Source organism: Ovis aries, chromosome 14 (assembly GCF_016772045.2).
Source record: "Ovis aries strain OAR_USU_Benz2616 breed Rambouillet chromosome 14, ARS-UI_Ramb_v3.0, whole genome shotgun sequence".
Lineage (NCBI taxonomy): Eukaryota > Metazoa > Chordata > Mammalia > Artiodactyla > Bovidae > Ovis > Ovis aries.
In genome coordinates, this window is record NC_056067.1 from 44,263,836 (window position 1) to 44,322,687 (window position 58,852).

At 48.0% G+C, this 58,852-nt stretch overlaps 2 protein-coding genes across 2 annotated transcripts; both read left to right on the forward strand.

The window, feature by feature from the left end:
* The first annotated feature begins 4,058 nt into the window (after positions 1-4,058).
* On the forward strand, positions 4,059-31,586 carry GPI (glucose-6-phosphate isomerase). Its single transcript, XM_004015151.5, has 18 exons — positions 4,059-4,252; positions 5,235-5,325; positions 5,662-5,730; positions 7,173-7,292; positions 12,525-12,608; positions 12,734-12,880; positions 13,622-13,693; positions 14,154-14,198; positions 15,562-15,615; positions 26,691-26,751; positions 27,170-27,213; positions 27,327-27,479; positions 28,307-28,436; positions 28,590-28,666; positions 30,482-30,610; positions 30,826-30,901; positions 30,994-31,060; positions 31,178-31,586. The coding sequence occupies exons 1-18, from the start codon at positions 4,131-4,133 to the stop codon at positions 31,308-31,310; spliced, it is 1,674 nt and encodes a 557-aa protein (XP_004015200.2). The 5' UTR covers positions 4,059-4,130; the 3' UTR covers positions 31,311-31,586.
* Positions 31,587-36,684: 5,098 nt separating this feature from the next.
* PDCD2L (programmed cell death 2 like) lies at positions 36,685-55,055 on the forward strand. The gene is made up of 7 exons (XM_027978209.3): positions 36,685-36,809; positions 36,910-37,076; positions 37,222-37,282; positions 38,145-38,518; positions 39,574-39,684; positions 45,415-45,563; positions 54,866-55,055. Exons 1-7 carry the CDS (start codon positions 36,702-36,704, stop codon positions 54,994-54,996), a joined length of 1,101 nt encoding a protein of 366 aa, XP_027834010.1. The 5' UTR covers positions 36,685-36,701; the 3' UTR covers positions 54,997-55,055.
* The last annotated feature ends 3,797 nt before the right edge of the window (positions 55,056-58,852 follow it).

Sequence of the window (58,852 nt, forward strand, 5' to 3'; positions counted from 1 at the left end):
ACTCCCGAAAATCCATCGGCGTGTATCGCCCCACACCCGACCTCCTTCACACTCGAGCCCCAGAACTGCTGCTACCCTGTCCCGGAACCTCCCTTTGCCCTTGTCCTGGTGATCTCCTGGTCTCCATGCCCTGCCTGACTCCTGTCCAACGGCCCTGAATTGAGGCCTGACTTAGGTCCACCCTTTAATCCACCCCTCTATCTCGGTTCATAGCATTTTGCCGAGGGCATTTGAACGTGCCTGGCTCTGGAGCGGTCTACTGAACTTTGAGAGCCAGGTTTTCTTTGGATGGTGGTTGTCAGCCCCGGGTCTGGATGCATAGAACCCTCTGAGAGAGCCACTTCTGAACACTGGTACTGTGCGGTTTGCAGACAGGGCTTGGCTCAGCATGCGGAGACGATTGTGGGGATGGTGATAGAAAACAGGTTTAACTTTCATCTGTATATGGTTTAGTCACTAAGTCGTGTCCGACTCTTGCTCCATGGGCTGTAGTCCACCAGGGTTCTCCGTCCATGGGATTCTGCAGGCAAGAATACTGGAGTGGGTTGCCATTTCCTTCTCCGGGGGATCTTCCCAACGCAGGGATCAAACCCAGGTCTTCTGCACTGCAGGCAGATTCTTTGCCGACTGAGTTATGAGGGAAGCCACTTTATCAATATAAATATAAAATTACCTTAATATTTTTCCAAACTGCAGACCTCACCCTACTCCCCAAGGTTTGATTAGAGAGGCTTCCTCCACACCCCAGTGTCTGATCGTTGCCCTCTCCCCCCCCCCCCCCCCCCCCCCACTGCACCTTTCCTGGTAAGAATCTCCCTACTGCCCTACTCAGATGCTTAGATCCAGTCCAAGGGGAGCAGTGTTGATCCAGTGTTTGTATTCTCCTACCTCCCTGACTTTGCCTATGCTGCTGTTCTTGCCTTTGGAAATGTCATTCTTGGCCATTTCCTCTTGTAAAATTCTACCCTGTCAATCAGATTTACAGGCTTAATTGATGTGCAAATAGAAGGTGGGGGAGGGGTGATGGAGAGGGCCTGAAAGAATTGCCTGCTTCTTCTCCTTCCCAGTACCCTTTCCCCAAGGCTGAAGAGTCAGAAGTGGCCCAGGACAGGGCCAGGGCAGGGTTGTGATTAAGAACAGGGTTCAAGACTGGGGCAACCTTGAACTGATTCTCTTCTTGGTTTAGCAGAATGGCTGTTTTCAGATTTCTTAGCTTGTCTGTTATGTGGAGAGGATAAGGGATATCACTCATGGGGTGCTATGAGGGGTATGTGGCAGAGAATTTAGCGCAGAGCTCTGCATGCGGTAAACTAGCAGGAGCAGGAAACTACCCATACTTTCCTGCTAATATAGAAAACCCACGTAACTGGAACTTCAACGTACAATGTTAGAATATTACGGGGAGATCTGAGAATAGGTGGGAAATCTAGAATAATTGAAGCTGCTGGGAATCACAGAGGCCAAACTGCTGGAGGTGTACATTATAGAATGTTAAAAAGAAGATGAAACCTCTAAAAAGGTAATCATTGGAGGCCTTGCCTCCTTCCTCTTTAGGACCTAAGCTGCTCCTGTGGGTTTCAGGTGAATGGAAGTGGACATTGGGGAGGATAGTGTGGCAGGGGGCAGGTGAACACCCATAAAATCTTTGGAAAGATTGGGAGTTGTAAATGACAGCTTAGCTTAGAACAACAAGATGAGGGGAAATCAGTGGTTCGTACTGCAGCTGCAGACTGAGGTGGCCTGGCCCCTGGAACTTGGGTGATGGGGTTCACTCTGCCATCTCTCTGGAGGTCCTTCTCTTCATGGTCTGTCCTTTCTGACAGGCAGCTTAACACTACAAAAAAAAAACTTGAGTTTTTCCTACTGGCTTTGGGTCCCTGTTTGGCTGTCTTGGGCTTCCCTGGTGGCTCAGATGGTAAAGAATCTGCCTGTAATGTGGGAGACCCAGGTTCAGTCCCTGGGTTAAGAAGATCCCCTGGAGAAGGGAATGGCTACCCACTCCAGTATTCTCACCTGGAGAATTCCATGGACAGGGGAGCCTGGTGGGCTACAGTCCACAGAATTGCAGACAGCCGGACACGACTGAGTGACTTTCACTTCTGACTACTTAGGTCATGTGTTCATCTCTGGCTTAAGTCATATGTTCATCTCTGATTCAGTCAAGGAGGCAGAGGAAGAAACCCAAGGGTGAGAGGTAGTGGCTTTGGATCAAGATAACAGATAAACAGACGTCTACTGTGATCACTGAAAAGAGCCTGCTTGAGAAAAAGGGAGGCAGTGGCTCCTACTGTCGAGAGTCATCAAAGGAATCATAGAGCAAGTGGATGATATGGGTAATAGCTACTGAAACTGGCCTTCCTGTTGGATAGAGTTCTGTTCTGAAACACAGGATTGAGGGTTGAGAGTGCTGTTCTGTGCAGATAGCTGGTTGGATGGGAACTCTGATTGGAGGGTTTCTCAGAAACTAGTGGAACAGATGCTGTTCAGCACTGTCAGGGTTCTGCTGGATATGGGAAGCCCATTTAAACCTCAGAGTTGACAGGTGACCCAAAACTCTGGACAAATAAGGGCCATGTGGCAGGGCTGTTCCCTGCAAAGTCCTGTGACCATCTCTTCAATCTCTGACCCCTCTCTCTTTTCCTTATCTTTAGGAACTCAAATAATTCTGGGCAGACAGAGAAAGGCCAGAAGTGGCAGTGACAGCATGGTACTGGGAGGTAGGTCAGAGGAAGATCTAAGCCTAGGACTGCAGCAGGACAGGGCACACTCCTGGATGGATGGTGTTTCTGGGGGAACTGGTTGATGGAGAAGCTCAATTTGAGTGCACAGTCCTTGGGCCTCTTCTCTCTGACTACATTTACTCCGTCTTACCCACACTCTCCTCTAGGCTCATGACTTCAAATGCTATCTATTCACTCATGACTCCCAAGTTTTTCATCTTGCCTGAACCATCCCTCCTCATACTCCAGACATGAACACCCAACTCAACACCTCCACTTAGATGGCTAATAGGTTTTGAAAACTTGTCAAAAATAAGGTAATGATCTTCCCTGTAAAACTGGCATTTCTCCAAGATGCAATGGCAATTCCATTTTTCCAGGAATTCGGCTAAAAAAACCAGATGTTATCATTGACTGTTCTTTTTCTTTCTCTTACTTCTTCACTCATATATACAGATCACCAGGCCCAACTCCTCCTACCTTGACACCTTCATTCCTGGTCTGCATTCTTGCTGTAGCATCCTGTCTGTTGTCCTTACTTTCATGCCTACTGAATTGTTGGTCTGATCCTTTGGTAAACATGTCAGATGGTGCCCCCCCTCCTTTGTTTAAACCTTTCAATGGTTTCCCATCTCTGTGGGAATAAAACTCAAAGTTCTCACAATGACTTCTTGCCTTCCTTCCCTCTCTGACCTCATCCTTTCACTCTCCCCTCATTCACGCCGCTCCAGCCACACTCGCCTTTTGCTGTTGCTAAAATATCAGCGTGCTTTCCTCAGGAGTTTTGCAGCTGCTCTTCCCTTTGCCTGAACACTTCTCCCCCAGATATCCAAGTGGCTTGCTTTCTCACCTTCAGGCTTTTGCTCAAATGTCACCTCCTTAGTGAGTTTTGCCTTGACCATTCTGTTCAGAATTGCTTCCTCTATTTCCAGCACTCTTTTCAGTTTTCCTTTTCTCAGTAGCACTTACCAGCATCTGATAAGCCATATATTTTACTTGTCACCTAAGCAGCCCGAACACCTGGAACACTGCCTGTAACACAGAAGGTGTTGGAGGGAGTTAAGTGAATTAATGAATGAACGAATGAACGAATGAAGCAGGCAGGAGCTCGGCCTCTGTTCCCCAGTCAATTCCAGGCAAAGGCTGGTGGAGTAGCAGCAGTCCAAGTGGCTGCCAGGTAGCAAGGAGAGAAGAGCTGAGGTCCCGGATCCCCGGCTGGCTGTGGGCTTGGTTGCCCCCGGGGCGCGGACGGAGAAGCGGGACGGGACGGGGCGGGGCCAGGGGCGGGGCGGGGCTGGGCGCCTGCGCCATAAAGCTCGCCGCGCTCCGGGGCTCTCCGCCTGTCGTGCGCCGCTCTCCACGCTTCCTTGTCGGCGCTCGCCCGGCTCCGTGTTCCCAGCCGCTCACGCCATGGCCGCGCTCACCCAGAACCCGCAGTTCAAGAAACTGAAGACGTGGTACGAGCAGCACGGCCCTGACCTCAACTTGCGCCGCCTTTTCGAAGGGGACAGGGACCGCTTTAACCGCTTCAGGTGCGTGCGCGGACGGGAACGGGGGCGCGGACGTGCCGCACCGGGAGGCGGCTCGCGGGGCCGTGCGGTGCAGGGCCAGGGCCCGGAGGGCGGGGCGGCGGTCCCCGGGGTGGGGGTCGGCCGTGGATCCGGGCCTGGGCCCAGGCTGCACTTCGTCCTTGACGCCTCCTTGAAGCAGGTTTCCGGTTGCTCGCTGGAGGTCTCGGGGCCCCGGCAGCTTCGTCTGGAGGAGTCCCTTTCCGCACGCACCCCCCGCTTCCCTTCCAGGGGGATATCTCTCTTCCCTCCCCTACCCGCCCACCAGTCTCGGCCGGCTGAAGCAGCCCATCCTTCCGCGGTTGTGAGCAAGGGCCCTCGCTGACGCAGCAGGCGCGGAAGGGCTGCTCCCCACTTCATGCGATCCTGGCTTAGAACGGACCATCCGCAGGGTGTGGTCAGGGTGGGACAGGCCCGTGGGATTTGCGGGGAGCCTCGGTGGAACGCTGGAGAGGTGGGGCTGTGATTCCTGCCCTGGAGGCTAGATCTGGAGACCCGTGATCAGGGGTAAAAGAGGAAATCTTGGGGGTTGGGAATGGCGAACCCATTGGTGCAGGTATTGGGCAGGGGAGATCTGTGGCGCCAGATCCGAGGTCCCTGATGGCCAGCCCTGGCCTCCGGGGCATTCCCTGAGTAGGTTGGGTTAAGGAGCCCTGGGCCAGAATGGTCGCTCCCTGGCCAAGGCGGTGGCAGCGCTCCCAACTCTGTCTTCCCATCCCCCAGCTCAGTTTTAGCGGAGCAAGGGCCCCTCACCCAGTGTCTGCAACTTGTGCTGTGCTGCGCCTGCTGCAGGTCAGCCGGGTGGGCGGGCAGCTGACAGAGGACACCACTGTGCTGGCCAGCTGAGGCTTGTTTGGATTTGGCACGGGGAGGATGTTTTTTCTGGAAGCATCTTGTCAGGGAGCTGTCTGGGGTGTGGTGGGCAGCTTCTGCTGTCTTTCTGCAGCTTGAACCTCAACACCAACCATGGGCATATTCTGGTGGACTACTCCAAGAACCTGGTGACGGAGACTGTGATGCAGATGCTGGTGGACCTGGTAATGTTCTGCTTTGGAGGGCTTGACCGGTGACCCATGATGTGGCAGGCGAGCAGGGCTCCTGGCGCCCCTAGATTCCTGAGCATCTTTACTTCCTTCTCTTAGTGAATCTCAGTCACTGCCTCTGTGCCCCTGCCCCTGGCTCAGGTTCTCACCGGCAGCCCAGGGGACCCAGTGCCGGGATGTCTGAGCAGACCCTTCCCAGGCAATGGGGGAGGGCGCCAGGCTGCAGCCATCCATCAGTCCCCCTGGGGATCTGCACCAAGCCTTGTGCTTGGGGTCTTGGACTCTTGACCGTCGTGGGTGGGACCAGGTCTCAGTGTCTTCTCTTCTCAGGCTAAGTCCAGGGGTGTGGAGGCCGCCCGGGAGCGCATGTTTACCGGTGAGAAGATCAACTTCACTGAGGTGAGCTGGCCAGTGGACAGCAGTCTCTGCACACCCTCCACAGCCTCTTGGTTCCCTTTGGGGTGCGTCTGACTGTTAGCAGCATCGCCTTGTGTCATACTCCTCCTCTTAGGCAATGCTTTTGCTTAACGAGGGACCTGAAGGTCTGTTTCCTCAAGCAAGTTGCAGGGCCCAACACACCCCAAGACACACCCCATGGTGTGTCTTCCCCAAGCCTGCAGTCTAGGTCTGGTGAGCGTGGATGACGTCCAGTGTCTATGTCTGTCTGGGGACAGCAGCTCTCAAGCCTGCAGGGAGAGGGCATCTCAAGACATGGTCAGAGAAATTAACTCTGACCTGTTCTTGCTGCAAGTTTTATTAGTGAAAAGCAGACTCCTGTCAGAATTAATCTCCTCAGTGGGAGGAGTCAACAGGAAGCTATGGCAGGGCCAGGTCTGGGTCACCCTGTTCCTGAATCGCTATGGAAGCCTTGGAGGCTTAAGAATCACTGAGCACGCAGAGCGTCATCTTCATAATGTTACTAGTCTCCTTTTACACACGGGGAACTTGAAACTCAGAGATCAAGTCACTTATCTAATGTCATTCTCTAAGTGGCAGATTCAAGATTCAAACACGTCCTGTCTTTCACTGCTGGGCAGTCTGAGGGAGGCGGCAATCAAGGAGGGCTTCCTGGAGAGGTCATTTCATTGTCTATAGAACATGGCTCAGAAGTGAGGTTAGACAGGGTGAGGGTGGTGTGGCATGAAGCCCTCTACCTTAGCGAGCTGCTCCCTGGGCTAGAGTCCTAAGATCATCCCTTCCTGTCCCTCCAGAGTCTCAGGTGTGTTTCTTTCAAGGCCTCTGCTGCCCGAAGCTCGATGGGACTGTTCTCACTTGATAAGGCCAGCTGCCTGGCGCCTATCACAGACTTAGGATCTGTTTTGGTTTCCGGTGGTGGGTGTGATGAAACACTTGGTGAGGGAAGGTTCAGTTGCTTGCTTTGCTCCACTTCCAAGGGGCCAGGACACTTTTCAAAAGGTGCCAGCAAGCACCATGAACTTTTTACCAGGAAGATGAGATTGGGCATCGTGAGCGTTGGTCCTCTGTAGCCACTTACTGCTTGTCTTTGGCCTGTGTGGCCGCCAGTCTGCCTTCGCTCACTCCATTCAGCTTTCCTTGACTTTTTATGCCCTGAACGTCCGGGGGTCATCGGGGCCTGTCCTAGGCCCATTCTGGTCTCTCTCCCCTTGTGACTATCTGCAGCATGTAAAGCAAGGGGCACTTGCCTTGCTTCCTCCCTCCCCCGGATCCTGGGGGTGGTCCCTACTTCCGTGAACACACAGTGGGTTCTCTGTATGAGTCCAAATGCTTAACAGACCTTAGGGCCTGAATGTCCATTGGGTGCAGCTGGGTGTGTGGCTGCACTGGGGCGAAGGCCTTCACACGCTGACTCTCGCCCTCAGGATCGGGCGGTGCTGCACGTGGCCCTTCGGAACCGGTCAAACACACCCATTTTGGTGGATGGTAAGGATGTGATGCCAGAGGTCAACAGAGTCCTGGAGAAGATGAAGTCTTTCTGCCAGGTATGGGCTGGACTTCCCACTAGCCATGTGTGTGCTTGTATTTGGGAATCTAAGGGTCCCGATGGGCCGCCCTTCCACTCTCCTTGGAGAGGACCCCAGCTCTCAGTAACCTGAGGTGGGGGCAGTGTGTGTGATTGCTGGCCATGGGGGCTCTGCTAAGGCACGGATTCCCCTAACCCTGTTCTTGAGGAAACCACTACTAGCAGCTGTGGAGCAGCCTCCTTCTTGAACTGTAATAGCTGTGGGCTCACGGTGACAATCTGGCCAGGTCAGAGATTTGAAAAGCAAAGTGAGGCCTCTGGAGGGTGGAACAGTCGGGGAGAGACTTGCTTTTTGTAACTTCTTAAGTCATGGATCCTTATTTCCTGGTCTAGAACTCGATAAAATTTAAAACTTAGGATTTTCTTGACCACACCCCTGCCAGATTTCCAGAGGCAGTCTTTATTTACTGTGAAATCTCGCAGAAGTTTCCTGTGCATGCGCTAGCCTGTCTGTCGTCTCTTTGAAGCACACACACCCACACACGTGCACACACATGCAGCTTGTCCCTGCTGCAGCAGTAACGCACGTGGCTGCGCCTCCTTCTCCTCTGTGGGTGCTGGGGTTGCCTCAGGGATCTGCTGGAGAGTTCCCCACATATATTGCCGTTGCCTCAGTGTCTACGCCAGGGATGGTTCTGCAAGAGTTCGTGATGTCCTTAAGCCTGTAGTGCAAGGGTGATATCTGTGGGCTGGACTGTTTGGGTGGGCCTGTGCATGTCTGTGTGTGTGGATGATGCGTGCTCTGGGAGTGATAATCTAAGCTTTGGTCAGCTTTTCCCTGAGAGCAGTGTCCACCATGTGTGGCTGGTCAAAGTCTGGTCACTTTGGGTGAGAGCCATCTTCTGACTGAAATAGTGGGAGGCGATCTGGGCATCCATCCTAGAGGCAAAGGCAGCCAAGTCGGACTTCACGCGGTGAGGAAGGCTTGGGATCCTGATTGAAATCTGAATTCCAGAATGTCCCTTCACAGAGGTTGGTGCTGGTGATGGGCTTTGGGTGGAGGAGAGGGCATTTCCCCCGCCTTCATGGATCACAGCCCTGTCGTGGTCAAGAGGCTTTTGTAACTCAGTGAAGCTATGAGCCATGCCATACAGGGCCGCCCAGATCAGACGGGTCATAGTGAAGGCAAGAGGAGAAGGAGGCGGCAGAGGACGAGATGGCTAGATAGCACCACCAACTCAGTGGACGTGAATCTAGGCAAACCCCAGGAGATGGTGGAGGACAGAGGAGCCTGGCGTGCTGCAGCCTGTGGGGTCGCAGAGTGGGACACAGTTTAGTGACTGCACGACAACCACAAAGGGTGTTTCCAGCTGTCAGGTGTGAGTGCAGGAACTGATGTGCTCTGTGTGAAGCATGGTGCTCTGCTTGGTCAGCCTTGGTGTGCAGAGGCATGCCAGGTGGAGAGTGTGGCACTGGTTGTCTGGGAAGCTGTTTCCAGGAGAACCCTCCCTTACAGCTGGCTGCTGGAGTACCTGACTCAGACTGATGGGTATTTATAGTACAAAAAAGCTGCTGAATAGCAGCATTTCCCTGGTGAGAAACACTCCCCAGGGCTGTGCTCGCAAAAGTTCGCCAAGATTGGGTGAGAATGTTCACTGTGACCTTGATTGTCACGGCAAAACCTGAAAACAGCCTGCCCTTGGTTATCAGAGGACTGACCAGTAAAATCAGTGTGTGTTCATACCCTGTAGTCCTGGGCACCATTAGGAATTAGGGACCTACAGCTGCTTTGACCTGCTCTTCTGTTCAGGATATATTGTGAAGTCAAAAAGGGAAGTTGCAGAACTGGTGGGTTTCGTTAGACACCATCTGGTCAAATAAAGGGTAAGTGTGGTTCTAGTAAAGATACACCAAGTTTCCCTTTTCGGATGCTGTATTATAACAAAACTGATGATGAGATTGAGGGTTGAAAAGCTGAGTAATTTATTTTTCTTTCTGTATTGATGGGAAAGTGTTCATGGCAGTTGATTATTATCTAAAAGAAATGTTACCAGGTCTTACTGGTTTTGGGAAAGCCATGTGTATTAGTTTCCTATCAGTATGTAACAGATTACTCAAGAATTTAGCAGCTGAAAACAACAGTCAACATTTCGGTTGATTGGTTCTGGCTCTGGTCTTATAAGATTTAGTCAAGGTGTTGGCCCAAGGTCACATTCACCTGAGGGCTTGATGGGGGCTGGAAGATCTTCTCCCAAGATGTTTCACCAGCAGTTAGTGCTGACTTCTGGGAGGCTTTAGTTCCTCGCCTTGTGAACCTCTCCACAGGCTATTTGAGTGTCCTCATTATATTGAATATTTGCATGGTTACACTCTGGCGGCTTCCATACTTTTTAGAAACCTCTGAAAGGTGAACACAGTAGTATCTTTTACAGATAGCTTAAAAAAAAGTATAGATATTAGCAGGTCCATAAGTATTTCTGGTCCCTTCTGAAATCTGACATTGTTTCACTATAATAAAGAAAAAGTCTAAAAGGAAAAAGACCATGAAAGTTCTATGAGTGAAAGAAAATAACTCCACGCTGTTATTTTGTAAGCTTGTTAGTATAGTTTTATACTTCTAGGGGCTTTTGATCAATGTTCTTGTCTCCAAAAGCATTCTTGAAAAGTATCTGTAGTTTACTTAGACATACCATGTAGTTGTTCCTTGATGATTATACATTCAGCATGGAGCTTTAAGCTCCATTTCATCCCAACATGGATGTATGGAAAGCAGCTGCTTTGGAAAGAAAGTATGAAAGTAAGGTTGAAATGCATGAAGTAAGGTATGGGCTTCCCTGTTGGCTCAGTGGTAAAGAATCCATCTGCCAGTGCAGAAGACATGGGTTCGATCCTGGGTCAGGAAGATCCCCTGGAGGAGAAAATGGCATCTGAAATTACTCCAATGATCTTGGCAAGAAACCCGCTGCAGTACTCTTGCCTGGAAAATCCCATGGGTGGAGGAGCCTGGTGGGCTGCAGTCCATGGGGATGGCAAGAGTCGGACACGACTGAACGACTTCACTTTGACTTTTCACTTCCATGCATTGGAGAAGGAAATGGAAACCCACTCCAGTGTTCTTGCCTGGAGAATCCCAGGGATGGGGGAGCCTGGTGGGCTGCCATCTATGGGGTTGCACAAAGTTGGACACGACTGAAGAGACTTAGCAGGAGCAGCAGCAGCAGCCAAAAATAAATAAATAAATTTTTTAAACAGGGAAAGTAAAAGATGTATCTATTATGATTTGGATGACATAGCTACAGAGTTTTCAGGCTGTTACAAATTGCCTGTCTTCTTACTGCTTACAGTAAAATGCAAGCAGAGAGAAATAAACTTAATATAGAACATTTAAACAAAAAGAAGCCAGGAACTGTAGGATTTGAAAATTCCCAGCCTCTCCGGGCAGTAATTGCTTCCGAAATTAAAGATGGATGTGGGTTTTTGGCTGCAGAGTTTTCTCTGGTTGCAGTGGGGGAGGCTGTCTTGTTGTGGAGCACGGGCTCTAGGTGCTTGGGCTTAGTAGTTGTGGCACACAGGCTTAGTTACCTCGCGGGGTGTGGAATCCTCCCTGACCAAGGACTGAACCCAGTGTCCCCTGCATTGGCAGGCAGATTCTTAACTACTGGACTACCAGGGAAGCCCTACTTCACCCTCCCCCGATTAATGCAGGCAACAGTGTTATTAAATTTTCTTTCACTATATAACAAGGATTTTCTTTCTTGCAATTCCCAATAATGTTTTCCTCCTATTTCTTTAAATCTACATCAGCAACCCCCTCGAGGACCTTTAAACCTCTGCTAACAGTCTCTTCCAGGCTTTTATTAACTCTCCTGAGGGCTCTTTTAGCTTTTACCCATATTTCTAAATTTCTTTTATGGTAATACCCTACTTCTAGTGCCAAAATCTGCACTAGTTATTTATCATATAACAGATTGCACCAAAACTTGATTTAAAATAGTAAATATTTACCATCTCGAAGTTTCTATGGAGGCTTCCCAGGTGGCGCTGGTGGTAAAGAACCCACCTGCCAGGGTAGGAGAGGTAAGAGCCATGGGTTGGATCTCTAGGTTGGGAAGATACCCTGGAGGAGGGCACGGCAACCCATTCCAGTATTCTTGCCTAGAGGATCCCATGGGCAGAGGAGCCTGGTGGGCTACAGTCCATAGCGTTGCAGAGTCTCACATGACTGAAGTAACTTAGCACGCACGCACACATACGCAGTGTCTGTGAGTCAGAGATTCAAGCTTAACTGGTTGGTCTTGGTTTGCGGGGTGGGTGGGGGGGTCTCTCTTGAGGGTTGTACTCAAGATGTTGGCCAGGGCTGTATCTGAAGGGTTCTGGAGGATTCTCTTCCAAGGTGGTTCCTACTCGTGGGTGGTGAGTCAGCACTGGCTGTTGGAAGAAGGCCACCGTTCCTCACCACAATGGCTTCTTCACACAACCGAGTCTTCTTAAAATGTACATGGTTTCCCCAAAGTGAGTGATCTAAGAGAGCGAGGCAGAAGCTGCATGGTCTCTCATGACCTGGCTTCCGAAGTCCTACTCCATCACTTCTGCAGTATTCTGGTGGGTTCACAGCCCTATACTGGAGAAAGCAATGGCACCCCACTCCAGTACTCTTGCCTGGAAAATCCCATGGACGGTGGAACCTGGTAGGCTACAGTCCATGAGGTTGCAGAGTCAGACACGACTGAGCGACTTCACTTTCACTTTTCATGTTCACAACCCTGTACAGCACGGGGGGCTCCCTACACCCACACCTCTGTAGGGCTCACTCTGCACCCACGCCTCTAGAGTGTGTGGTTGAGGAGGCAGGACTCCGTAGGAGCACGTGGAGGCTGGCTGCATGTCTGTCGTTCTGTCCCTGGCACAGACTGGCCACAGTAGTTGGCATTTCACATCTCTTGGCCTCTGTCATGTTAGGTTCTGCTGGAAGTTCATTCTTCTTTTGCAAATTCTGATAATGTTGCTGGTTATGAGATGGGGGTATCACCCCTCCCTCCTACCCTTACTCATGATGGACGAGGGTCTAGTTGATGATGAGAGTCTAGTCCCTGCCTGAGTGTGGCAGGAATCTGACACTGTGGTCTCCGTAGGCTTCTCTGAGGGCCTGGAAGTTGGAACTAAGGTGTAAGGATACAGAAGTAATGATGCTTTTGAACAGCGGTTTATACTTGGGGGTTTGGGCTGATGGCATCTCCCTGCTCTGTGCCAGCGTGTCAGGAGCGGTGAGTGGAAAGGGTACTCGGGCAAGGCCATCACGGACGTCATCAACATCGGCATTGGCGGCTCTGACCTGGTAAGGAGAGGGCTGCCTTGGGATAGAGGAGGGGGTCCTATCCGGCCTTGGTTTCCCCAGAGATGGGACCTGGCTGTTCTCACCCCTTGTGGAATCTTGTTTTCTGATCCTCCATCTCCCCACAGGGACCCCTCATGGTGACTGAAGCCCTCAAGCCCTACTCTTCAGAAGGTCCCCGGGTCTGGTTTGTCTCCAACATTGACGGGACTCACATTGCCAAAACGCTGGCCTCCCTGAACCCCGAGTCCTCTCTCTTTATCATTGCCTCCAAGGTACGGGCTTCAGCCCCGACCTGTCTCCCAGCCCTGTGTGTGCTGGGGTGGGAGCAGGGCTGGGGGGAAATGGGTGCTTTGCCACTGCCCTGCACACTGGACCCTCCTGCCTGAATGAGCTGTGCTCTGTGGCTCGGGTGGGCACAGCTGCCCTCAGACCGTTCCTTATCTGGTGGCCATCAGTTCACCCAGTGAAAGCCCACACTGGTCCACGTGTGCCTCTGTCTGAGGCCACACCCACTCACTTGGCTGAATCTCTGCTCAGCCCAGGACCATTCCTGTGTCTCTCAGAGATTTGTCCCTAATGTCTGCTCCTTTCTTATCCCAGAGCCAGGCCCAGATAACGTAAGCATTTGCTTTTTTGTCATTTATACCCTGTTTGCTCATATCCATACACATTAAATATTAAGAATAATTCCATCTGGGTTTTGAGATACAGCCAAGTCTGGGCTGAAGGAGCCCCAGGCCACAGCAGCTCTCCTGGCTGACATTCTAACCTTTGACCTGTGGTTCCTCTGTGAAGTTCTGGAATCACAGGATGACACTGGTGCTTCCAGGCCTCTGCCCCAGACACACACCAGTCGGGGCTTTGAGGACATGTGGGTGGAGGTGATGTGGAGCAACTCACTGACCCGCACTCACTACTCCATGTATAACTGGGCATCCACGTGGCCTCCGCTGCTGAGCTCTGGCTCAGGGCCATATCAGCTGGGGACCAACTGCTGTACTCTCTGCCTGCAGACCTTCACCACCCAGGAGACCATCACGAACGCAGAGACGGCGAAGGAGTGGTTTCTCCTGTCGGCCAGGGACGTGAGTGCTCATGGGCAGTGGGCAGGCCGGGAAGGACAGAGTGGGTCTGCCCAGCCCTGTAGCCCTGTTTCCCCTGAAGTTGGCAGCAGGAGGCAGCCTTTCTGGTTAAGATACTTGGCTTTGCCAGCCCAGACAAGCCCAAGGTACAGACCCTGTTCTAACTGCTGAGGGCCCTTTCCTTAAGGCTACTGGCTCTTCGGAGCCTCTCTGCCCCTGGCCCTGCCAAGTTTACAGGGGAAGCACCCTGGGCCTCGTGTGCCCGTGAGGTAGGATGGGCCAGCCAGCCTCTGACCCTTCTGCCTATTCTGCCTTGATTTGGGCCTCCTTCAGCAGCCTCAGAACTGAGGACTGGGGGCGGTGGGCCCCACCCAGGGCCTGGGTTTCTCCAAAGGCCCTGGGTCACTGTCCCTGGGGGCGGTCCCCAGGGTGAGTGTGGTCTAACTTGGCTTATCTCTTGCAGCCTTCTGCAGTCGCGAAACACTTTGTGGCCCTGTCTACCAACACTGTAAGTACCCACAGGGGTTCTTGTACCACCACCCTGGGTTGGGGCCCCAGCCAGGTCAGGGTCATAGCCTTTCCAAGTAAATGAGCTGACATGTGTTGACAGCATCAGGGATCTTGGCTCAGCCAAGACGGATTGCTTGCCTATGGGGGATGTGAGTTGCAAGCCATACTTGCCACTTCTGCAAGGCAGACGAACTGCTGCTGCTCCATGAGGGGCTTGCAGTCAGTGGGATCACATTAACCCCACCCGTTTCCTGGAACCTGACTGATAACCACAGCATTCCACACGTGTGCCCTCTCTTGGCCTCTGCCACTGGCCTCCCCCCAGACAAACTGTGCCAGGTACAGGTGGGGAGTGGTTGTTCAGTCGCCAAGTCATGTCCAGCTCTTGCGACCCCATGGACTGCAGCGTGCCAGGCTTATTTCTCACATAAGGATGTTAGTTAAGCCCAGTGAAGGGATGTGAGTTTGCCCAGTGATTGTATGAGTCAGTGATGTAAGGATTAGAACGTGGTTACCCATGTGCCAGCTCCTCCTGGCCCCAGGTTGCACAAGGTAGGGTTGGGGGCAGGCCTGTGGGAGTTGGGGCTTTGTTCCGGGAATCAAAAGGAAGGCAAACCTGGTTGGGCACTGGCTGTGTGGTGGGCCTTGTGTTGGGCGGTCTGAGCTGCAAGCACGCCCAAGTTGTCTGGACCCCTACTCCTTCCATGCCACCCCCACCCATGCCTCCAGTGCTGACCTGCCTGTGAGAGGAGACAGAAGGACATCTTAGGGCTGGCCAGCCACAGCACAGCTGTCCGCCTCCTGCAGGTAGAGCTGGTCAGTAGGGCGTCTCCTGTGGGGTCTAGGGAGGGGGCTGCTGACGCTGTCTGTGTAGAGGACAGAATAAGATTGGTCATCTCCTGAAGGCTTTCTGGGGCTCAGTCACCTTCCCAGCATCAGAAGGGCTGGGCAGGTGTCCAGGTTGTCTGTTCCCTGGCCTGGGAGGTGGCCCCTGCCTGTGCTCGCGGTCCAGCCTGGGGCCCGGTTTCCCAGATATCCCGGGGGTTGGGTCTGGGCGGTGGCTCTTGCAGAGCAGTGTGAGGGAGGTCCTTGCAGTGAGTGTGCAGCTCCCCTTCAGCAGGAGGGCTTGGCCAGTACCAGGCCACCGATGTGCTGGGTGTGAGCTGGCCGGACATCTGACTCTGGGGTGGGCGTCTCCTGGTGCTGCCCTGGGCTCACAGGCGGCTCCAGCCCCGCCCCAGTGAGGGCTCTGTGGAAGGTGTGTTGCTCCTGAAGCTTGGACAGCATGACTCCTCATGCCTGCAGGTTCTCGTGCAGCTAATCCCGGCTTCTTCCTTCTCTTTCCCTCTGCCCCTTTCTAGGCCAAAGTGAAGGAGTTTGGAATTGATCCTCAAAACATGTTCGAGTTCTGGGATGTAAGTAATGGCACTTGCCTGTGGTGGGTGAATTATGTCCTTTACTAAGTCAAGCCACAGATGAGGGGCCCCTGGAGTCAGGTCAACGTTTATTGAGCACCTGCTGTATGCCTGGCTTTGGGACAGGCCAGGAGGTCCTCAGGGAGCAGGAGCAGCTTCGCTCAGTCAGGATATGGCCCCCCTCCCACCGAGGGGGGCTTTCAGGGCCAGGGTGACACCCCCCTGGGTGCCTGCAGTAGCACCCACAGTGGGGTAACCAGAGCCACCCCCATCCCCCTCGGAGAGCTGAGGTTGTGAGTTATTCTCAGTGATGACCTTTCTCTGAACCACAGCCGCAATCTGTAAAGGCCAAGGGGCAGGGCAAGGCAGGAGTGTGACTGGGCAGGCCTGGAAAGGAGCTGCAGGGGCAGCTGGAGGTGGCAGAGAGGAGGTGCCAGGCCTGGGGCCGGGTGGGGCCCGGCTGGGCAGCTTGCAGAGCCAGCACTGCTGAGGGGCAGAGCTGTGGGCCAGTCTAGCCATGGTGGTCCCACAGGCTCATCTCTGCTGAAGCCACCGTGGGTGCCAAGCAGCGAACCGGAGTTGTCCCTGCGGCTGGCCTGAGTCCAGCCATGGTGTAGGAAAGGCTCTGGCTGCAGAATGCAGGCAGGCTTGGGATGCAGGGGTGCAGGGATGCAGTGCAGCGAGTGGCGTGGGTGCAGTGGGTGTGGCTCTAACACATGACCTTGGCAGGTGTACCTAAGAGCAGCCTCTAATCGAGGGGTTTCCCCTTGGGGCTGATTCCAAGCCTTTATACCGTAAGCTCTCTGCTGGCTGAGTGGCAGCATCTGAAGATGTAACCTCCTTTGAAAGCTGTAAAGGCCTTGGAGTCTGGGAGAGAATTTAGCCTTCGTGCCCTAAGGCGTCTCTTGTGTGTAATGAGTTAACTTCTTTCCAGAATGGGACTAGTTATGTACCATCCTTGGAAGAATTGAGAAGAGTCACTCAGATCCTTGTCTGCATCGCATGGCTCAGATGAGGAGCCCCGGTCGAGAGAGACTGTGCAGCTGCTAACAAATGCATGCATGCCTGATACAGGAAGGGGCGCCATCCTCCTGCATGTATGCCTGATACAGGAAGGGGCGCCATCCTCCTCCCCGGGATCTCGAGCTTGAGCAGGTGGTGGTCAGGGCCGTGCGGGGGCTTCCGTGAGCCAAGGAGCCCGGCAGAGCGGGGCTGTGTCCCAGCCTGGGTTTTCACTGCCTGTAACCACCCAGTCTGAAGAAATGACTTGAAGTGTGGCTTAAACAGAGACCTGGGTCTCCCAGGTAAGGCCTAGGAACACGAACATGGAGCTGGGACTGGCTAGTGAGGTCCAAGTGCCTGGAGTGGGCACAGTGGAGGCCTCTGGGCCAGGCATACCTGGAGGGACCTGCTTGTATATTGCTGCATTGAGAAGGTGACATCTGAGGAGCCAGGAACAGGTGAAGTTTCTAGGGTCTCTCATTTGAGAAAGAATCATCAGAATAGATACAGCGATATTGTGCTGGCCGCGAGGTAAGATCAGAAGAGTCCAGTCAGGCGTAGGCCTGTGTAAGTGGTGAGGCCTGCTCATCTGTGTCCAGGGGATGCAGCCACGGTCCAGGGTCCATGGGGCATCCTTGTGTGTCGGGCTTAGGCAGAGGTGAGGTGGTAAACTGGGGGGTCTGTCAGGGCTCAGCCAGAGTCAGCATATATTGGGGAGCTCATTTTGGCTGTTGATGTCTGAAGAGGAGCCAGAACAGGTGCAGGTGATGTCTGAAGAAGCAGCCCCAGGGTGGGTAAAGGTACAGGGGAGATTCTGGAAGAATTCAGATGCGTATTCTGTCGAGTGGTGTCTGAGGAGCCAAAATTACGCACAGGTACTTAGACCTGGATCTGTGAGTTCAGGATGGGTGTATACAGTGGGATCTCTCTGACTGGCTCTGAAGAGTGAGCCTCAGGTACTGGATGGCTGATCACTCAAGCGAGGCTGTTAGAATTCAGATGAGACAAACATGGAAAAGTCCCCTGAGCCAGGTCAGCCTCTGTGTTCTCAGCATCCTGACCCAGTGAGATAGGCAGAGCTCAGGGTGTTGTCGAGCCCCCTGGGGTCCCATGACCAGCCCAGGGCGTGTCAGTGGCACTGGGGTCTGGCTGGGGTAGGGTTTGAGGTGCCCAGATGAGGGAGTGACAGGAATGTACCTGGTTATCAAAGGTAAGGACTGGGGAGTCGGGGCAGGTGAAGACAGCTGAACTGCTGAGGAGCTGCATCACTGAGATGTGGTGTGAGAGGCTGCTGCTGCTGCTGCTAAGTCGCTTCAGTCGTGTCTGACTCTGTGCGACCCCATAGACGGCAGCCCACCAGGCTCCACTGTCCCTGGGATTCTCCAGGCAAGAACACTGGAGTGGGTTGCCATTTCCTTCTCCAATGCGTGAAAGTGAGGTTGCTCAGTCGTGTCCGACTCTTTGCGACCCCATGGACTGCAGCCTACCAAGCTCCTCCGTCCATGGGTTTTTCCAGGCAAGAGTACTGGAGTGGGATGCCATCGCCTTCTCCAGGTGTGAGAGGCTAATGGTAGACAAAGGTCTCTAGAGGCACAGACCACTCAGACCCTGTTTGGCACCAGTGGGCTCTCACCAGGTTTCCCTCAGGCCACGGCAAGCAGCCAGGAATCTGTCAGGTCTCTAGGAAAAGTCTGTTCAGGTTAGGTTTGTACAGCGGGGTCTGCTAGGGGTCATCTGTAAAGCTACATCTGTTTGAGGTCTCAGAAGCTGGAATCAGACGAGGTGTGTATAACTCGGTGTCTTGGGGAAACCTGAGGAACTGAGATTAGACAACATCTGGGCAGAAGCGGATTGGTCAGATAAGGACACTGGAGCCAAAGATAGAGACAGAGCTGAGTCTGACAAGTGGGCTTAGAAATCCACGATTGGCCCCAAGTCAGAACTGTGTTCTCAGTTGTTGTCTGAGCAGTTCTGGTGATGCTCAGGGCAATGGCCCAGGGGCCCCTGGGAAAAGATTGAAAAACTGGAGTCGGGCAAAGAGATGGAGCACTGCATCCGTCCATCTGGAAGGTTCAGGAATTTTGTCTGTCTCAGATGTACAGAGCAGGTAAGGTTGGAGGAGTTGAGGCGAAAGACAGGTTTGTACTCCTGGTTCCCGAACAGGTGAGGTCTGAGTTGTTGAGGTTAGTCCCTGGTTTGTACTCTGAATCTGAGGAGCTGAGGTTCAGTGCAGGTAGATAGAACTGAGTTTTTCAGGTTAAGTCTGTAAGCCAGAGGCAAGCTGGAAGTAGGCTGAAAAGCCACGTTTGGGTTAATTAAATTCTGTCCCATAGTTGAGGTCAGGAACAAGTAGGTAGATCTGTCAAGTGAGGCCTCAGGAGCCGGAGTTAGGCTTATCTAGAAAGAACTGGATTTCTTAGATGATCTCTGAGAATATAAAGTGAAGACAGTTGGATAGAGGGAGGGTCTCAGGTGAGATCTCAGGAGCTGGGATTGGGCCCAGATGAATAGAGCTGGATCTCCCAGTTAAGGTCAAGATAGGTAGATAGAACTGCTGCTTGGCAGATGTCTTATGATGATGAGTTGTGCCCAGATGCAGGTATGTGGAATTGAGTTTCTCAGGTAAGATCTATGGAGTCTGCATAGGGGACAGGTTTTATTCTTGGGTCTCACAGGGTGAGTTAAGCACAGGTGAGTAGAATAGAGTTTGTCGGGTAAAGTCTGTGGAACAAGTTCAGGGAACTGGGTCTGTCCAGTGAAATCTCAAAAGTCACAGGGAAGTCCAGGAAAGAACCAAATGTCTTAGATGACCTCTGGCGAGCTGAACTGGGGCAGAGCTAGCCTGTCAGGAGCAGCCTCGGGAGCCAGGATCAAGCACAGGTAGCCAGAGGTGGCTCACCATGTGCAGTTGAAAGACACAAGGTCATGCACAGGTAGGTAGAGGCAAGGTCGTCCAGCTGCGGGCTCAGGAACCAGGGTCAGTCTTAGGTCGGTAGAACTGACTGGTCACACGTCAGGAAGAACCAGAGTCAAGCACAGGTAAGCAGAGCTGGTCCACTAGGTACAGTGTGTGCGGTGCCAGAGTCATTAACAAGTAGACAGAATTGGTCTGCTGGGCATGGCCTGAGGCTCTGGGTCATGTACAGGTAGGCCAAGGGAGTCTGCCTGATATGGACTGAAGATCCAGGGGAATGTACAGGTAGGCAGAACTGTTCTGTTGGGTATGGTCTGAGGACTCAGAGTGGGGCACAGGTAGGTAGAGCTGGTCTGCTAGGTACAGTACAAGGAGCCAGGGTCATGCACAGGTGGGCAGAGCTGGTTCATTGGGTATGATCTGAGGACCCAGGGTCAATTACAGGTAGGCAGAGCTGGTCCGTAATGTATGGTCTGAGGATCCAGGGTCATATGCAGGTAGGCAGAGCTGGCTGGGTAGGTATCGTTTGAGGACCCAGGGTCATGTGCAGGTAGGCAGAGCTATCTGCTCAGTATGGTTTGGGGACCGAAGTCAAGCACAGGTAGGGAAAGCCTGTGCTAGGTACACTGTAAGAAGCCAGGGTCATGTACAGGTAGGCAGAACTGTTCCACTGGGTATGGTCTCAGGACCTGGAATCAAGCACAGATAAGCGGAAGGTCTAAGGAGATTGAGTCGTGCACAGGTAAGCAGAGCTGGCTTGCACAAAGAGCCAGGGTCAAGAACAGGTAGGTAGACGTGGTCTAGGTATGGTCTGAAGGTCCAGGGCCGTGAACAAGTAGGCAGGTAGGGTATGGTTAGGTATAGTCAAGTGATCCAGGGCCACGCAGAGGTAGGTAGAACTCGTCTGCTAAGTATAGTCCAAGCATCCAAGAGCCAAGCACAGGTAAGAGTGAGCACAGGTGCAGCGCAAGGAACCCGGGTTGAGAACAGGTGATAGAGGCGGCCCACACGGTGCAGCCTGAGGAACCAGGGACATACAGGTAGGCGGAGCCTGGGCTGTTTGGTATGGTCTGAGGATCCAGGCTCAAGCGCAGGTAGGCAGAGTTGGTCTGTCAGGTATGGTGTGAGAGTCCAGAGTTGTGTACAGGTAAGCAGAGCTGGTCCGCCAAGTACAGTCTAAGGATCCAGGGTCATGTGCAGGTAGGCAGAACTGTCTGCTAGATATGGTCTGAGGACTCAAGCAGAGGCAGGCAGAGTTGGCCCACACGGTGTGTCATAAGGAGCCAGGGTCAAGGGCACAGGTAAGCAGAGCTGGTCCACTAGGTACAGCACAAGGACTCAGGATCTTGTACAGGTAGGCGAACTGGTCTGTCAGGTATGGTTGTGTACAGGTAGGCAGAGGTGTCTGGTTAGATGCGGTCTGAGGAGCCTGGGTCAGAGGCAGGTAGGCAAAGCTGGTCTGCCAGGTACAGCGTAGGAAGCTGGTGTCATGTACAGGTAGGCAGAGCGGTGGCGCTGGGTATGGTCTGAGGACCCAGAATCAAGCACAGGTAGGCAGAGCTAATCCACTAGGTAAGATCTGAGGAGACAGAGTCACCTGCAGGTAAGCTGAGCTGGTTTGCACAAGGAGCCAGGGTCAAGTACAGGTAGATAGAGCCGGCCCGCTTGGTATAGCCTCGGAACCCAGGGTCACGTACAGGTAGGCAAAGCTGGTCTATAAGATGTGGTCTGAGGAGCCAGGGTCATGGTCAGGTGGGTAGAACTCGTCTGCTAGGTGTGGTCTGACGATCCGGGGTTAAGCCCAGGTAAGCAGAGCTGGTCCACTTGGTAGCACAAGGAGCCAGGGTCGTGTCCAGGTGGGTGGAACTGGTTCATAATGTGTGGTCTGAGGAGCCAGGGTCAAGCACAGGTAGGCAGCGCTGGGCTGTCAGGGATGATCTGAAGGTCCAGGTTGTATCCAGGTAGGCAGGACTGGTCCGTTAGGTATAGCACATGAATCCAGGGTCACGTACATCCTGGTGCCCTAGATATGGTCTGACAATCCAGGGTCTTGTACAGGTAGGCAGCGCTGGCCCAGCAAGTGTGTTCTGAGGAGCCTGGGTCAGAGGCAGGTAGGCAAATCTGGTTTGGTAGGTATGGCAAAAGGAGCCAGGGTCAAGTACAGGTAGGTAGAGGTGGCCCACTAGGTGCGGACTCAGGGTTATGTGCAGGTAGGCAGAGCTGGTCCGTAAGACGTGGTCTGATGAACCAGGGTCAAGTACAGGTAAGCCGAACTAGTCTACCAAGTGCAATCTGAGGACCCAGGATCAAGTATAGGTAGGCAAGGCTCATCTGCCAGGTGTAGACTGGATCCAGGGTGATGTTTGTGTAGGCTGAGGTGGTCTACTAAGTAAGGTCTGAGGAGACAGGGTCACATTCAGGTAGGCAGAATTGTTGTCGGTATGACCTGAGGACTCAAGAGTTAAACCCAGGTAAGCAGAACTGGTTCACAGGGCACAGCACGAGGAGCCAGGGTCATATACAGGTGGGTAAAGTCTGTCAGGTACGGTCTGAAGGTCCAGGGTTATGTACAGGTAGGCAGAGATAGTCCATGAGGTACTGCACATGAAGCCAGGGTCGTGTACAGGTAGGCAGAGCTGGTCCCCTAGGTATGATTGGAGGATCCAGGGTCATGTACAGGTAGGCAGAGCTGGCCCAGCAAGTGTGTTCTGAGGAGCCCAGGTCAGAGGCAGGAAGGCAAAGCTGGTCTGCCAAGTGTAGTCTTGAGAAGGCCTAAGGATCAAGGTCACATGGGTAGAGGTATATAAACATGATCTTAGGTGGGTTTTTGCCCCCAGGGTTCAGGTACAAGTTGGCATCCCTGGACTTGTTAGATGAAATGAGTGGGGCAAGGTCTAGCTTAGAAATATATAAGGCCTGAGAAGGTGACTCAGACACAGGTGGGACCCTCAGTGGTAGGATCAGGCTCGAACACAGATAGGTAGATGTGACTCCCTCAGGCGCTGGATTCAGGCAGAGGTATATACCCCTGGTCTTTTGGTGATGGCTGAAGGACCAGGGTTAAGCCTGGATTGGTAGAGTGACTTCTAGTCAGGCATTGGGGTCTTCTGCAGGTAGGTGGAACTCTGGGGTCATAGGTGATCTGGGGGCTCTTGGTTGGACATGAGTAGGTGGAGGTGACTCTCTCAAGCAAGGACTTTGGGGTCAGACATATGTATGCTTGGGTCTTGCAGGTGAAATCCTTGGAGCATGATTCTGACCCAGGTCATAGGGGTTAGGCCTGTGGTTAATCACAAGTAGGTAGAACCACAGCTCTTAGCGGGGGACTGCTGAGCACAGATATGCAGAGATGTTTGCGTCTGATGAGGTCTGAGACTCCCTGCTGAGGTTTTGATGCCCAGGTTAAGCAGAGACTGATACAGGGACTGATCGGATCTCTTGGGCGAGATTCCTTGGGAAGGTGTGAGGAGTCGAGTTGGGCTCAAGGAGGTGGCTTGGGTCTGTTGGTTGAGATGTAAGAGGTCACAGTTAGGCACAGACAGGTATGCGAAGCCTGGTTCATGAGCTGGACTGTCTGGAGCCTGTCTCTGACAGGTATATAACCTTGTGGTATGAGGTACTGGAGTCAGACATAGGTAGGCAGAGTTAACCTCACAGGTGAAGCCACTGTATCATTGCCCAGGATTTCTTTGTGGGCCTGGCTTTGTCAATGAGTCCATGGATCAGGGTCACATGGGCAGAAGTATATAAACATGATCTTAGGTGGGTTTTTGCCCCCAGGGTTCAGGTACAAGTTGGCATCCCTAGACTTGTTAGATGAAATGAATGGGGCAAGATCTAGCCTAGAAATACATAATTGGTGTGATTGGTAAGGCCTGAGAAGGTGACTCAGACACAGGTGGGACCCTCAGCGGTAGGATAGATCAGGACACTTAAGTGGGTAGTGTGGACTGTCATCGAGGGAAAGCCGGAGTGATCGTAGGTATGTGTACTTAGGTCTGCCTGGGGAGGTCTGTGGAGCCCTTAGGTTCAGGTAGGAGAGGCAGAATATGCTGAGCCACGTCAGCCACCTGTCCTTAGCACCCTGGTCCAGTGTGATGGGCAGTGCTGCGGAGGCCAGGGGATCTGTAACCAGTCCGGGGTGTAGTCTGTTGCACTGGGGTCTGGTTGGCAGGGTCTGAACTAACCAAGTATGGAAAGAGACTGGATTATACCTGGTTGGAGAAGGTGAGGTCTGAGGCTAGTGAGGCTCAGAACTTAGAACTGACTGAGGTGCTATATCTTTAAGGTGTGTTTTGAACTCACTGCAGGTAAAGGTGAGGTCTAGCGATCTGTGTCTGCAGCTTGAGGTTTCAGAGGCTTTGCTGGGCTCTTCCCAAAAGTCAGGTCTGAGACCCTGCCCTGAGCCAAGGTCAGCAGCCTGGAATCTCAGTCTGAGCCCTGGCCGTCTGTTCAGTCCAGTTTCTGGGTTTGAGTCTATTGGGTGAGATCTGAGAGCCTCTGTCAAGCATAGTGTGGTCTGTGGGACTGACACTGTTGGGTCAGGTTCCCCCAAACCCAGACCCTTTCTAAGTGAAGAACCCCATCATATTCCTCTTTATTACCCAAGCCAGAAACGTCTGATCCTCTCACTCTTGATCCTCTCATTCTTCCAGTTCATCCTGTTTAAATGAACTTCCTGAATCAGTGCTGTGCATCCGCACCACCCCCATCCCGGGTAGCATCACTCTTTGGATGACCACTGGGGCTCTCATGCGGTTTCCTGCTTCCCTTCTCCCCTCACCTACAGACTTGGTTCTCCATCCTTGCCTCTCAGCTTCTGCCCACCAGTTTATCACTTCTTCCTTCATCTTCAACATTGTGCTATCCATTTTCCTGCCCAGCCTTTCTCAGTGGGCTTTCAGGAGAGAATTAAATCCTAATGCCCCAAGGCAGCCATTGGATATAATTAATTAGCATCTCTCTTTTGCATCTGGAAGGATGCTAGCCTTGGACAACCTTGGGAGTATGGAGAAACTAAGTCCCATTCTTCACATCCAGGCTGAAGCACCTTCAGAGTCCTTTTATTATTGGTTTCAGTATTGTATTCCTGTCTTCTAAGCACTTTATTCTCATTTTCACATTTATTGGCATGGTTGTTTCATTTATGTCTTTCACCCCCATGGATTGTTGGCATTGCCTATGCTAGGAACTTGATGGGTACTCCATAAATAGTTGTTAGGAAGATGTGATTGGAGCTCTGAGGATTCCGATGGTACAAAGTGGAATCTGCAGTGTGGCATGGGAGAACACAGTGTGGATGGTAGGTCTCGGTCTGCCTTGGGCTGAGGCTGAAGATCAGTCAAGCCCAGGTATGAGCTACTGGGCCTGTCCGTGTCCCAGGAAGCAGGGCTGGCGCAGGTAGAAGGAGCTGTGTCTGTCAGTACAGCCTGGGAGTCGGGGAGGGGCTCAGGTACAAGGCACTGGATCTCCTGTCAGAAGAGGCAAGGCCAGCCCCAGGTATGAGGCGTTGGGTCTGAGGAGCAGGGGCCACAGTCAGGTAGGAGGTGCTGGGTTTTTCGTTGTTCAGGGTAGCATGGGCACAGGTAGAAGGTGCTGGCTCTGTTAGTGTTTACAGAGGCTGGACACAGGTATGAGTCCCTGGTTCTGTTGATGTCCGAGGAGGCATGACCAGACACAGGTGTGGGATTCTGATTTGTCAAGTGTCCAAGGAGGTGGGCTCGGCACTGGATCTGCTGGTGTCTGAGGAGGCCGGACCTGGCTCAGCTGTGAGGCCCTGGGTCTGTCGGTGTCTGAGGAGGCTGGACCTGTGCAGGTATGAGGCCCGGGTCTGTCTGTGTCTGGTGAGGCTGGACCTGTGCAGGTATGAGGCCCGGGTCTGTCGGTGTCTGAGGAGGCTGGACCTGTGCAGGTATGAGGCCCGGGTCTGTCGGTGTCTGAGGAGGCTGGACCTGTGCAGGTATGAGGCTTTGGGTCTGTTGCATCTGAGGAGGCTGGACCTGTGCAGGTATGAGGCCCAGGTCTGTCAGTGTCTGAGGAGGCTGGACCTGTGCAGGTATGAGGCCCGGGTCTGTCGGTGTCTGAGGAGGCTGGACCTGTGCAGGTATGAGGCCCGGGTCTGTCTGTGTCTGGTTAGGCTGGACCTGTGCAGGTATGAGGCCCGGGTCTGTCGGTGTGTGAGGAGGCTGGACCTGTGCAGGTATGAGGCCCGGGTCTGTCGGTGTCAGAGGAGGCTGGACCTGTGCAGGTATGAGGCCCAGGTCTGTCGGTGTGTGAGGAGGCTGGACCTGTGCAGGTATGAGGCCCGGGTCTGTCGGTGTCTGGTGAGGCTGGACCTGTGCAGGTATGAGGCCCAGGTCTGTCGGTGTGTGAGGAGGCTGGACCTGTGCAGGTATGAGGCCCGGGTCTGTCGGTGTGTGAGGAGGCTGGACTTGTGCAGGTATGAGGCCCGGGTCTGTTGGTGTCTGGTGAGGCTGGACCTGTGCAGGTATGAGGCCCGGGTCTGTCGGTGTCTGAGGAGGCTGGACCCGTGCAGGTGAAAGACTCGGCTCTGTCGGTGTGTGAGGAGGCTGGACCTGTGCAGGTATGAGGCCCGGGTCTGTCGGTGTCAGAGGAGGCTGGACCTGGTTCAGGTATTAGGCCCAGGTCTCTCGGTGTCTGAGGAGGCTGGAGCTGGTTCAGGTATTAGGCCCAGGTCTGTCAGTGTCTGAGGAGGCTGGAGCTGGTTCAGGTATGAGGCCCAGGTCCGTCGGTGTCTGGGGAGGCTGGACCTGTGCAGGTATGAGGCCCAGGTCCGTCGGTGTCTGGGGAGGCTGGACCTGTGCAGGTATGAGGCCCGGGTCTGTCGGTGTCTGGGGAGGCTGGACCTGTGCAGGTATGAGGCCCGGGTCTGTCGGTGTCTGGGGAGGCTGGACCCGCCACGGTAAGGTCTTGGGTCAAGTCTGTGGCTCTGGTCAGTCCATGTGTAGTTAGTGCTGTTGGTCAGCCCAATAGCTGCCAGCACCTGGCTTGCTATCTTGCTTCTCAGAGGTGGGTTGGGCCAGGCTCTCGGAGCTGCACTTGTAGAAGAGCATGGCTCCCGGGGACAAGTTCCCTGGCAGGAGGGAGGGGGGGCGGGGTGTGCCAACCCCTCCTCAGTGCCTTTTCCTGTCTCTTCTAGTGGGTGGGAGGTCGCTACTCGCTGTGGTCAGCCATCGGACTCTCCATTGCCCTGCACGTAGGTGAGTGTGTGTTTTTGTCTCTTGTCTCAGATGCTGCTGCAGTCTGAGGTAGGGGTGGGGGCTCATGTCCCCAGATGCCCTCCTGTTCCCTCAGGCTGCTGGCCTCTCTGCCCCTGATGGGACCCTTTCTCCCAAGTCAGATGGGAAAGGCCGAGTGACCCTTGGGATTTGCAGGTTGGCCTTTCTCCCTGCCCCTCACAGCTGTGGTCTGGCTCATTCCCCATGCCAGGTAGAGTTACAGCTGCCTTTGAGCTCAGGACTGACTCTGATTTGAGAGGCTTTCCACAGGCCCTCGTCCTCCCAGATCCTGTTGCTTCTGGCTCCCCCTCCAGCCTTCCCCTGGTTCTAGAAGAAGCTGTGTCCATGGCCTGGAGCACAGGGCACGATCATTTCTGGTGACGCTGGTTTTGTGTTGCAGGATTTGATAACTTCGAGCAGCTGCTCTCAGGGGCTCACTGGATGGTAAGTGCTGAGGCCCGAGTTCTCCAGTAGGCGCCGGCCAGAGACATGTGGGTTGGTGCAGCTCCGTCCCCCTCGGCACTGCTCAGCCCCTGTCCGCCCTGGTCTCCTTGCAGGACCAGCACTTCCGCACGACGCCCCTGGAGAAGAACGCCCCCGTGCTGCTGGCTTTGCTGGGCATATGGTACATCAACTGCTTTGGGTGTGAGACGCATGCCATGCTGCCCTATGACCAGTACCTGCACCGCTTTGCTGCCTACTTCCAGCAGGTACCAGCTGCCAAGCCAGGCCTTGGGTCAGGGGCCCCCTGAGCCCAGGTGACTTCTCCTCCTAGGGCCTTTCCCCCTGTTAGCCTCAGGCGTGTCCAGGGCCCACCTGTGCTCCCCTCTCATGGTGAATCTCCGTAACCAGGATCCATGTCAGTCAAGTTGGGCTACCATGGGAGGGGCAGGACTGGCTGGCATGGCGTCGTGCTGGTCAGGCTCTGGCATGGCTCAGAGCATATGCCTCAACCAGGTCACTTCTTTCTTGGCCATCACCTGTTAGGCTGGGGCCACAGCCTGGGATCCCCATAGTTTGCACTGCCTTTGTCTCCCTCCAGAAAAGCAAGTTTACACCCAGTCTGTGGTGCCTCTTTGGGCTCCTCACAGCCCTCTGCCCCTGGAATCTCCACAGCCCCCTTGAAGCAGCAGATTCTGTGACTGGAGGAGGCGCTGAGGCCCCCCAAGACCAGAGTCTGGTTGGGGTGATGGCCCTCAAATGCAGTACAGCCTGGACCCCAGCCTTCCTTAAGAAATCACTTAAAGATTTTGTGACCAGTTTCTGCTCTTAGGAAGGTCTTCCCTGTACTGCCATACCTGCCTTCCCCTGGTCATGGGTCCTCCCTGGACCTCCATTCCTACCTTCTGTTGGTCATGGGTCAAAGGCAAAAAGCTTGTGACCTCTGCCCTCCCAGGTGAGGACGTAAAAGGATCGTGCCTGTGGATATCTTATGGGGCAGGACAGGCATACCTGGTGCACCCCAGGCAGGTTTTGGGGATGGTGTGTGAAGAGCAGGACTTGCAGATCGAGGGCTGGGTTTCTGGCCCTGTTCCAGGGTGACATGGAGTCCAATGGGAAGTACATCACCAAGTCCGGCGTCCGCGTGAACCACCAGACAGGCCCCATTGTGTGGGGGGAGCCAGGGACCAATGGCCAGCACGCCTTCTACCAGCTCATCCACCAAGGTAGGGCCCGTCTGGCCTGCGCAGGAGTGCTACTGGGGATGGGGAGGGCCTGCCAGCAGAGCCCCCTCCATCAGATGAGGGTTCCCCTGGAGACCATATGGGCGGCTCCCATGGCGGGGGTGGGTATCTGAGTGACCGCCATACCCTTCACAGGTACCAAGATGATACCCTGCGACTTCCTCATCCCAGTCCAGAGCCAGCACCCCATAAGGAATGGTTTGCATCACAAGGTAAAAACACTCTTCCCGACCCTCTTCAGCTGTCTCAGATTCACGTCACACCCAGACCTCTTAAGACTGATGCATTAGTCAGCAGTGACTAGTTTGCTGTTCCTGTCACCACAAGCTTCGTGGCTAAAAACAACACTCATTCATTGTCTTGGTTTCTTTGGGCCCCAGTCCATCACGCTTGCTGGGTCTCTGCTCAGGGTCTCAGGCTGAAGTCAGGGTGTCCGCAGGGCTATGTTCCTTTTTGGAGGCTCTGGGGGGCAGCCTTTTCCTCATTCATTCAGATTGTTGGCAGAATCCATTTCCCTATCAGTTCATTCGCTCAGTCGTGTCCAATTCTTTGTGACCCCATGGACTGTAGCATACCAGGCTTCCCTGTCCCTCAACAACTCCCGGAGCTTGCTCAAACTCATGTCCATCAAGTCAGTGATGCTATCCAACCATCTCATCCTCTGTCATCCCCTTCTCCTGCATTCAATCTTTGCCAGCATCAGGGTCTTTTCCAAGAAGTCAGTTCTTCCTATCAGGTCACCAAAGTATGAGTTTTAGCTTCAGCATCAGTCCTTCCAGTGAATATTCAGGATTTATTTCCTTTAAGATTGACTGGTTTGATCTCCTTGCAGTCCAAGGGACTCTCAAGAGTTTTCTCTAACACCACAGTTCAAAAGCATCAGTTCTTCAGTGCTCAGCTTTCTTTATAGTCCAACTCTCACATCCATACATGACTACTGGAAAAACCATAGCTTTGACTAGATGGACCTTTGTCAGCAAAGTAATGTCTCTGCTTTTTAATATGCTCTCTAGGTTGGTCATAGCTTTTCTTCCAAGGAGCGAGTGTCTTTTAATTTCATGGCTGCAGTCACCATCTGCAGTGATTTTGGAGCCCCCAAAATAAAATCCTGTTTCCACAGTTTCCCCATCTATTTGCCATGAAGTGATGGGACCAGATGCCATGATCTTCGTTTTTGGAATGTTGAGTTTTACCATTTCCCTATGGTTTCTTTGCTGACAGCTGGGAGCCATGCTCAACTTCTAGAAACCCTTTTGGCTATTGGTCTCAGAACCAGCAGGGGTGGGCTGAGTCCGTCTGATGCTTCAATTCTGTCCTGCCTCTTCAGTTGCATGTCTCTGGATGACTCACTTGCTTTCCCCTTCTGTTATTTTTAAGGGCCATGTGATTACATTGGGCCCACCCAGATAATCTCCTTATCTTAAGGTCTGTAACCTTAGCTCCAAATCCCTCTCTCTACCAAATCCCTTTTGCCATGCTGGGTACCTAGGCATTAACAGCAGGGGGCAAAGATCAGGGATTCAAGATCTTGTCTGCCACAGCAGCAAGGGGAAAACCACCCTCTACCAGAGGACTGCTCCTGCCTTGTCTCGGGTGTGCAGAGTAGCAGGTTACTGTGGGCACAAGCTTTGGACTCGGTGTCCTGGGTTTGAATTGATTCTTCCCCTCTGTCCCTCTGGCTGGGATTCAGTTTTGTTGACTTGAGGAAACTGAGGCTCAGCTAGAAAAGAGAGATGAGGCCTCTGCCCCTCATGGTCTTAGAAGATAGACAGTGGTAAAGTTCTTAGAGGGGCCTCAGCAGGTGGCACATAGTCCTTGAAGGGCACTTACTGTTGTTACCTAGTTTCTGGTGTCCTTGGATGTGCTCTCTTGTCCCCGCTTGTTCCAGATAAGCTCTAGAGTCGGAGGCAGTCAGGCTGACCCCAGCTGTTGAGACTAACCCTGACTGGGCAGTGCCAGGCAGTCTCATCTGTCTGCCTGAAGCTCACACAGGGCTTCTTGATGGTACTTGATGTCTCTCTCGTCAGATCCTCCTGGCCAACTTTTTGGCCCAGACTGAGGCCCTGATGAGGGGGAAGTCGACAGAGGAGGCCCGGAAGGAGCTACAGGCTGCTGGAAGGAGTCCAGAGGACTTTGAGAAGCTGTTGCCCCACAAGGTCAGTGCTGCTTTTGGAGTGGGCTTTGGGGTGGCATCCTGGAGTCGGAAGGATAAAGTTGTGTGGCCGTGGCCGGGGAGCAGTGTCCTGTCCTGCACAGTAGGGGGTGCTGTCCTCATGGACCTGCCCACCCCAGCCTTGGGCAGGGTGTGCTTCCCTTCTGAAGAGCTGGGGACCACGACTAACTGGGGGATATTCGTGGGTGTTTTCTGAAGGTCTTTGAAGGAAATCGCCCGACCAACTCAATAGTGTTCACCAAACTCACGCCATTCATTCTTGGAGCCTTGATTGGTGCGTAAGTGGGGAAGGTCTCAGCTTGGGGTAGGTCTGAGTGGGCTGGGGGAACCCTGACATGCTTCCCTCCACATGTACCCCCTCCACAGCCATGTATGAGCATAAGATCTTCGTTCAGGGCATCATCTGGGACATCAACAGCTTTGACCAGTGGGGGTGAGTTGCTGGCTCGAGGGGAGGGTAGGGAATGCCTACCCAAGGTGAGTTGGCTTGTGGATTTGACTAGTAATGCTGGAAGCCTCCTGATACCCTTCTTTCTCCTGTCCCTGGCAGAGTGGAGCTGGGAAAGCAGCTGGCTAAGAAAATTGAACCTGAGCTTGATGGCAGCAGCCCAGTGACTTCTCATGATTCTTCTACCAATGGGCTGATCAACTTTATCAAGCAGGAGCGCGAGGCCAGAAGCTAATAAACTTGTGCCCAGCAGCAGTCCCTGTTGTGACTAGTCCTTCTTGTCTGCCTGCCCAGAGTCTGCACTGCACGGTCCTGCCCAGAGCACCCTCTGGTTTTGGGCTTGGACCACGAGCCCTTTGGGGGAAGCTGGTCTGGAATTGCCACCCCTGCCCTCTCAGTGTCCACACCTTCTCTGTTCTACAGTTGGCTGCAGTGTTTCAGTGTAACTAATTTTTCTGATCTATGTGTATTGTTCTTGTACCAGGAAGAAAAATAAAGATGTCACAAAGGAGGTCATGGGCTTAGCCTCTTTGTCATGAGATGGGCTCTCTGCAGAAATCAAGGTGCCCAGTAGGAAGAGTGGTTGCCTTGACTGAGGCGTGACTGTAATTGGTGAGCAGATCCACACTGGAAGATGGTCCCTTGAGAAGAGAGTGGGTGCAGCGGAGCACTGTCCGTGTCTCGAGGGCAGCTTGGCCTCTGCAGCTGGATCTCTTCTCCATCTTCTTACACTGCTCACCTCTGTGGCTTTGGAAGGGACTGTATCCTTCCATGTGCTGAATGGTTTTTAAAACCACAGTGAGATTATGTCTCTTTTGGATGGATTCCTGGCCCAGATCAAGAGTGACTGATAACTTCTGGCCAGGTGCTCAGGTAATTCTTTCCTTTTATAAGGTAGATATTGAAAAAAAAGGAATTTTGAACAGTCTGCTCTTTATCTTCTATTTAAGGTACTTCTATTCAAGATTAAATAATACTTCTGGCCAACTTAGCTGAAAAGGAATTTCATGTAAAGAATTGTTTGGACTTTCCATGTTGTCCAGTGGTTAAAAATCTGCCTGCCAGTGCAGGGGACATGGGTTCAGTCCCTGGTCCAGGAAGACTCCACATGCCACGGGGCAGCTAAGCCCATGCACCGCAACTGCTGAGTCTAAATTCTAGAGCCCAGGAGCCACAACTACTGAGCCTGAGCGTTACAGCCTGTACCCGAAAGCAGAAACCACCTCAACAAGAAACCTGTGCGTTACTAAAGAGCAGCCCCAGCTCACTGCAACTAGAGAAAGACTTGGCGTGGCAGTGAAGATCCAGCAGAGCCAAAAATGAAGTGAAGTGCAGGTTGCCCAGTCATGTCTGACTGTTTGCGACCCCGTTGAATATACAGTCCATGGAATTCTCCAGGCCACAATACTGGAGTGAGCAGCCTTTCCCTTCTCCAGGGGATCTTTCCAACCCAGGGGTTGAACCCAGGTGGCTGCATCGCAGGCAGATTCTTCACCAGCTGAGCCACAAGGGAAGCCCAAAATAAGTCCAAAATAAGTAAGATTGAAAAAAAATGATGAGCAGAAATGATGGGCAGGCTAGAGGCTGAGCTTTCCAGACCTACACCCTAGACCATGACACAGAATGATCTCAACCAGGAAAACTACTGTCCCTCATAAGGCCCTGCTGCCCTCGACCCTGTCATCAGGGTGGCCTTGACCGCATCTTCTGGGCTGCCTGCATTTGAGTTGTCCTGTGAAGAGTTGACTCATTGGAAAAGACTCTTATGCTGGGAGGAATTGGGGACAGGAGAAGGGGATGTCAGAGGATGGGATGGCTGGATGGCATCACCGACTCGATGGACGTGAGTTTGAGTGAACTTCGGGAATTGGTGATGGACAGGGAGGCCTGGCGTGCTGCTATTCATGGGGTGGCAAAGAGTCGGACACGACTGAGTGACTGAACTGAACTGGCTTGGTCATATTCCTTCCTCAAAACAGGGAAAAGTCAGGACTTGTATAAAAAGACAAACTGCACCCATGAAAGGAAGGAATACCCTGATTGTAGAGTGACCATATAGGTGCAAATGTCCACCTAAAGTAATAGCAATTGTCACCACTTCTCATCTTCTTACTGGTGAAGTGAGATTCTTTTTTTATTCCCAGAGTGAACATCCACTTCTCTCCCCACGTTTGCAGAAGTGATAGAGGCTCTTCAACACTCAAGCTCTGTTGAAACCCCTGCTGACCCACCTCCTTTCTTAATACAGCTGATGAAAAGTGAGCTATATTCCCAGCAAAGGCACTTCCTCTATTACAAAAGAGCAAGCGCACACAAACTTGCAGAGAGGAAAATCCTGGTGGCAGACCGTCTCAGGCTGACTTGGTTTCACACAAAGGATCTTGTAGCAGTGAGACCCCCGAGTTCTAGGCCAGCTGCTAAGTCTCATGTCAGGAGGAAGAGGACCTGGAAACCACTAACTGGGCACATGTCCCTCGGCCCTACCTTATTTTGCTCATCACTGCCACTGTCATCACTTACAGCGTCCACTTACTCTGTGGCTGCCAGTTGTTGCAAATCTTGAATAGTATATGAGTTCTCCAGAGGAGCAGAACCAATAGGATATGTCTGTATATTTCTATATAGGTGAATGAGGAGATTTCTTATGGGAGGAGGCTTACACGATTATTGAGGCTGAGAAATCCCACAATATACTGTCTACAAGCTGGAGACTCAGGAAAGCCAGGGGGCATAATTCAGTTTGACCCTGAAGGCATGAAAACGAAGAGGCCACTGATGTTAAGGTTCAGAGTCTGAAGGCTTGAGAGCCAGGAGCTCTGATGTACAAGGGCAGAAGAAGATGGTTGTCCTGGCTCAAGAAGGAGAGAAAATTCATCTTTTCTCCATCGTTTTGTTCTTTTTGAGCTCTCAGTAGATTGGAGAATGCCCACTCACATTATAGTGGGCAGATCTTTATTCAGTCTACCAATTCAAGTAGACTATTCTCTTCTGAAGCACCCTCACAGACAATCAGAGAAAATATGTTTTTACCAGCTATCTGGGCATTCTTTAGCCCGGTTAAGTTGACATGTAAAATTAACCATCACAAACAGCTCTTTGGGTGAGACTGAAGCAGTGTTCAACATCTTCATTCTGTATTTCCTCAAATACCAACTGTATCATCATTTGATGATTTCTGTGAGTTTGTCAGGAGGCCCAAACCCTACAAAATCGTGAATTAAGTCAGACACAAGTCTCACACATGCAAGGACTCTTCCCAAGGACTTCACAATAATGCCAGTGTCAGATTGCTTTTAAATTGCTTCTGGAATTCTGGAATGCAGTAGTAATTCACATCTTAAAAATTCCTCTTATGTAATAAACCTTCATGCTGTGATCACACGTTGATGGAGAGGCTGTAATAGGTAGTGTTATGATATAATCAGATGACGTTGGAGAGAGCTCAGTAACTGGCAACCATCAATTTAATTACAAAAGTTTACCTTTTCCAGAATGTGGCCTTTTGCTGGAGGAGATCTTGCTATGTTAGCAAGAATAAGAAGACGTAAAAATTTTTTTTTGGGGGTATGTGGGATCTTAGTTCCCTGACCAGGGGTTGGACTCGTGCCTCCTGCAGTGGAAGCACAGAGTCTTAACCACTGGACCACCAGAGAAATCCCCAGGAAGAATTTTGAAGTTTGTTTCTTATTGCAGTAATTTAGAAATGTATCCTGGGAAATATTTAGCTAAAATAACAAGTATCTACCAAGTCCTCCAACCATTTTGGATAGACATGATGAGAACAGCAAGATTGGACTTCACAGTATCTGTAAAGCCATCAGATTGGCAGTAATAAACCAGGAGTAAACCAGGTTTCAGCTCCAAGTCCTCGCTGGGGCTGGAGTCAAACAAAAGGAGGCACCTGTGTCTTTTTTATTTTTTTACACACCATGGTACAAAGCCTGAAATAGTACTTCTGCAACATGCTTTTTTTAAGTCCAATTTATTTAGGTGTAATTTACATATAGTAACATTCATCTTCCTTTGGTGTACAGTTCTGACAGTTCTATCCAGTCATGTAGCCAGCACAAGTGAGATCTTTAGCATTTTCATCACCCCAAGTTCTGGCACCCTTTTGTGGTCAATCTCTGCCCTCTAAACCCAAACTCTGGCAAGCATCGATTTGACTACAGAGTTACCTTTTCCAGAATGTGGCCTTTTGTATCTAGCTTCTTTCACTTAGCATTACCTTTTTAAAATTCCCTTGGGTGTGCCACAGGCATCTTAAAATTTTTATTACGGAAAAACTCGAACATATAAAATTCAAATAGCATAACAGACCACCCTGTGCCTCACACCAAATTCGAACAATTATCAACCCAGGGCCAATTTTATTTCATCTACGACCCCTCCATCATGTACCAACCCCCAGATATATCATTGCATCTACAGTATAGGCATTTCAATGTGTCTAAAAAATGTGGGCTTCCCTGTTGGCTCAGATGATAAAGAATCTGCCTGCAATGCAGGAGACCGGGCTTTGATCCCTGGTCAGGAAGATCCCCTGGAGAAGGAAATGGCAACCCACTGCAATATTCTTGCCTGGAGAATTCCATGGACAGAGGAGCCTGGTGGGCTACAGTTTATGGGTCACGAAGAGACACGACTGAACGACTAATACTTTCTACATTTTTTCTATAAAAATTTAGGACTCTCTCTCTTTTTTTCTTTTTTTCCGGGGGTGGGGTGGGCGGTTGTTTAGGAAAATGCTATCCCCCCAATTTTAGGGGGAGGCTGCCCCTTGGGCAAGTGGAATCTACCAAGGATCGAACCCCGCCCACTACATTGGAAGCTCGGAGTCAGAGCCACCAGACCGCCAGGGAAGTACCCCCTGATTTTAGATAAAACTTCTCGGCAAGATACCTCACAGTAGACGGTACCTATTTCCTTTCGTGGCGCATTACCAGGGGGAAAAAACATCTGGGATCCAGGATATTGAACTTCACTTCAGTTGCTTAGTCGTGTCCGACTCTTTGCGACCCCATGAATCGCAGCACGCCAGGCCTCTTGTCCATCACCAACTCCCGGAGTTCACTCAGACTCACATCCATCGAGTCGGTGATGCCATCCAGCCATCTCATCCTCGGTGGTCCCCTTCTCCTCCTGCCCCCAATCCCTCCCAGCATCAGAGTCTTCCAATGAGTCAACTCTTCACATGAGGTGGCCAAAGTACTGGAGTTTCAGCTTTAGCATCATTCCTTCCAAAGAAATCCCAGGACCGATCTCCTTTAGAATGGACGGGTTGGATCTCCTTGCAGTCCAACGGACTCTCAAAGAGTCTTCTCCAACACCACAGTTCAAAAGCATCAATTCTTCGGCGCTCAGCTTTCTTCACAGTCCAACTCTCACATCCATACTTGACCACTGGAAAAACCATAGCCTTGACTAGACGGACCTTTGTTGGCAGAGTAGTGTCTCTGCTTCTGAATATGCTATCTAGGTTGGTGATAGCAGAACTCCAAATTACATCGCCCGAAAGGTCTAGGAGGGGCGGGGCTGTTCCACAGGCGTCAGCGAAGCGCATGCGCAGAGAGCCGCACCCTCTCGGCTGCCGTAGATCGCCTCTTCATGTGTTCTCCCGGCCGTCATGGCGGCCGTTCGGAAGCCAGTGCTGCTCGGGCTTCGAGATGCTGCAGTGCACGGCCGTCCCACGGGGCCGAGCGCCTGGACCGCAAGCAAGCTGGGCGGCGTTCCGGTGAGGTGGGGCGCGGGAGCCGGGGTGTTGGGCTACGGGGTGAGGGAGCGGGCGAGGTCCCTGGACAAAGTCAGGGTCTGAGCGCCTTCCTTGTCCTCAGGACGCCCTGCCCGCCGTGGCAGCTCCGAGGCCGGTGTGTGAACTCTGCCGGCAGCCGCTTGCCCTCGTCGTGCAGGTGTACTGCCCGCTGGAAGGCTCTCCTTTTCATCGGCTCCTGCACGTGTTCGCTTGCCCTCGCCCTGAGTGCGGTAGCGGCGGGGCGCGCAGGTAGGCGGGAAGTAGCGGAGCTGCCCACGGGATTTATGTCGAGTGGGCGGGAGCGGCGGCCGCGCCAGGTGCACCGGGAGGGGACTGGCCAGCCCTCCGGCAGTTGGCGATGGAGTCCTCACCGCAGTTTTTCTTTACTATGAAGTTGGAAGGTGTTCCGCTCCCAGTGCCTGCAGATGAGAGAGAAAGAGACTCAGAACGCTCAGGTAACGCAGTTGTGACCATCATATTGTTGTTGTTTAGTCGCTAAATCGTGTCTCTTTGCGACCCCGTGGACTGCCTGCAAAGATAGGACTGCAGAACAAAATCCAGCTTTTCTTTGCCAATAAATGTTGCTTATAAATTCACTGAGTTCTTAATGTGTGCGAAGCATTGTGCTACCAATAGGAATAAAAAGGTGGTGTTTGCCTATATTTCTTGGGGTTCAATCGCAGATAATAGTAAAGCGTTTTGACTTTTTATAGCTGAGGCTGATTTAAAGTTAAGTTTTTCCTTATCTTACTAGATAGGCTGGAAGAAATTACTCCAGGAGTGACGTGCAGAACTACACCTCAGAACTGTCCTGTCAGGGAGCTACCATAACACCTCCCATGCAGTCTGGAAGCCCAGATGTATTCTGATGAAGTTGCCCTTGTCAGCACTGTTGACTCCAGAGCCTTGCTCTGCTTCCATCTACACACCAGCTGCCTTTTGCATCATGGTCACTTTCTACTTCATTCTGCTAAGTTTGTCTCTCTAGTGTTCCTTATGAGCAGAACCCCTGACGGTATCTAGAACCCTAGCTGCTTAGGAGTCTGGGAAATGTAGTTCTTTCTTACCAGCTTCTGCAGTACATGAAGCACAACTGAAAGAGATGTTGAAGAAACCACCATAGTATATCTCCCACAGCGCCCCTGAGAAGGAAACACAACATTCGTCACCTCCAACATGCTTTTGAGTAAACCATGAGGTACTGGAGTGGGAGCGGCAGGTGTTAAGTAAGGTTCCTTCAGGAAGGTGAAGGATTAGGTGGCTCAGGAAGCCGAGGGAACAGTGTGCTTGAACCTCATTCGCTGGGTATTTTTCCAGAAACAGGAAAATGGCCTCACAGCCGAGGACTGGTGTCAAGGTGCAGATGACTGGGGAAGTGACAGTGAGGAAGCATCTCCACCGCAGCCTATCTCGGATTTTGGAAATGATTCGAGCAATGCCAGGGACAGAGACTGGACTTCCCAGCTCCAGGACCTCCGCCTGCAGGATACTGTCCCAGGTGTTGCTCCTCCTGCACCTCCTGGGGAAGGCCCCGTCTTGCCTCCTGCGGTGCCGCAGTTCCTGCCCTACTACATCTGTGTCGTTGATGAGGATGACTACACGGACTTTGTCAGTCTGGACCATGCTCAGAGCCTTCTGAGGGAGTATCAGCAGAGAGAAGGAGTTGATATGGAACACCTGCTTTCCCAAAGGTGAGCCTGTGTGCTGTTGAGTTTGAGAGGTGGTTTGATCAGGAGGCTGCCAGAGTGGGTACTCTTTGATTTTATCCTCAAAACTGGGGATACTTTTTTAGGCAGAACTTTTTCAGGTCCGACACACTGACAGGTGTGTAGGATCTGTCTGCTTCACTCCTCTTTAGAAAGGGAGACAGAGACGAGGAAATCTTATGAGCCACCCTTGAGTTAGCTTGAAAACACTTGGTTTTATTTATAAGGACTCTCACGAAAATGACCAGAGTGTTTCATTTGTAAGCATTTTCAAGATAGTGTTGGGATGCACAAAGACGTGTTGGTGTTTGAAAATACTCCCTAATGGAGAAAGACCTGACAAGAGCCAGTGGGTATATGACTTTTATTTTGTTTATTTATTGATTTTTGGCTGCCCTGAGTCTTTGTTGCTGTACACGGGCTTTCTCTAGTTGCGACGAGTGGGGGCTCCTCTCTGCTTGCAGTGTGCAGGCTTCTCGTTGCAGTGGCTTCTCTTATTGCGGAGCCGGGTCTCGAGAGCCTGGGCTCAGTAGTTGTGGTGCATGGGCTTAGTTGTCGTGAGATATGGGGGAATCTTCCTGGACCATGGATTGAACCAGCCTCCCCTGCACTGCAGGGTGGGTTCTTAACCATGGGACCACCAGGGAAACCCCATAATGACTTTTTACATTGCAGATAATCATCCAGTGTTGAAAATGGCTAAGAAGCAGGGCTGGGGAGAAAGTTGGGCAGGGGGTTACTGTTATTCATTATAAAGTATTAAACTTAGGATTTCTAAGTTATGTATGTATATTTTACTGTGGTAAAGTTTTTAAAAAGTGTACTCTGTTTTCTTTTTTAAAAATGTATTTCTTTATTTAGGCTGCCCAGAGCAGCTTGTGGGATTTTAGTTCTCCAACCAGGGATTCAATCTGGGCCCTCAGCAGTGAGAATGTGGAGTCCTAACTAGTGGACTACCCGGGAATTCCCTGCGTCCTGTTCTAAATACAGTAATTCTCTGAATGTAGACACACAACAGTGTTTTATGCTTTTCTTTTTAGTCTGTCTAGTGATGGTGATGAAAAATATGAGAAGACTATAATTAAAAGTGGAGATAAGATGTTTTACAAATTCATGAAAAGAATTGCTGCTTGTCAGGAGCAGATTTTAAGGTAAAGGCATATTTTCTTTTATTGTTTTTCTTGGTGATAAAAGTAATGTGTGCTAGTTAGGAAAACACAGAAAAGTAGGACAAGAAAACCGAAATCCACAATATTCCCCAAACCAAGAAGCTAAGATTTTAGTGTATTTAGTTTTTTTTCACATATCTGGATGTATATGTATAAGTAGGTATTGTGTGTATTCTTTTGTTGTTGGTAACTGGGGTCATGGAATATAGCTATTCTCTTTTCATAAACATTTGTTGGTATTGAGGGTTTCCCTATGTATTAAAAATTCTTCCAAGTGATTTTCTTCTGTTTTAAATTTAAATATTCAATAGGTAAAACACATTTTTAAGACTCAAAAACATAAAAGTATGTACATGTGCATATATGTATAAATATAATGAAATAATTCCTTTCCTACTATTCATATCTACTCAGGTCATCACTGTTGTTAGTTTCCTATGTGTGCTTATATAATTTCTTTATGCATGTCAAAGCAAATGTTACATGTTACTTTCCTTTTTTTTAAATCACAAAGCATTCAAGAAACATTCCGTTTCCTTCTTTTTTAACTGTGCTATTATCTATTACTGTATCTTTTAAGAACATTGAGAACTGTGTTTTAAAAAAAAAGTTACTGTAGTCCCATGTCCATTTTACTTGTTCTCTAGGATGCATTTCCTGAAATGGCATAGTTAAGCAGAGGGGTTTATGCAATTGTGGTTTTAATTGATAGCACCCAGTTTTCTCCCATTGGACTTTAATTCCTGCTGGCAATATATGATCTTTAATTCCTACTGGCAACCTATACGTGCTTGTTTTCCCATAGCCTTGCCAGCAGGGTGAGCTTCATGCTTTTGTATTTCTGTCAATTCAAGGTGAAAAAGGGCCTCTTGGTATAATTTTACCTGATTTTTTTCTTACGAATATCTTCCTCTGTGTTGTGGAGTTACTTTTGTTGGGTGAGCCAAAAGTTTGTTCAGGTTTTTCTGTAAGATCTATTTGCCAAAGGTGAGCAAATATTGTCTATTTATAACCTTTACCCGTTTTTCCATAAGTTCTTGTGCCTTTTGATTTTTAGGGACTTTTTATATATTGGAGAGATTGTTATGATTAATTTTGTATGATTAAAATCATTATGATTTGCTTTCTGGGCCTGTTTGTTTTTTGACTGTACTTGTGGCAGTATTGTCGGGTGTTTAATTGTTTCCATCTGGTTTCAGTTTTGCAGAGTTCAGTGCTGCAGTATGCATCCTGTTCACACTCCTGGAATGTGGTAGTGATTTCTGTTTAAGTAGAAGTGAAATTTCTCACTAGGAATTTTTCACTAGGAGTGAAATTGAGGAGCGAAATTTTGAAGTTTAAAGGTTCCTGATATATATAGTTTGATTGTAGTTTTTACTCCTAAGTACAAAGTCAGACTTTACTCTTGATTCTTGCATTCTAGTTTTATTGATGATAATTCACTTTATTTCTCCTTACTTTAATTAGGCATGACAACTAGAGATGCTGTGTTGAAAACATGCCCAAATTATGAAACCTTCACCAGAATTTTCAGATTAAACCAATTACTTAAGCATGTAGCCCCTCAGTAGTGGCAGCAATTCTTAGGTGGAGACCACCCCTCGGGAGGGGCCTCTTCACTGATGAGACTCAATGCTCACACTCATCCTCTCTTCCTATAGGGCTGAGTTATTGTGTGCTGGGCTTGGAGTTGGTCCAATAACAACCGGTCTTGTTGCTGGCCACACAAGTACCTGGTCTGCTCAGAGGAGACAGGACACTATATGCTGTGATAGGTGCCCAACAGAGATGTGAACAAGGGTGCCAGCAACCCAGAGGAGGGACCAGGGCCCTTTGCCTTGTTTCATCAGGGAAGGCACCATGCGGGAGACACACTTGGAGCCCCTAGCCCCTATCCTGTAGGATAAAGGCCAAGGATGCTTTGCATCACAGAGGTAACTGATTAAGGAAAAAGATGGCCAAGTGCATCATGGTGGGATAGGGGCAAGCCAATGGGCTGGACACCATGGTGTCTGAAGTGAGAACAGCTTGGTTCTTGCCTCCCACAGCTCCACACCTTGACCTCCTTTAGGACACACACCCTTGTTGTCCTCCTTGACAGACTAGGTACTCCCCAGACTTGGTGTCTAGTACTGGCATGGATTAGGTATGTTTTCAATCCATTTCTTACTAAAGAATTTGTATTTTATTCTGTAGCCAGTGGATGCCAGGGGAGTGATATGATCACTTGAGATTCAAGGAATCCAGATGAGAGATGGTATAAGGTTTTGGATCAAGGCAGAGGATGTGGGAAACAGGAAATGAGTTTGGGAGATATTTGTATAATGGCAGTTCTTGGTGACCCTTGGATATGAGAGTAAAAGATTGGAAGGCAACAAAGTGGTTTTGAGCTTCTGGCTTGTGAAATTGGATAAGTGTTGATGCAATGCTGGAGATGGGGATTTAGGAGGCTGTTATTTGGGGTGTGGAGTCTTGATTTTTCTTAGACTACAGAGTGTGTTCTTGTCAGTTTGATTTACATCTTTGAAACTAAATCTTTGTTATAGTTTTGGTTTTATTTCCCTTGTGCATTCTACTTTACAAGTTCCTTATACCAAAGACATACTTTTTAATAAGTAACAACTGCCCAGAGGATATTGAATAAGAGGTCTTGGAAGTTCAAGGCCTGGGTTTTCCATTTCTAGTTGAAGGTCCATGGGCAAATTCACTTAACCTTTCTTATCCTCAGTGCCTCATCTCTAAAATGAGGATGATAATGCAACTACCTATTTTATAGGATTCCTCTGGGAACTAAATGAGGTGATGATGAAAATCCTCTGTACAACATCCATAAATACTGACTGTTGTTTGAAACCCACTATGCTGTTTTGGGGAAGCAGAGATCTATAAGGATCTCTTAATAGTATTGGTGTACGTATGTATTCATGATCTTTGGCAGTGAGAACAGTATGTTATTCTCATGCAGAGCATAGTGCCTACATATAATAGGTATTGGTGATACCAGTACATTTTCAAACATGGTAGGGATGAAAAGAACCTTGGTTTTGGTCTTAGAAGACTTGGCCTTGGGGCAGATGACTATTCACTCCTCTGTAAAATGGGCCTAATGCCTACTTTGTAGGATGTTTGGAAGGATGTTCGTTCATGTGAGCTATGTTCATTCATTCAGCTAGTATTTACTGAGTCTAAGCCAGATGTTAGGAGCTATTATAGGTGCTGCAGGTACAACAGAAAATGACACAAAGTCCATGTTTTTATAGATTTTACCTTCTAGTGGGAGAGTTTAAAAAGATACATTGTATGATTTCCACAAGTGATAAATGAGGAAAATAAAACATTTATTCTAAATAGGATGTCACAGAGGCTCTCAGAAGAAATGACATATCCAGCAGGTTGTAGTATATAAAAATGACAACACAGGGAAAATGTGGAAAAATGGGTCTAGATACAGTGGTCAGAGTAAAATCAAGTGGTCCTTCTATCCTAATACCTGGTTACAGTGAATATAAAAAGTAAAAATCAGCCAAAAATAAAGTAGAAAAAAACAAACTTTAAAAAGAAAATCCCTTCCATCTGCATTGAAATAAAACTCATGGAGAAGGCAATGGCAACCCACTCCAGTACTCTTGCCTGGAAAATCCCATGGACGGAGGAGCCCGGTAGGCTATAGTCCGTGGGGTCACAAAGAGTCGAACACGTGTCCGACTCAGCGACTTCACTTCACTTTAACTAGCGAAGTTATTAACCTAAATTCATTAAAAAAAAAAAAACAACAAACAAAACCTCAAAGTGGCAATCCAGGATGTGATATCACCAAATGTCTAATACAGTTCTGGGTGCCTCACATGTATTTAGTTAACTTTCTTTTCACAGAGGAAGGTACAGACATTTCTGTACCTTTAGTGTGAGTTCTAGCCATTCAACCTTCTTCTCTCACTTCTTGAAAATCCACTGATAAGTCCGTAGCATCCTGAGAATTGTGGTAATAATGCTGAATCTGGAAAGAAGCAAACAGGAGAAGAATGTGTATCTTCTGCGGTAGGGCTTTTGGCCACACAACTGGGTGTGGTGTGGGTGAAGATACAGGGAATTAGGAATTGCCTCTCAGAAGCAAAAGTTGTTGGGTTCCATGATGCGTTACAGAAATGATAAAGAAGTCAAGGGCAATTTCTTGCCTGTTAGAGTGGTATCCCCCAACATGTAAGACATTTTACACTATGTCAGAAATAAAAATGAAGCCCAGGTGTTCTAGTAGATTGCATTGAGTCTTACAGAACTATACCCCAACTCCGATTCACCTACAGAAGAGGAGAAGAAACGAAAAATGTGTTTGGAGAAGGGGAAAAGAACAGATCTCTGATGTGATTGACAGGAAGTCAGTAAGAAAACCCACACACTGTTTTGGAGCAAACAGGTGGTCTAAACAGAGTTGCCCTCTTGAGGCATGAACTAGCTGAAAAGTGGCAGGCCACCCATGTAATCATACTGTTGGGAGTAAAATCAGAGAAATGAATCGTACATTCAAAAATGAGCCAAGAACCATATCTGGAAGAAAAGATAATCTGAGGAACACATAATTCCCAGCAGAGTTTTCAAGATACAGAAGAACTTTGTAAGACAATGTGTTCAATAAAACCAAGAGCTCAAAGTTGAGAAAATAAGATGCCAAGGGAAGTTGAATTGCTAAAGAAATCAAGCCACACATTGCATATCTAATAAATTTAGAAGTAGTCGACTTGGCTGAAGATCAAAGTACTGATGTGAAGAGAGTTTCAAAAATCTCATGAATGCTGAACAAAAAGACAAAGCAATTAGAAGGTGCTATCTTGGAAGGTGGATAAATTTAACTACTATAAATATAACTGGTGTCCAAAGAAGAGACCTCAACAAATAGATCCAAAATAATACTGAAAGATAAAATAGGAAATTTCCCCAAAATGAAATAAGAACTAAATCTGCAAATATTAAAGTACATCGATTACAAGAGTGATTGAAGTGAGGGACTCAGTCTGGTGGTTGTTTTAAAAATATTGTCCATCAGGGTCCTATTGCATGGAACAGGGAACTGTAATCAGTATCCTGTGATAAACCATAATGGAAAAGAAAGAAAAAGAGTATTTATATGTCCAACTGAGTCACTTTGCTGTACAGCAGAAGTTAAACACAACATTGTAAATCAGCTATACTTCAATGAAATTTTTAAAAACAAAGTGTGTCTGAAAAGTTCATCATTTTGGCTATGGCTCTCCATGTACTCATTTTCTTTATGGGTTAGTTTTTTCTGCTTCTTTGCATATCTAGTAACTTAAAAAATTATTTACTGGAAACTATATGTTGGAGGACAATAGATACTGAAGTTAATACTCATCCCTTAGGGGTGCACACTCCTTTATCTGTAAGACCAGAACTGTGGGGAGTCTCAATCTGCAATTGAGCAGTCTGGGCTTTGTTGCGGTTTTAGTTAAATTCAGTTCAACATTAGCTTTAGTGCCTTCATCTAGACTTTAAATCAAGCATTGATAAGAATTCAGATGTCTTGCTGTGATTTCCAGCCTTGCAGCTAGTTTTCTGGGCCTTTGGATTTTCTTTGCTATCTGGTTTTGCTCTGGATATTCTCCAAGAAAGAAACAAAATTGATAAAGTGTAGTCTTGGATGTTAACATGTGACTTGTATGTGGCCCTAATTCAGCATTCTTTTTCTCCTTGTTCTAGGTACTCCTGGAGTGGAGAACCACTTTTTTTGACCTGCCCTACATCAGAAGTCACTGAGCTCCCAGCCTGCAGCCACTGTGGAGCCCGAAGGATCTTTGAGTTTCAGCTTATGCCAGCACTGGTCAGCATGCTCAGAAGTGCTAATTTAGGTAAAAGGCCCTTTATTTATTCAAGTTTGTGGGTTTCTGGCACTAATTTGGGATTAATTTTAATAATGAAAACCTAGTGTTTCATCTTTGTTTCCTTATAAAATATAAGCATTACAGAAAACTTGGGAAATTAGAATTATTTTTAGGAGACATATTTGTTGCTTCCATTTGGGGCTAGTATAAATAAAGTTGCTTTGAACATTTGTGTACAAGCCTTTGTATGGACATAGGCTTTTGGATTAAGTATCTAGGAGAAAAGCAGCTGACTGTAGGTGTGTGTTTAGCTTTTTAAGACACTGCCACCTTGTTTTCTAAAGAGCCTGTGCCACTTACATCCCAACTGACAGTACGTGAGAGTTGCACATCCTTGGTAATACTTGATACTGTCTGTCTTGTTCATTTCAGTCTCATGGGTGTGTAGCGATAGCGCATGGTTTTCATGGTTTCATTTCTCTAATAACTAATGATTTTGAGCATCATTTCCATGTGCTGATTTATCACTATATGTTTTCTCTGTTATATATGTTTATATATGTTTATATGTTTTGTCTGTTGTAATCATTTTCTCTTTCTAAAATTTGGGTAGTTTGTCTTCTTATTGAATTCTGAGAGTTTCATATGTATTCTGGATTCAAGTCTTTCATCTGGTATATAATGTACAAATATTTTCTCTAAGTCTAGCTTGCCAATTTTTCTTTTTGGGTTTTTTCCTTTCTTTCTTTTTTTTTTTTTAGTGTAGGCTTTATTCTTTAGAAGCTTTCAATTTACAGAGAAATTGAGAAATAAATACCTAGAATTCCCATATACCTCACATCCAGTTTCCCCTTTATTAAAATAAATTTATACTAATATAGTACTTTTGTTGTAATTTATGAGCCATCATTAATGCATTATTAACTAAAGTCCATAGTTTATTTAGATTTCGTTAGTTTTTACCTAATATCCAAGAGCCCATCCAGGATATCACTTAGTGTGTCTCTTGCCTGTGATGAAAATTCAGACTTCCTCATTTTTCCTTAAGCAAGATTTTTTTAAAAGAAATATTTGTTTATTTATTTGGCTGCACCGGGTCTTTGTTGCAGCATGTGGGATTTTTAGGTGTAGAATGTGGGATCTAGTTCCCTGACCAGGGATCAAACCTGCACCCCCTGCATTGTGAGTGTGGGGTCTTAGCCATTGCACCGCCAGAGACATCCCAGGACTTCCTCATTTTTGATGATCTTGACAGTTAGTGGCAGTACTGGTCACTTATTTTGTAAGATGCCCCTCTGTTGGAATTCATCTGATTTTTTTTCTCATAATTAGAGTGAGACTGCAGATTATTGAGAAGAAAATCATGGGGTGCGGGGTAAAGTGCCATTTTCTTCATCTCGCTCATCTTATCCAGGATGCCTCTCTAAACACTGATTATTGATGTTGGCTGGTATTTTAGGCTTCTCCAATGAAAACAGTGCCTTTTTCTCCCCCTTCCATAAAGTACTGACTTGTCTTTTTAGTCTCTAAACTGTCCTTTTAAAACCAGTTTTTAATTTTGAAGCACAATTTATTAATCTTTTCTTATATGAATTATGTTTGGATATCTTGTCTAAGAAATGATTGCTTAGCCCAAGGACACAAGTTTTGTTTCTAGTTTTACATTTAGATTTGTGTCCATTTTGAGTTACATTTTATATATGGTATGAGGTATGGTTCAAGTTCCTTCTTTTCCATGTGAATATCCAGTTGTTTCAGCACCACTTATTGATAAGAATATTCTTCTCTGCTCAGGTACTTTTACCTTTGTTGGATATTGGTTGTCCATATGCGTGTTACTTTGTTTCTGTACTCTCTATTCTGCATTCTGTCCCATTAATCTGTTTTTCTGTTTTGACGCCACTGCCACGCTATCTTGACCACAGTAGCTTTGTAAGATTTGTTGTTGTTGTTTGGTCATGTCTGACCCTTGGGACCCCATGGACTGCAGCACGCCAGGCTCCCCTGTCCTTCACTGTCTCCCAGAGTTTGCTCAGATTCCTGTCCGCTGAGTCCATGATGTTATCTAACCATCTCATCCTCTGCCACTCCCTTCTCCTTTTGCCTTCAGTCTTTCCCAGCATCAGGGTCTTTTCCAGTGAGTCAGTTTTTCTTATCACATGGCCAAAGTGTTGGAATTGTAACTTGGTTGTATCAGTCTTTCAGCTTTATTCTTCCTTTTCAAAAATATTCTGCCTCTTCCAGATCATTTGCGTTTCTGTTTTTTTTTTTTAATTGCATTTTATTTCTTAACTCTTTAACTGAGCTGTCTGATAAGGTAGCCATTCTATGTGTGGATGCTCAGTCAGTCAGTCATGTCTGACTCTTTGTGACCCCATGGATTGCAGCCTGCCAGGCTCCTCTGTCCTTGGGATTCTGCAGGCAAGAATACTGGAGTGGGTTGCTATTTCCTCAACTTCTTAAAAAAAGTAAAAGACTTTCTGTGATTTTGTTTGGTATTGCATTGGTTCTCTGGATCAGATCGAGGAGAACTGATGTCTTGACAATGCTGAGTCTTCCAATCCATGTACCTAGTATATCTCTCCATTTATTTAGGTTCTCTTTAATTTCTTGCAATAGTCTTATACTTTTCAGTGTAGAGTCTTGCATATCTTTTTTCGGTTTTGTCTCTCTGTGTTAAATGCTTTTTTATGCTATTGTAAATGGCATTTAAAAAATTTCAGTTTCTGATGTTTGCTGCTAGTATTAAATGTTTAAATATAATTGATTTTTTGAAAAAATGTGTTACAAAATACACATACTTAAAAATTGACCATTTTAGCCATTTAAGTGTATAATTTAGTGATATTAAATATATTCACAGTGTTATGTAACTGTCACCACTATTTTATTCCCAGAAATTTTTTGTTATCTCAAACAAAAACATCAATCTGTATTCATTAACTACTCTGCCCCTCCCCTAAAAGAATGAGCGCCCCCCGGCCCTAGCCCATTTTCTCTTCCCTTCGTTGCTGGTAACCTCTATTCTGTTTCTGTCTCTTTGAATTTGCCTATTCTAGATACCTGACAAGTGGAATTATATGATATTCGTCCCTTTGTGTCTTGCTTATTTCATTATCGTAATGTTTTCAGGGCTCATGTTGTAGCATGTATCAACATGTCTTTCCTTTTTATAGTTCATTCATGATATACAGATTTCACTGTATAATACAGATTTTTTAAATTCTTTAAGTTGGTGGTGGGGCTTTCCATCTTTTGGCTACTATGAGTAATGCTGTTGGGAACAGTGGTATACAGATACATTTGAGTCACTGGTTTTAGTATTTTGGGGTATATCCTCTGAATGGCATCCCTGGGTCTTAATTTCTTTATTTTTTGGCTGCACTTTGCAGCATGTGGGATCTTAGTTCCCTGCCCAGGGATGGAACCTGTGCCCCCTGCAGCAGAAACATGGGATCCTGTCCACTGGACTACCAGGGAAGTCCCCAACCGTGTCATCTTAAGAGCTCTAAACACATATGTTGAAAACAAAGAAAAATCTCAAATCAGTGACCTAATTGTTTACATTAAGGAACTAGAAAAAGAAGACCAACCAAACAAAACTCACAGAAGAAAGGAAAGAATAAAGGCTAGGGCGGAGCCTTTAAGGATGATATAAAAACAACAGAAAACTGTTCAGAACCAAGTTTTTTGCTGTGGATTTGTTAGGATTTTCTACATATAATATCAGATCATCTGTATTTCCTAATATATATTTTATTGGGCTTCCCAGGTGGCGCTAGTGGTTAAGAACCCACCTGCCAATGCAGGAGATGTAAGACGCTTGGGTTCAATCCCTGGGTCGGGAAGATCCCCTGGAGGAAGGGCATGGCAACCCACTCCAGTATCCTTGCTTAGTTGCAAAGAGTCGGACACCACTGAGATGACTTAGAGCTTCATAAACATATATATATGTACATATATATACACACATACATATAGTGACTGATTACAGTTGATTTTTATGACCACTGAGTATTCATATGTGTATTTAAAGTACTTTTTTTTCCTTTTTTTAATATAAGTTTATTTATTTTAATTGGAGGCTATTTACTTTACAATATTGTATTGGTTTTGCCATACATCAGCGTGTATCCACCACAGGTATACACGTTAAAGTACTTTTTAGAACAGACATGAAAATACTTACTGAATTCACAAAACATGTTTATCCATTGTACAGTATTTTAAAGGTTATTGTGGTTTAATTTTAGGAGCAGAAATTTTGTCTGTTAAGATTATGAGCTAACCAGGGCACACGTTTGGCAAAATCATGCACAGCTGAGGAATAATGGCTAATAGCTCTTTGCACAGCTGCTGTAGTCACTCCTGCATAATGAGCGAGTCACTCATGATGATGGGCTTTCTTACGTCAACGTCGTCTTTTTCCAGTTTATCAGTAATTACCTAAGATGCGTCATGTACATTTTTTCTTTTATTTCAATACAATCAGTAAATCTTTCCTCTGTGGTGATGGAAGTGTTCCTAACATGAGCACACTTTGTCATGTGACATAATTGTCACATGGGCTGCTTCCCGTACACCATCAAAAGCAAGGAAAATGGTTTGCTTTTTATATTCCCAACTTAAATTTGTATTTCAATTTAACCTGATTTCTTAGGACCATTTTACATATTCTTTGAATTGCATTAAACCCATAAGAAAGTGAAACTGAAAGTTGCTCAGTCGTGTCTGACTCTTTGCAACCCCAGGGACTATACAGTCCTTGGAATTCTCCAGGCCAGAACACTGGAGTGGGTAGCCTTTCCCTTCTCCAGGGAATCTTCTCAACCCAGGTTATCAAACCCAGGTCTCCTGCATTGCCCGCGGATTCTTTACCAGCTGAGCTACCAGGGAAGCCCTAAAAACACGTAAGAAGAGATCACTGTTTATCTTTACCTACATCATTAGCTATATGGACATTATAACAACATGTGAGTTTTACTACACTGAAAAGCATTTCAGGGTTTGATCTTAGTATAATTTTTCAAAGGGGTAACTTATTTCTAGGACAAAATATAGCAACAACTAAAATAACTTGGAAGACTACTATTTCAGTTTCTTTAAATGTGTTACTTTCAGAGGCTTCCCTCCTGGTACATTGGGTAGAACTCCCCACTTCCATTGCAGGGAATGCAAGTTCAGTCCTTAGTCAAGGAAGCTCCACTAGTCGTGAGGTACCGCCAAAAAAAAAAAAAAATCATCACTTTCTGGTAACTATCCTAGGAACTGATGAGTTCTACATATTTTTTAAACAATTCTTATTTGAAAACATCAAGATGAAAACTGAGTTTGTGGTCAGATTCTGTTATCATTATTCTAATAAGAATATTTGAGTTGCAGATAATTTGATTTTGTTTTGTTAATGTGGAAATGTAAGTACAGAGACAAAAACAAGCATTCTTGGAAAAAAAGATCAGATCAATAGAGATAATTTTACTTCCTCCTTTCTGATTTGGATGCCTTTTTATTTCTTTTTCTTGTCCCATCTCTTGGTATAGAACTTCTTCATTGAATATAAGTTGCAAAAGTGGGTATCCTTGTCTTGTTCCTGGTCTTAGGGGAATAGCTTTTAGTTTTTCACCATTGAGTGTTTCATGTATATGGCCTTTTTCAGATTGAGGAATTTACCTTCTATTCCTCATTTACTGAGTGATTTTTATCACTACAGGGTACTGAATTTTATCAAATGCTTTTTTCTGCATCAGTTGAGATATCATGTAATTCTATTGATTCTCTTGATGTGGCATATTACACTGATTTTGGTATGTTTAAACATCTTTTCATTCTTGGGATAAATCTCATTGACTCATAGGGTATAAGCCTTTTTATAAGTTCCCCTTCTTTGGTTTGTTTTTATGAGTTCAGTATCTTCTTTCATATCTTTGGGATGTGTTCTGTTTTTTTAAATTTTTGCTTGTTTCCTGTGTTGTCTGTTTCTTGCAGTTTACCTTTTTTTCTCTGCTTATTTTGATCCCTGAGTTTTCTACTGAAGATTTTCTGCAAATACCTGGTAAACCTTGGAAATCACCATTAGCACATGTGTAGGATCAGTCTAGTCATCATTCTTGACATAAATGCAGACAGAAAGTTAAAACAGATGTATGACTAGAAATGTTTTTTCTAGTAAAATAAAGTAAAAAAAAAATTAAATTAAAAAAATGTTTTTTCTAAAAAGGAAAAGATTGAGTAATACTAATTTAAAGTACTAGAATAAATTAATGAAAATTTAACATAAGAAAAATTAAGTGTAAGTGAAGCAGCTGCTAGACTTTTTAGGTAATGGGTTCTTTATTAAAAGAGGCCCTAGTTTCTAAAAGATCCTCTGAAATTAAGAAAATTATATTCATTCCATATTTCAATTTTAAATAGTTTGCATTTGACCCTTGAATAGATCAGGAAATGTTTACCCTACTCCATGTCCATATAATTTAGTATCAGTTTTGCTTTATCGAGGTTTATCAATCTGTATTCTGTAGACATAATTCTCATAGCTGTTTAGCCTGTGAATTCTTTATTCTGTTCTCTCCTAGTTGGATTCCATCATGTAATTGCCTCAAAGAGGGCTCATAGGTCTGAGCCCTAACTAGTCTGCCTTTCTAATTGAAGGACAACTTATATGTAAAGTTATTAAGCCCCACTTTCTTTCTTCAAAACTTGGTAAACCCCATGCTGTCACCTTCTAATAGTGAGGGCCCCACCAGCCCTTTTATCTGGTACCTCCTATCATCTCCCATGGCTGGGCCTCACTGGGAAGTACGTTTTTCTGAAAATCCATGAGATCTTTCACGATCATATAGATATCTTTTGGCATTGAATGTTGCTTTGTAGAAGTCTGAGGGTGGACTGATGCGCCTCCACCCTTTGTAACTAACACTTACCCCATAGAACTTTCTTTATCCATGAAGTCCTGTCAGTGAACTAACAGGTCTTGCACTCCCACTGTTCTGTAATTCTTATTTACTTATTTTAGCTGCACTAGGTCTTAGGTATGGCATGAGAGATCTTCGATTTTTGTTGTGGCATGTAGGACCATTAGCTGCATCATGAGAACTTTTAGTTGAGGCATGTGGGATCTAGTTCCCTGACCAGGGATCGAACCCTGGCCTCCTGTTGAGAGGGCAGAGTCTTAGCCACTGAACCACCAGGGAAGTCCCATGCAGTTTTGTTTATCATGGGATTGGATGGGTCTTCAGACCTGCATATTTAGTTTTTCTTCTGTTTTCTTTCTTTCTTTTAAGTTGGCCATGCTGTGCGGCTTGCAGGATCTCAGTTCCCCAACCAGGGGTTGAACCCACACCCTCGGCAGTGAAAGTGAAGAGTTCTAACCACCAGCCTACCAGAGAATTCCCCTGAATATCTTTTCTGTTGAGTTTGTAGCTTTTCTGCAGAAGCAACACCAGTTGGTTGGGTCACCTTTCTCTTCTCAACTCCATGATAACATCTTTTCTCTTTCCCTCTGCATTCATTGAACTTCTCGGAAGCCTTTCCTTTCTACCTGTAATTAGATTTTACCTGTCTTTTCTGTTTCTTGAGGTTGCTGATGTTTTTCATTACATGTGTAATGGGACTGTTTTGATCTCCATATGCCTCTTTCTCCTCCCCACCCTTCAGTCCCCACTGTGGGAGGTCTCTGGTTTCATGTATAATACTCAGCTATTTCATACTTATGCTGATTCTTTGCACCTCCTTCTTTCCTCTCCTGGTGGTTACTATTACTGAGGCTGCAGCCTTCTCATGCCCTCTACAAACTGCCTGTTATACATTTTAGTTGGGAATTTTCTCAAATTCACCAGGTTATTTCTTCAAAATCAGCTCTATTTCACCCTTTTTGGGGACTGTCTTTGACTTTCTTTCTATTATCACCACCTACATTCAATCTATATATTTATTTATTTGCATATTCATTTATTTGGCTGCTCCAGGTCTTAGTTGCAGCATGAAGACTCTTCTGTCTTTGTTGTGGTATGCAGCATGCTATCTCTTTAGTTGTAACATGTGGGATCCAGTTTCCTGAGCAGGAATCGAACCCAGGCCCTCTGCATTGGGAGCACGGAGTCCTAGCACTGGACCCCCAGGGAAGGCCCAACTGCCTACATTGTTTTTTAAATTTTATTTATTTATCCTGGCTTTGCTGGGTCTTTGGCGCTGCGTGGGCTTTTCTCCAGTTGTGCCACGTGGGGGCTCCTCTATAGCTGCAGTGTGCAGGCTTCTTCGGCAGTGGCTTCCCCAGTTGCGCAGCAGGGCTCTGGGGTGCTCGGGCGTCAGTAGCTGTAACTCCCACGCTCTAGAGCACAGGCTCAATAACTGCCTCAGCGGCTTAGCTGCTCTGCAGCACATGTGGGATCTTCCTGACCCGGGGATTGAACCCGTGTCCCTGCACTGGCAGGCAAATTCTCTGCCACTGAGCCACCAGGGAGGCCCTGCCTGCATTTTTTAAAAGTATTTTTCCTTTGCTGCTCCAAACCAGTTGCTCAGCTCATCCTGTTGACTCCTGTTTTCCTATTCTGATATCAACAGGCTTTCTTATTACTCGCATTTTGTTAATGCTGTTCTTCCTGGCTCCATCCATTGATACATTTCTAAAATTTTTATCTATTTTCTGCTTTTTGCCTGTATCCTTTCTTGGACTTAGTGTTCTGTTAGCATGACATTTTAAAATGATCTTCAATGTCAAATAGTCTGGATTTGGCCACACCACACAGGATGCAAGATCTTAGTTCCTCGACCAGGGATTGAACCTATGCCCCCTGCAGTGGAAGGCACAGAGTTTTAACCACTGGACCACCTGGGAAGTACCATATTTTTAAAGTATATTTTGCTTATCTGTTTTTTTTTTAATCGGCAGTCACTTTCTATAGGAATACTGTGACTGTATTGTGACTGAGCGCTAATGAGCACTGTTTCTGCCTTAAGTAATTATTTTTCAGCTTGTAAGGTAAAACCACTGCCTATGGCAACATCAGTTATCCTGATATTGAGCAATCCTTCTCCTTCCTATTAGCTTCTTCTGCTTAACCTTTTTGCTTTACAGATAACACTCAAGATGTGCCAGGCTCTGTTCCAAGTATCTTATATGTACTAGCTAATTTACTCCGCACAGTAATCTTATCATCATGATAAATACATAATAATATCATAGAGGTGAAATCACTAGGTGCTAGAGCTGGGTTTGAACCCAAGCAGTTTTGTTCCAGTGTCTGGGCTATATTCACTAAGCAAACTGAATATTGAGTGTATCTCCTAATACTTTCTCTTTATTGGAATCCTGATTATGTTGTATTTTTCAGATCTTTCTGTGGAATTTGGAACCATTCTAATTTATACATGTGAGAAGAGTTGCTGGCCTCAGAATGATCAGGCACCCATGGAAGAATTCTGTATTATCCAAGAGGACCCAGATGAATTATTATTTAAGTAGTGCATTTCCTTTTATTTACATAAATTAAACTTTAATGTTTACATTGTGTTTTTACCTCATTTTGACTCAGAGTTTATATTAGCTCTTGTTTCTGTTTGCTTTTTGGCACCTGTGCTGGGTCTGGAGCCAGGATTTAGAACCTCTCATTTATGGGCTGGTTAGCCCTTCAGGGTCAGTGGCCTGCGTCCACAGAGGCAGCTCAGAACATGGCTCCTCTGTAGCCCACAGGGCAGGTGATCTTACGGAAGACCCTGATGGGTTCTCGGAGGGAGAGCAGCTGTAGTGCTGTGAGCAGCAGCTAGCCATGTACTACCCCTGCAGCCTCTGCACTTTTGCTGTCCCTGGATGCTGACAGAGCATACTGCTGGGACTGTTCCAGCTGCTTGAGGATCCTGCCCTGTGACGTGAGCTGTTGAGGCCTACCCCACTTTCCCACCCTCATCTACTCCCACCTCTTGCCCCTTTTGTCTCTTCTGGACATTGTCCCTCCACCCAGCTGTCCACCACTCATCTCCCCTCTCTCCATTTAGATTTTATGTTATTGACTGCTTCCTTGCCCTCTCCCTGCTTCCCAAGGTGGGCAGAGGTACCTGGGGAAAGTGGCTGGCTGTGTAGAAGAAAGCAAGTGTGTTGGTTATAGATGTTTCAGGAACACTGGGTTTGTCGGGCTGAGGCTGAGTGTGGACGTGCAGAGAGAGGTTTATTGTTTGTTTTATTTATTTATTTCTGGCTGTGCTGGATTCACTGCTGCGAGGACTTTCTCTGCACCAAGCAGGGGCTGCTCTGTAGTTGTGGTGCACGGCTTCTCGTCGTGCTGGCTTCTCTTGTAGAGCACAGGCTCTAGGGCACGTGTGGGCTTCAGTAGGTGCATCTCCTGGGCTCTAGAGCGCAGGCTCAGCAGTTGTGGTACACGGGCTTAGTTGCTCCATGGCAACTACAATGTGGATCTTCCCGGATCAGGGATTGAACCCATGTCTCCTGCATTGGCAGGCGGGTTTTTTTTTTTTTTTTTTTTTTTTTTTACCACTGAACCACCAGGGAAGTCCTGTAGAAAGAGGTTTTGATTCCTCCTCTCTGTCATGTTGGAGAAGCCATCACCAGTTCCCCTGTGGCACTTCTGTTGTGGGCAGATAATTCCTCAGACTTCAGACCACTCACTCCAACTAGAGCAGAAAACAGACTGCTCATATCAGGTACATCAGACTGCAGGTACATCACTTTGGATTTATTTAAGTGGCCAGAGAGTACCCTCCTTTGATGAGAGAATGGGGTATAATTGTTGCTTGAAACTGTTGATACAGCCATTTTCAGATATGAGTTAGGTGTCACGTTTCTTTTAGGTGGAGACAGTTTGTGCTTCCAACCAAATGCGTTCTTGAATCTAGTTATACATGTTTGTATCAGATCTATCTAAACAGAGTACAGATTGCAGAGGCATCCCCATCATCCAATAGAAATAATGTTTGTAACATAGTTGTTAAGGAAGCAAGACATGAGAAAACAAGTCCAATGTGAGCCACTTACATGCTGTGTAAAAGATCTAGATCTGAAAACAGAAATACCAGCAAGGCCCTGAGGAGTAGGATTAGGTGTGCAGTTTTGTGGGCAGGAGAGAAGCAAAGGAAGGTGGCTCTATCCACTGCGTGTCTTGAGGGAGAAGGAAGGTGAGCCCCCTGTTCAGGATGTCTGTTTATGAGAGGCAGGCCAATGGTAGGGAAGGGACGTCAGCAGCGTACTATGCAAGGGTGTGCCCCCTGCCCCTTGACCCACCCAAGCCATGGTTGGGTTCCCCGGCCCCTCCTTTACCTTGTTCAGAACCACAGCCTGAGTGCTCCTCACAGACCAAGCTTGGTGGGTGCTTGGGGAACCAATCAACTGATGAAAAGGACCAGAGAAGTCAAAAGGAATTTTCTTCTGTTTTCCTTTGTCAACCAACAAGACAAAGAAGAAAAGAGTATATTTGGCATCATAAGAATTGCAATTTGGGGCTTCAATCATGGTCCAGTGGTTAAGAATCTGCCTTGCAATACAAGGGACACCTGTTTGACCCCTGGACCAGGAAGATCCCACATGCTTCAGAGCAAGGAAGCCCATGTGCCACAACTCCTGAGCCCACATTCTGCAACTCCTGAAGTCCACACACACCCTAGAGCCCACGCCCTCCCACAAGAGAAGCCACCACAATGCAAAGCTCATGCACCACGAGAGTAGCTCCCACTCATCGCAACTAGAGAAAGCCCATGTGCAGCAATAAAGACCCAGTGCAGCCCCCCAAAATACATAAATCAATAAATCTTAAAGAAGTTACAGTTCAGAAGACACAGATTTGAGTAGAATGGAAAGAGTGTTCCAGGGAAGAGAATCAGGGGCTTATGAAGACAAATGCCTTGAGGCTGTACTCTGACACAAGAAAGGAAATAGTTGTCCTTCAGGGATGATGGTCACGAGCTGTTTTAGGGTAAGGGTCTGATGTAGATAGGCTGTCATGAGTTATATTTGGGTAAGGGTAATAAGCATTGAGTTTCTGGCAGATGTTTTGAATGCCTTCATTAGGACAGTGAGTGGTCAGAAGGTCAGACTTCACTGCCGTGCTGTGCTTAGTCACTCAGTGGTGTCTGATTCTCTGTGACCCCATGGACTGTAGCCTGCCAGGCTCCTCTGTCCATGGAGATTCTCCAGGCAAGAATACTGGAGTGGGTTGCCATTTCCTTCTCCAGGGGATCTTCCCGACCCAGGGATTGAGCCTAAGTCTCCCACATTGCAGGAGGATTCTTTACTGTCCGAGCCACCAGGGAAGCCCTTGAGGTCCAGAAGATACAGACACTGCAGACAGATAAGGGGGTCTTACGGAAGCCTTCTCACGGTGACTTCCCTGGTGGCTCAGAAGGTAAAGCTTCTGTCTACAGTGTGGGAGACCTGGGTTCAATCCCTGGGTTGGGAAGTTCCCTGGAGAAGGAAATGGCAACCCACTCCCATACTCTTGCCTAGAAAATCCCATGGATGGAGGAGCCTGGTGTCCATGGGCGTCACAAAAAGTCAGACACGACTGAGCAACTTTACTTCACTTCTTCACGGAAGCCTTGCATAAGTTACACTTTATCAGTGGCCTTCCAGCTCCATTTTAGAGAGCTCTCTTAGCAATAATGACTCTTTGGATTTTCCTTTTACACCATCTTTTCCTTTTTTCTTCTAATAATTTTTTTCCGATTTTAAAGTTCACATTTTCTTTGAGGAGCATGAGCATCTGGGAAATACAGGAAAGTTTAGAGAAGAAATAAAAATTGTCCACAATTCCAGCATACATAAGTACACAAAAATGCTAACCATGGTTATTTTCTTGCCATTTGAGAAACCTTTTAAATAAAATTTAATCTTTTACATACTTTGTAATTGAAACTGAGTCTCCCCCACTCCTGAAACCAAGTTCCCTTAGTGAGTTTATGATAAATCTCTCCCCAACTTTACTCCCTTTCTTAACCTCCTCTGATCTCAGTCTGATGCTAACTGAACACTAATCAACCAGAGTCAGATGACTAAAATTGCTGTTGTTGATAACCTCATTAATGTAGTAAACTTGCTATTATAGATGTCATTGTTAAGGTACAAACTGAAGTTGTTTCTCCAGAGGAAGGTGAGCTAACAGATCCCAGAGGCATGGACCACGTGGCCAGAGAATTGTAAACTAGAGACATATCCTAACTCCCCAAACTACTATTTAAAAATGTCACAAGATGATTAATCTCTCTTTGTTATTCCCCTTAAAAAAATCCCCTAACTCAAAGACCAAGTTGAAGGGACCTAAGGCTTGCCTCCCACTTCCTTGCTTGACACCCTGCAATAAGTCTTTCAGTTCAGT

What these genes read in the sequence shown, in the direction of transcription:
- GPI (XM_004015151.5), top strand. Translation starts at nt 4,131, where the DNA reads ATGGCCGCGCTCACCCAGAACCCGCAGTTCAAGAAACTGAAGACGTGG. An exon ending in TGGCCCTGTCTACCAACACT is followed by an intron (nt 14,199 to 15,561) that starts GTAAGTACCCAC and finishes GCCCCTTTCTAG; the next exon opens with GCCAAAGTGAAGGAGTTTGG. An exon ending in AGAAGCTGTTGCCCCACAAG is followed by an intron (nt 30,611 to 30,825) that starts GTCAGTGCTGCT and finishes TGTTTTCTGAAG; the next exon opens with GTCTTTGAAGGAAATCGCCC.
- PDCD2L (XM_027978209.3), top strand. Translation starts at nt 36,702, where the DNA reads ATGGCGGCCGTTCGGAAGCCAGTGCTGCTCGGGCTTCGAGATGCTGCA. An exon ending in GGTAGCGGCGGGGCGCGCAG is followed by an intron (nt 37,077 to 37,221) that starts GTAGGCGGGAAG and finishes TTTACTATGAAG; the next exon opens with TTGGAAGGTGTTCCGCTCCC. An exon ending in TGTCAGGAGCAGATTTTAAG is followed by an intron (nt 39,685 to 45,414) that starts GTAAAGGCATAT and finishes TCCTTGTTCTAG; the next exon opens with GTACTCCTGGAGTGGAGAAC.